The sequence below is a fragment of the Nicrophorus vespilloides genome, unplaced genomic scaffold, assembly GCF_001412225.1.
Source record: "Nicrophorus vespilloides isolate i.1.1-1 unplaced genomic scaffold, Nicve_v1.0, whole genome shotgun sequence".
NCBI lineage: Eukaryota > Metazoa > Arthropoda > Insecta > Coleoptera > Silphidae > Nicrophorus > Nicrophorus vespilloides.
This window is the reverse complement of record NW_017095548.1, coordinates 1-65,103: the sequence shown is the minus strand read 5'-3', so window position 1 is coordinate 65,103 and position 65,103 is coordinate 1. Positions and strand designations below refer to the sequence as shown.

Here is a 65,103-nt window from a genome sequence, read left to right as displayed (position 1 = left end):
TCTAATAATTATCTAATAATTTTCTTTGTTTATGATTTATAGCCGAAATTTAAAGAAATTGGATCAATAACAATTTATGTCTTCAAACTGGAAAATACAATCAAATAGAAAATGGAAAATACAAAAAAAATATATAATATTAAAAAAACTATATAGATTAATGTTTGGTACTTCCATTTTATCTACATCTGTTCTACAATAGCTGATGGTTACGGTTTCTGTACACCGGTACATACGATTCGGTTGATGATCGGCTACAATCGACACAACTCGGGTCATGGAAACGTCTCAAAATTATGGTAAATTCCATCATCAGCCGTTTGATTATTGTATACTAAGAAGTTTGCTAAACACCGCATAAAACTATGAAAACAATTTTATAATTAAAAAAAAACAATTATATAAGAATACCTTACATTGCTGTTTATAAACCAAAACTGTTTTTATACAGAGTTAATTAGTGCATATTTGAAATATTTACTAAGAATTATTTTTTTTTTATAAATTACCAAAAAAAATATAAATTTATTATAATTTTCAAGAAAAATCTTTTTATATTAAGAATATTTACAGAATTTATTTAGAAAACATCGCAAACTTTTGAGATCGAAGAGACAAATGTGTCTCGTTATAACAATTTCAAAGTCATACATTTTTAACATCGTCCTTAAAAATGATATATTTATTTTCATCACTATGAAGTAAATAGTCAGATGTTAATATTTGCTTTATTATTATTGTCAAGTTATAAAAATATTGTATGTAATATATTTTTTCACTTACTTAATATACATATTTCAATGACATCGATTTTTTTTTTGTTATCATGTAAACATTTAAGTTTAATATAATACTAATTGAATTTGTAAATACAGAATGCACACAGATAACGTACTTTAATCCTCCATGTAAATATATGCATTTACTTTTCTTTGGCACGTACGTATTTAGTTCCGGTGGCAATCGCAAGTCCGACAACCGAAATACCGTCAATCAAAATCCCGACGTTTGAAATGCCGACTGTATCGAAATTCCGACAACGATAATCCCGACTATATCAAAATCTTGACTATATTAAAATCCCGACAACCATAATCCCGACCGTATCAAAATCCCGACTATATCGAAAATGTCTACAATAACATTTTTAAATTATTCCGGAGCGTAGTGACTTTTAAATTGTTATTAATAATAAATTGTATTTGAGATTATTTCATAATGTTAAGGTTATTATAAATAATTCAACAAAATCAAATAAATTAATAATAATTTATTGTTATTAATAATAAGAGTGTAGCACAAGGTGACTACACTCCGAAATAATTTTAAAATGTTATTGTAAAAATTTTCGATATTTCTGATATAGTCGGGATTTCGAACGTCGGGATTTCAATAGACGGTCTTTCGGTTGTCGGGCTTGCGATATAGACCCATCTAGTTCGTAGGAATGTACTCGATATTCATATTTACGTACATTATTTGAATAGCGCCTCAATAAAACATGCACAATAACATTGCATGTACGTACAATATGTACGTTATTTCAATCAGAGGACATTAAATAAACATGTACGTATTAGAAAACATATATTAATATGATTTACGTAAATTGTGGGCTGATTGTATTCTCAATAATAACGAAATAGTAAAATAAAACTATTTTTTATAAAATTAAAAAAAAAAATATTAAAATTATTTTCTTCCTTATTTTTAATGAATATCTTACTATTTATTGCATATAATTATATGTAGACGTAATAATTAATAGAAACAATAATTATGCAATAATGCTTCGTCAGTTTATTCTGCTTTGTTCCACATTGCTATGTGTTACGGTAACTCAAAGCAATTGTGCATCACGCGAAATAATAACTAGACTTGAACGTAGTAATACGAGTAACATCACAGATGGCCTTCAGAATATACATCATCATTACTTTTACTGCATCCTATATTTTAGAGCAGCCGTACCCAATACAATTACAATTAGTCTATATCTGACTGCATTTAAATTTGAATATTATTTTCTTAATGTTTCTACTATTTAACATTTAATTATTTGATTTATTCATATCCACATTCATTAATCACAGTCACTTTTGATTTTAACTTATGAGTTATTTCCAGAGCGTATTTTTCAATTAGCTTTAAATTATCATAATTTACTTTTAATCATTTTTTTTTGTCATTCTGACATTTGATTAATATTAATTAATAGGTTTAGATAACGTTAATATTATTAAACGATTTGTTTGTATTCATTTAATATAGCAATACCTCACATAGTCCGGGTAATTGCCAATATCCCGGACTGTTTGAAATCGGACTAATCGAAATCATTTATGTATAAATTCTGATTTTTTTAAATTACTTTTTGGTCAATCCGGACTGACCGAAGCTGACTATATGAGTTATTTGTCATTCTGTCATTTGAGATTATTTAGAAATATGTTTAAATAAAGAAAAAAATATTACACATTTTATTTATATTAATTGTATATTAAAATGTTTATGTTTGAAAGGTAAATATTTCAGAATATGATAAAAAATTGAATTTGAATTCCCATAAAAATGTTTGATATTTATATTTTTAGTATATACATGTTGTTCGCGTGAACGTACTCTATGGAAATCAACTACTTACCAAAATACTTCAATTTTATTTATATCATTAGTTTATCTCAAGATAGAAAGAAAAGAAACATATTACAATTCAATTATACTTAAGCAGAAATACACAATATGAATACGTTCTTGCGAATGTTTGTACGTTAGTACGGTAAGTGAGCATAAAGTTAATAATAAGGTACGTGTTGTGGAACGTACTTTATGTGAGGTGAATATTTTTTTCACTTAATATTGTGTGTTACAAATTACATAGTTTGATATTAAATATATTATTCATAGTTTGCTAAATCCAAGCCTTGTTTAATATTTTATAAATTGATTGTAAATAATAGGGAATATGAGAATCAACATGTGCTCTGTCAAATACAGGATATTTATATAGGTCATAGGAAGCAATAAATAGATTTATATGAATTGCGTTTACTAGTAAACTACTACTTTATTTTATAATAAATATTTTTCACAATTTTTTTACTCATAATCATTTATTTTGGTATTATAATGGTTTTTCAATAAAGTACAATTGATTTTATACATATATAAAACAAAATCCAATTATTAATATCTATTACGGTTATTGTCTTGCATCATAGTTTTGTTTATTTGATTACATCCAGGAATCAAAATGCATTATATTTCAGAATGAAAGATTAGGAATTAAGAATCGTGCTAAAAATGGATGCTACTTACATGATTATTATGACTGAACTAAAGTAGAAATATTCGGATAAATATACAATGTCAAATATGTGCGGAGAATTGATATCGTCTATTTGACTTATAATCTTATTCAAGATTAATGAATACATTATGTGCGTTAAATAAATTCTATAATAAAAATCTATACAGAAGCTAATATAAATGTAATATAAAAAAAACGTAACTATAAATTATTTATTATAATATCTATATTATCTTTTAATTTGTATACGATATGCATCTACTTTAATAATACGGAATAAATTAAATGGTGAGAAAGCTGTAATTAATGTTTTGGGCTGACCTGGGTGGTCGCTTACAGAAATTTGAGTTCACATTGGATTTATAACCAGTATTTCTTGTTGTTTATAAACTTATGAATTCATAAATAATCATATTATTGCCTATTCTAAAGTAGTATCTATCATTTTAAAGTAACCAACGGGTGTATTGAACTGTAATTGAGAAAGCGTTAAATTTTTGATATTTTTTTTTAATAAAAATGCTGTGTACAACTTTTCAAGTATGACATGTACAATAGTTGCTAGGATTCATATAATTAGATCTTAATTTTTAACCTAATTATTTCTTTCTTAGTCAATAATTATTATACCTCGTATAGTGCGGCTTCGATCACTGTAGTACTTACTATGTAAAAAATTAGTACACAAAATTAATTTTTTTTCTATAAATTATCGTTTATTCTTTCTCTTTTTCTCGTTTTATTTTTGTAAGTATTTAGTTTCTCATTAGTTAATGTTTTTGTTATCAAATAGAATTAATGTTATAATGTTTTTTTTATACACTCCAGTTTCAATTTTGACTTTATTTGAGCTGTTTTTATCAAAATACCACAATTAATACTTATTATATTTTGTTGTAATTACGTGTATTAGATTAGAGCGACGAATCGGAACCGAACTGAAAACCGAAACCGGAACGAAATTTTAATAACGTATAATTTCGGTTCAATTTCTTTATTCATTAATGCTGCATGTAGAAATTTTGTATCTTTTTTTTTATTTTGTGATAAAAAAACTTTGATGGTAGTGTGCTGGTGCTAAAATTTATACCGGTATATTTGAACCGAAATTTTTAGACGAACTGAAACCAAAGCTGGAACGATAAATATTTACTTGCTAGGTAACCGTAAACCGGAATGAAATTAATTTCGGTTCGACTCTGATTAGGATTAGTGATAAAATCGAATATGCAAAATAAATCTACCTCAATTTAATTTATCAAAAAAAAAAACTCAAATAGTTAATAAGTGAACATTTCTTATATAAATAAATAAAGAATTATCGAATGTAGTTAAAATGATTTACGTTAAGAGAGTGATGACTGAATTGTAGGAATATATTATTAATATTTAGATAATATTTATTTTACCCTAAATTTTGTAATTTCTGTTAGATCTGTTAGATCAGATTTTGTAGTGAATATGTTTCTTAGTATCAAGGTCATTATTAGCATAGTTGATTTAATCAGAAAATACTGATTAAGATTATAATTAAGAATCAATATGAAATCCTATTTAACATATTAGAAGTAATTAAATCGTGATATTAAAAATTAAATTGACGTGCGTTGTATTACATTTTGTAGATGAATTAAAAAAAATGATGTTTTATTCGTAAACAGTTAAAGTGTAATATTAGGCATTAAAATTGTATTTAGAATTATAATTGTATTATAATATACAATAGCTCATACTTTTTTAAAAATTCAATTTATTTATATTTTTAAGTATATTTTTTTGTTATGATTTAATTTATAAATATTTATTTTTTTTCTATGATTAATGCAATAAATATTATTATTCAATATAAAATTTGCAAAAAAAGGCTCTCAGAAGAAAAATGGATAATATAATGGATATATAGATAAAAAGTGGTTTGTAGCTTTGTCCATAGCTTCATTTAAAGTAAGTGTACCAGGCGTGGTCCGTCCATACGGCGTATGTGGCGCCATGGATGCTGCGGATATGCCGCATCCATGCACAGACTGCGCTCACCGGCGTACAATTTTGTACAATTTTGGCATTCTACATAATGTTTTAAGTAAATTTATCCTTTATTTCAGGATTGGATTCCTGCAAAGTTGTTAGTTTATTTTTTAAAACAAATCAACTCTCGCTGAAATATGATCAGAATCAATTTCTTGAGTAGTTTTGTACAAAATAATGCTTGTAAAAAAATACCTATATGAGCAAGTTTTATTTTAATATGAAATAAGTATGGTCACCTTATTCTACATAATGTTTTGTTGCAAATATATAAAATATCTTCGACGCAGATCGAATAGAAAGAAGACAGAAAGAGATCATAAAAACATAAGCTATGGGTTGATTTTCTTTTTTACCACTATTTTCATCATCGCATTCATTTTTATATTTTAAATTTAGGCTCAAAAATGGGGTTTTCAGTTGGAAAAACCTGGTTTTCGAATAATACAAATTTCTTAAAAAAAAAACTGTTATCAATAACATACAAACCCTAGTTAACAGTTATATTTTCGTATAGTTCGCTTTGTATTAGTATGAATATATTATTCAATTACTTCTATGTTTTTATGTGTTTTTTAAAAAATCTCATGTAAAAATTACGTCAATTACTAATAATTGCTGTTTTCTTAATATGTAGCGTGTATAATTAATTACTTACTTATTAACGAGTAGCGTCATCATATTTAGTTTAATTAGAGATATGCGTTCATTAATTAAGAAATTTTGTATCACATACAAACTTTCGACCCGTTTATTTACAACGTTAATAATATCAGTATGTATATAGAAACAAATATTTCATAATTAATTGTATCCAAATCAAAAGGTTAACTCTTATCAACCAATTGAAATAAAGTGATTTCGGGAATTGCTGAATTATTGTAATCAAAGAATTTTATATTATATTTAGATATTTGGTTAACTTTATATAAATTACGCTATGTTAATTATTACCTGAATTTATGGATTAATTATATTTTCATGTTATTTTTATTGACAATATTTAATTGAAATACATTAGCTTCAAAGAGAAAAAATGTATCTCAATGAAATGTTTGTATATTAAATAATAATGTCACATAATAATTTTAAATATTTGACTGAACAATGATAACTGCCATAAGTCTTTCTGCCCTTGAAAAAATAATTTTGACTGCAATAATATTATAGTTTTACCACATGTATATATGGCATGTTTCATCATCTTGTTGGAAAGGTCAATATTTTCAATTGATCGTTTAGTTTGAATGCGTTTTTATGTCTTCATATCTTGAATGAATTGCTTTGTTTGATTTCTTTTATTAACTTCCGGCACACGGTTTAACTTGGCACACGATCAAATTGGAAAATTACACAAAGTGATGGAATGTGAACTTTCATAAGAAAATTCTGCAATTATGTAGCATAGCAAGATAATTGGTTATAGTTGAAATAAAAACTTTATGAGAAAAATATATTAATGTTGTATTATTTATATTTGTTATATATGTATTTTATCATAACTATTTAGTACTTTTCTACTTTCGAAAGATTCCACTACTAATCAATGTGTAATGTCTACTGTTATATCCGTTTACAAATATTGTACTATTTGATAAAATAATAAATAAGATGAATCCTAGTTATACTCATAAAAGTCCTAATTCTTATTCTTATAGAGGAGTAAGTGGAACACAACTCTTAAAATAGTCCTAATATTCATATTAGAACCCATACTTCATAGCAACTGGAAGCTAGACATATAAGTTGTTAATAATTTTATATTGTATGATAAAGTGTTTATAAAAACTCTACTAAGACTTCTCAACGATATAACCAATAATCGTGCATATCTTTGTATGGTGTCTATATAGCAAGCCCGACAACCGAAAGACGTCTATTGAAATCCCTACGTTCGAAATCCCGACTGTATTAAAATCCCAACGCTTGAAATCCCGACTATGTCAAAATTCCGACAATCAAAATCCCGACTACCATAAAAATGGTATTGTAGAAATTTATAATAATAAAAGACACTGTCGGGATTTCGATATAGTCGGGATTTTGATTGTCGGGATAAATAAATAAAGATAAAAAAATTATAAGATCATTTCAAAATTTTTCTGAAAACTCTAATTCTTGGAATTATATTTCCAGTTTATATGTTTATATTGAAACATAAAAATCATAAAAACGTCATAGCTATTGTTTTTGTTTGATTAATAGAAAAATATACAAATAACAATATTTATTGTAACAATTATACAATTACATAATTTATTACATATTATTATTGTCAGAAGTTTGCACAGTTTTCTTAGAAGTGAAGCTTTTATATTCAAAATCTGTAATCATGGTATAGACATTTCTATTAATATTTTCGATGTTATAATGATATCAAAATATTACCACAATTACTGATTTGAAATAAAGTCGCAATTTTAGAGAAATATTCGAAGTAGCTTTTTTTTTATAGATGTTTAAAGTTAAAATTTAGAATTGACAAAGTTGTAATCACAGTTGGCAAAAGTAGTGTAAATTACTTCTAATTAAAAAAAAAACTAGTAACTCTAGTTGATTATAATTTTTATGCCTTAATATAATAATTAGATTTAACAAATGTAAGTAAATGATTATTATTTAAACATTATTTTCTTAATGATAGAACTTTATATACTTTGAGAGGACGGAAGGACAGTTTACTCAACTATTGGCATCACTAATGTTATGTAAATAGATGAATGTTTTTAATATGCAAAATGCTAGTTACTAATTATTACATTGCGTATTTATTTATATTTAAAGTTTTTATTACTCACAGATATTAAAATGTATTTAACTGGAGAGATAGATGATTCCGTCACTAATTATGTAGTTAAAATAAGTATAAAACTAACATCAAGAAGAAGATGTTACCACTTAATATGCGAAAACCGGATAACTTTATTTTACGAAAGTTTTGTATTTGACTGATTGTTGTTTTATGACCTCAGCAAGTAATTGTTGATGTATTTGATATCTATTTCTAAAGTTGTTCTTCCGTATGGTTTCAGATTCGTGACAGTTGGATCCGTGCGTTATGGGGTACGTCTTGGCGCCGTTTCACCACCGCCGCCGGGAGCGGGGCCGCGCTACCGGTCCCAATGCTGCTGGCCTTCTACTCCTGGCCCCGTTCCCGTCTCCCGGATCCCGCTGCTAACGCAGTCACCTATTAATAGCCGTGATATATTTAGTTGCGTAAATAGAGTGAGGATGGCTGAGGATGCATCGTCAGATCTGGCCGAACAAGCGACAGTGCGCGATCAACTTTTTAACTCATCGAAGTCTTTGCTGAAGACACAGCTGAGGCGGCGGGCATTCGTCCGTTCGCACGTTTACGATCGTCTTTGCGAGTGCGGCGGAGACGGCGACGCCGGCGCTGCTGCTGACCTTGCGAACAACCTGGACCGTCTTCCTAGATTCCGCTTCGGCGGTAACCGCGGCACCACCACCAAGACCAGGGAACGTGACAAGCGGGATAACGAGCTGCGCCTGAAGGAGCTCACAGATCGCTTGAAGAGGGACCGACCAGTGCCACCGCCCCGCACCAGGTTCATGCCGCCAAGAAATCCACACTCCCCCGAAATTACTACTGCGGCTGCGGCCTCGACGAACACGGCGACCACAACAACGACGCCCTCATCAACATCAGCAACGTCGGTGGCCATCGATCAAGAGGAAAACGGAAAGCGAAATGTGCCACACCGGAGTGCCTCATTCTCGCAAGTAGATTATTCGACTCACGACAAAAAGTATGTCAGGCGACGAGTCCAAGGACCATCCGAAAACGTCCTCTCGGATGATTCTATCAGCGGCGCTGCTCTGACACTGCCCCGCACCAAAACTTCTACCGCCTCCGCCAACCGCTCCCTTAGTTGCAACGATCAGTCCGATGGCGAATCGATGATCAAGCCGACAATCAACATCACAGATGTGAATAGCATTTGCGAGATGATCTATCAGGGTTGCAAGGAGCAAAACTGCCCGCAGTCCACCGATCCTGCACCGGAGTGTGTAGTCAGGAATTCAGGAGTGAGCCTGGAAAAGGACTCTACAAACGCACAGGAGAAGAAGCGTGATAAGTCGCGCAGGAGGAAAGGCATGTACCTGTCACAGTGGCCGAACGCCTATCAGGCGACCGGGGAAGTGATATCTCAGTTTATAGAGGATTCGGAGTTCCAGCAACAACCACCAACACAGCCGATCGTTATACCGGAGCTGCAAATAAGCAATCCGGAGAAGACGGATAGCGCATGGACTACACCTCAGGAGTCTTTGAGTCCAGAGGATGATGCCCAGACACCTGATTGGAACCGTCCCGTCCTATCTGCCCAGAATTCAGAAGAGAAGAAGTCACTGTTGATCAGGGCTGACTCGCTGTCGGAAGGCGAACCAGATCACCGTTCTGAGATCGCGTTGACAGATGTATCCGATTGCGAAAGTAGGACGAGCGTGGGAAATGATATCCTCAGCCCCCACATTCCAAGGCGATACTCGAAGCGTCCTCTCCGCGGACCTTACGGACAGATGCTCGAGGCCGAAATGAAGAAGCCTGAGGCCGGAAGGAAAACGCAATACTCGAATGATTTGAAGTTCCTGGAGGATTTGTCCACAGGAAGCGGCACCTGCAGCATGGTCTCGTTGTCGTCCAGCAGTTCCGTAGGTGCCGGCGACCCCAAACCAAAGTACGTGACTCGTAGTCGCGGCAATGCCAATCATTCATTGGACGACACGCATATTAAAAACAATCTATTGTCCCCAACAAAACCAGTGACTAAAAGAAAAGTGAGCGTGGACTCTCAAGATGCAGACAACAACGGGAAATTAGTTGTCAGTCATCAGAGGACTACGTCCAGCCCATCGAAGCTAGAAGGATTCGCTCCAACTGAGGCGTCCAGCGAATTGCTGGAACAACTCCTTAGAGGCAGCTCCGAACAATTGGCTGCCGAAGTTAATCTACAGCGTTTACATGTAAGTACAACATTTCATAATAAATACGAATTTGTAATAAATCAATGACAATAATTTCTTATTTTGTAAGAAACGTTTTACTATTGCCAAACCACAATATACGCCCAGTATCTGTAACGCACACGTGAAAGTATTTAAATTCAGCCCACCCGGAACGATTCTGTTAGTAGCCTGAAATTTTTCTGATACTTTAATTTTAGAACGCAAATAGCTCAAGGGTGTTAAGAACCTCCTACTCTTCTTCGTACTCTTCCATTCGTTTCTTATTGTTTTACTGAAATTCCACATTCGGTTCACTCATAATTCAGTTTGCTTTAAATTCTTTGAACTTTCAAAGGAATTCATAATTATTTACAGTACAGATGAATGATGATTATAACAACAAAAATATCATATATTTATTATAAATATATTAATAACAAATTATATTGTGCCTATATTATCAGTCACACAAAAATGTCACAAAACAATGTTATATTAAATTTTCGAACAATTTAAAGTAAAATATTTATTGTATACATAAATATATAAGGAAAAGGCTATTAACTACAGTTTTTAGCCAATTAATATTTATTAATAATTTGATGTAAATATACGAAACATCAAACAATAATTTACAAACAGTTTATTTTTAGCAACAATTATTATTAATGATAGTAAAAAATGAAATTTAATGATAATTGACATATTTCATTATAATTTTACAATGTTTACTGTAGTTAATCGAACACTGTGTCTAATTCAGAGTTTTACACTATCTTTTGTAGCTAATCAAAATAATACAGGTAAACATACATATTAAATTGTTATATAAAAATATAGAAAAAAATGTGCATAATTTTGAGATACCTGTAAATTAATCCTAGCAGTTCGAACATTCTTTCAACTAATCATACTTTGTATTAGGTAAATATTTTCATTAAATGAGTTAAGAAATAATCTAAATAAAACGAAGCTTAATGAATTTGATGAACAATAAACCACCTGATTCTATTGATTTGGTGCATTTTTTATTACGTTTATTATTATTGTACTTCACATGCACTTCACCACAATAGAGAACTTGTGATATTACTTAACTATAATTGTACTTAAGTTTTACTATTCAAGAAAAAAACTAAATAATTATCTTTAAATGCATGACTTTGCAATGTTTCATTTAGAAACTAGACAAAAAATTTAAAAAAATCACATTTATGTAAGCAGAGAACAACTATAAATAAGTCAGCAATACCGTTTTAAATAAATATAAAGTTACATAAAAGTAATGTGAATTTAAGAATTTCAATTGTTTATTCAGCAAATCTAACATCACAATCATTGCAAGATTTCAATCAAATTTATTGGGTAATTGAAAACATGTACACAATGGGCTATTATATCGTGATCTATTGATTTATAATTATACCATTGTGATTTGTTGTTTATGAATGTCTCAAACTATATAAAGTTGCATTTGGATTTATTTTTTTTGTACTATGGTAAAATATAAATTAGGCAATACCTTCGTACTGGTTTGAAAATTTCATTGACGGAACCGATTATTCGCACTATGCGAGGTATTTCTGTAATCATGTTTATTCAGAAGATACTAAATTAGTTAGTTTTATACAAAATACCTTTAAAATATGAACCTATTGATTATCAAGTTTTTAATTAAGTTTATTAAAAAGAGTCTTTAGCAGATTGAAATTCCATTGGAATTTTATAAAAAAAAAACTTAAGAACTGGAAATATCAAGCTAGGCAATTATTTTGCTAGAAAAAAGTTGTTTCACGTAGTTCATCGTCTCAATTGATGTGTTGTAATAAGTTTCTTAAGAAATGGAAGACATAACAATAAAGATAAATCGTCTATATTGAATTTCTATAAACCGGTCAATAGATACTAATCTGATGTTGGTATTTTACAATTTGAGATTTTAATTAGTAAAATTGGGCAGAAGCCAATGTCTTCAATTGAATTCATATACATATGATTTAATTTGTATTATTTTTTCCTATTTTTATATTGACTTGCATTATATTTACTATATTCCTATCATATCGATCGATTCCTATAACTATAAAAGTGAAAGTCTCAAAAAACAATGAGTTATAAATTTATTTTTACCTTCAAAAATCAAAAATCAAACAATAAACATCTATTAATAAAAAGTGTTATTCACTATGAATTTTATAATTAAATTATATGAATATAAATTTATTTCTGTCAAGCTACAACTGTATTAGTTTGAATATACAAAAAATATAATGAATAGTTATTAACACATTAAAATATATCATATTTATCTTTAGTATCACATTTTACAACATTCGTAATAGTGCGTATTTTTTTGTGCGATATCTTCTTAGATGTATTTAGTTTCTCGATTAGTCCGGTTTCAGTTAATTTACATATGTTAATTATGCATTCATAATTTTTAAATAATTAATATTAACATTGAATTCATGCGAAGAAATATTAGTTTATAATTTAGACAACTAGTAAATGTGTACTGCATTTGTTGTGAATAAAATTTATTTCTCAGATGTATTGCTTATTGGTAGTGCATATTTATATATGAGTTAACGCTTTTTATGTATCATGGATAAAATTGTGATTTTAATAAGAAAAAATATTAATTTATTAATAATAAAACTTACAAAAATTGGAATTACTAAAATTATTGGATGTGCTTAATTTATAATATACTACACTATAATACAAATATGTCTATTTGATTGTTTTTGGACAAATGTACAAAATTTGCTTAGATTTATCCATTGAATGCTAATCGTTCGTAAATGCTGTCAATTTTCTAGTTATTTGTTTTTACAATAACTGTTTCATACAATTATGTATAAACAAAAATAATTCTGTATTTTTTTTTTAATTTATTTGTATTTTGTCAATTAAAATTTAGTTTGTGTTGAAAATTTCAAAACCAGACTAGGACTGATCGAAACCGCACTATACGAGGTATTGCTGTATATAATTAGTGTGTACAATGACATAATTGATATGTGACAAATAATTAGCCAACTATGTCAATGTGTATTATATAATGAATGTATTAGAGACTCCATAAAATGCGTGGGGATGTAACCAACTAAAGTTTTATAGGAAAATTTTAAAAGTTTCTTGCTTTATATTGATTAATAAACATTCAACTTATAGCCAGAGATGTTGGCAGGTTGTGAATGAATAATAAAAGTAAAAAAAATATTGATTTTTGTACAAAATAAACTTATATAATTCTTTTGGTATACATCATCTTTTGATAATATATTCAATACATCAGTACTTGGGTTTTCAACCTTTTTTCGTTCCAAAGCATACTTGAAGATATAGTTCGGCGGCACGTATTATGCTTTGGACTTCACTAGAAAATAATTTAATTATGGCAGAGTGTTTGAAAATTATTGCCTTATTAAGTAGACTTACTTTACTCTTACAAATTCATGCTAACGATAAATAGATCAACATATATCTGTGACTACTTCACACTTCACATACAGTTCATGACAATTAGTCATTACCTTATTTCTTTAATCATCATGTTTACTTTGCAAAGTATTTGTAGACTAAGATAATTACTCATGTGTATATTCTTTATGGATTAAGCTGTCATTAAATACATTCTTCATATAGGTGACTATTAACCTAGTATATGCAGATTATGTTCGTTAGTCATTAATACATTCATTTTGCATTAAATATTGGCCTTATCTTCATTTACCTTATTTCTTTAGTCATCATGTTTACTTTGCAAATCCAAGCTATCAGTAAATAGATTGACTCATATTAGTAACTTCTATCCTAGTATTTGTAAATTATGATAATTACCCATATGTACATTCAATATGGATTCAGTATTGGTTTTATCTTCAGTTACCTTATTTCTTTAGTCATCACGTTTTTTCTTCAAATCGAAGCTGTCATTGAATAGATTTACTCATATCAGTGACTATTAACGTAGTATATGCAGATTATGTTCATTAGTCATGACTACATTCATTTTGCATTAAATATTGGCCTTATCTTCATTTACCTTATTTCTTTAGTCATCATGTTTACTTTGCATATCCAAGCTATCAATTAATAGATTGACTCATATTAGTGACTAGTATTTGTAGATTATGATAATTACACATTCATTATGAATTAACTATTGGTTTTATCTTCAGTTACCTTATTTTTTTAGTCATCACGTTTTTTTTTACTTCTTTAGTTATCTTCTGTTCTGGGTCAACACGTTTGCTTTGTAAATCCCAGCTATCATTAAATAGATTCACTTATATAGGTGACTATAATATCTTCTTCTTTTTATATTTGCACTACTGTAAAAAATGATTCCAATTGATTTCTGATGCAACTGATTTCTAAAGGAAGCTGAAAGTGACATCTTTCAAAGGACATCATAACATTGACAGATGTCCTTCCAATAAGAACATAACGTTATTTACTTATGAAAACCGAAATTAGCCAACCGAATACATACTTAATTCATGCATTCATTACATATTTATTTTGTCTTAAAAAATGTATATTTTATGTTAATTCATGAATCTTACGTAGTTGCTAGTTGCATATTGTAAGATTAAATTAAAAACAACGTAAATCGAGATTAATGGAATTCCATATACCAAAGTGATGGGTATTATTTTTTTATTATCTGTTTGACTTATATCGTATTTGGTTTAAATAACAATGTTTATTGGAAAAATAGATAGATTTTATAATCAGTATGAGAATTCAAACTTTTTCAACTTTTGATTTATCTAGTCAAGTTTTTTTTAGAATAAATTATTGTTGTAAAATTGATCTGAGAAAAACCATAGAAAATCTATAATTTTCTATTTTTTTAGAGATAGTTTATTTATATCTTATTCCACACAATCTCTGAAATATTGTGAAAATTTATTACAAACTAACACTTTTTATGTTCCTCTTCTTTCAAATAATTCGGTTAGTTCCGTGTAGTCACGTCTACTATTTATAAGTTCATTTTAATTGATTATAATCCTCGCAATGGTTTTTGAATTTATGATGACTAAAACTTTTAATCCTCTTTCCAAAAGTCCCATTCTCTACATTTGCGCACATTTGTTATTTAAAAGACTAATAACACAGAAATGTTAATAAAGATGTGCAAGGAAATGAAATTAGTTTAAATTGTTATTATTTAGATTGTTTTTAAAATAATTATTTTTATCGGTTACAAAATGACATAACAAAATAGAATAGGGCATTTTTTTTATTTGCAACTGTTCTGTTTTATTATCTTTTCTTTTGTCATGTTCTGCTTTGTCCGGTTAACAAAAATATACTAAAAAGGAATATGAGAAACGTAGGCTATAAATAAATTGTTGGATATGTGGATTATCATATTCTACTCATTTCTTTGAAATTCCTAATCTAAATCTAAAAAATTTACATGATAAGTTTTATAAAATTTTATATATTTATTCATACTCTCTTGATAAAGTAATTTTTACCATTATTTCTTGCAAAGTTTTTACATATTACAGTAATTTATGTAATAATATCTTTTAGTAAATTTTAATGAAACCAAAATACGTACAGCAATACTATGTATATAATCGGTTCTACCAATATCTCGCATAGTGCGGATTTGGTTTGAAAATTGCTGAAGAAACTAATTTTAATTTTACAAAGATACAAATAAATTAAAAATAAGTAGTATATAAATTTATTTTATTATACATAAATGATCGATTGTTTTTATCTCTCAGGAATTAAGTCTCGATCAGTCCGGTTTTAAACAGTTCAGGAGGAAACGATTACTAGAAAATATGATTAAACAACAGTATTTATTACGTATTTTATTTATAAGTTATGCGTGTAATCGATTCAGCTAATACCTCGCATAGTGCGGTTTTTATCAGTCAAGATTCACTATGGTCTGGTTTGAAAATTTCAAAAAGAACTAAATTTTAATTTACAAAATAAAAAAATAGTAAACAAAATTATTTTTTTTTATAGATCAAATGCCTTTTTGTGTAGTTTATTTTGAGGCGTCTTTGATTAGTCCGGTTTTAAACAGTCCTTGATATTGGCGGAACTGATTACCCGCACTTTTCGTATGTAATGTCTCCGGAAGTTAAAATTTTCCTTATTATTGCCAAACACATCTGGTGTTATGGTCATAAACGATCGATCAAATCACATTCTGAATTATAGCATCGTGACCTAGACCTACATGCAGTTTGATGGAGCGGTAATAATATTGAGTTTAGCTGCGTACCCAACGTGAGTTGTTGGTCACATGCCCAGGAAATGCGGTAGAAGATTTCTGATCTCCTGACAAATCACTCAATTAGTGTACTTATTTGAAATTGAGATAGTTTTGGACATAGGGCGACTTATGTTGACAACTCGTCGGTACGTTGTTGTCCATACTCGTATCATCAATATGTACATCATATTTCTACAACGTCCGCTCTACTAATCCACCGGGGACACCAATGGGAATTTGCCAAATATTCCAAAATACTATTTATAGTCCTTACGGTACTCTCCCGAAAACACGCAGCTGTACGGCGGATATTAAAGTCCATGCAAATTACTTAAACATTGTAGACTTGTCTTTATTCGTTTGTCTCCATCCAGACATTTTTGGGTCATTTAGAAATATACTTTTTTTTCTGTATGCCAAGGTATTCACAAACTTTACAATTACAATATATATGTAATGTATTTGTAACAATAATAAAAAGATATATATTGATTGTTTTCAACGGATTTTTGTTTGTTATTGAAAACCGGTATTGACGTAAAAAAAACCGGTATTTTGGTATTAAAACAAAAATAAAAAAAGTAAAAGAAACACTTACAACGCAATGTAAAAAATAACGGGATTTGATATGAGATTAGTTCCTTAATAATTAATTCATCATTTGTTTCTTCTTTTTAATACAGAAAATTCAGATTGTTTTTGACAATTTAAATTTATTTTTTAGTAGGTTTATTATTTACACTTAAAAAACTTAATTTGGTAAATAGATTTTATTATTTGTTAAATTTATTGTTGTATTTTTTGTTTCTACTTATAAATATGAATGAACATTAAATTTTGTTACACTTATAAAATTTATTCATACATTATGTTTTATGTACTTATTATTACTTTAATCATGTATTTACTTAAAAAGAAAAAAATGTTAATGGAATTAATTTTATAGTCAACGTTAATTGTTAAAATATTTATGGAAATTATTTTTAAATATATTACAAAAATTAGGAAAAAATCTTATGAATAATTTTCTAATAGTAACCGTTGTAAAAAACCAGCTATTAAAGAATTTGAATTAAGATTTTGTCGGAGTTGTCCGAATAGTCATAATAGATATCATACAGAGAAGAATAGAGGTGTATTTTCTATAATACTATACTTAGCAAATCAATACTATAACAACTCGGTACACACATGGTATATTGAAGGGACAAAGTTGTGAGAAATTCTCAGTTCCACTGTAATGTAACGGATCTAACACGAAATAGCAGTGGTAGTTGTGCGTATTTTTAATCAAATGCTATAGCAATCACGATTTCAAATGTTAATAATGTGGATATGTCATAATTAACTTGCACGGTAATTTATATATGCTGGCTTGATCACGATGTTCAGTACGCATAGGGACCGTGAAAGCGGGGCCTATCGATCCGTTTGGCTTTAATGAGTTTTTAGCTAATAATTAACTATATATTATATATTAAAGTTTATAATTTTTTTAAAAGTTTTGTAAAATTTGCAATTTAAAAATATTTCTAAAAAAATCATCAAACCTAATATTCTAATAAATTTTGGATATAACCATTAAATTTACAGCAGAATATTAATTAATTGTACATAATAATGTGGTTTCAGTAATTAATGAGTGATAGGAAAGGAATAGTAAAAATTAATATTAGTTTATTAAAATAGGAAGCATTATGATAATAATTTCGACCTTAATAAATTAATAGTCATATTTTGATTTTTTGACAACTAACTTTTACAATATTTCGAACTACAATCCGTTTTGAAAACTTTAAATTAAAACTAAATTTTTATCCAGCAAAAATCTCTTTTTCTAAAATATGATTTTTTGTCTTCTTATACTGTTTATTTGAAGGCATTATTTCAACACAGTCGGGGTTAAAAAAACATGAGTTGTCCTCAGTATTTACTCGTTTTCCAAGTTTGTTTGTGAACTCCATCGAATATTAATTTCTTTGTATGACACATGATTATTTTCTTTTTTCATGAGACTAATACGAATTAAGAATTTATTTCTGTACTCGCATTTATTTTTTTTTATGAGTGATGTAAGAACACTTTTCCACGTTGGCATTAAAATTAGATATCTTACTGTCACTTGCAACCTGCACACTTAACCAGTTTATTAATAGATTTGTATAAAATATGAATATACCTCCAACGCTCATACTGAAATTAACAAAGTTTTATTACATGTATCTTTTTTTTTCCACATCTATTTATTTTATACAGTAAATTTTATTATAGAGCTCTGAATTAAACTTTAAAATAAACATAATTAACAACTTTTCTTATTTAACTTTAATTTTAACTTGATAATCCGAAAATTAATATAAATATGAAAATTACAAGTTTCGCTAGGCAAGGCAGTTAATGTAAAATTGTACTAGTAGAAACTCTATAATTTGAAGATACTGCTTTGTCCCGTATTATTGTATGTTATCAAAGTTAAGTTATTATTTTTTATCCAACTCACTAAGATGCTGTAATAAAATCTTTAGGAATTTGACTTATGATATTTTGGAATGATTGAAATAAGTTCATACAGAAAGAGCAATTATTTAGGGATTTTCAGTGAGGACATGTATAATCCTCCTTCCGGGCATGAGTTTCCATCGATCTACGCCTGTTGCAATGATTCAATATAACCTTGCATCCGAGTTTATTGCAGTTGCTTGCCCTGACACTTTTTATTTGTCCCTGCATAAAGATGTTATATAAATATTATTTTATTTACATTTTTCTTTGTTTGAACGACGCAAGTTCATATATGCTTCATTACTAACGAGAATCGCTCTCATATATTTTATGATTAATTTTTCGCAGCAATTCCTCGGATAGTCCGGATTCCACTTAGTTCATCGATTAGTCTAATAGAAATTAGTTTTTTTTTCTATATGATAATTAATAAATATTTTAAATAAAACTTGAATTAATTTCACAATATTTTAATCAAAGCGAGCAAATCGCTATATATATATGATATAAAATAAAATTCAGAAAATGTGAACTTTTACCTTTGAATTAATGCACGGTTTCGGTATATTTAGTATAAATAGTCAAATAAACGTAATTTTGTGCGTTTTCCGAGAAATGTTATTTTCGATTATTCACTGAATTGGACCAATTATTTTCTCCCTCGCAATTCTATGAAATAATTGATTCATTAGTATTGTTTCCAATGTGATCAATGAAAAAATATTTTTTTATAAAATAATTTCATGCCGATTTTTTCTGTTCGATTCATTTTTTTAATGTAATTTGCGTTGGAACATTTCGAAAAATGTTTTTTTCTTTAGAAACATACGTTTCTACGTTATTAGAATGAAAATCAATGATACTAGTTCTGAAAATAATTAAAAATTATTGTTGTGGATTTTTTAAATACTTTTCAAATATTAGATCACTTACATAAATTGCCAAATAATATTGTTTTAATAACATTTTTTTATTGGAACCTTTTTTTCTATTTCAATTTTTTTTTAACTTATTAAATTCATATTCGCATTGTTATAATTATTAATTAATTAAGGTCAATTAAGAAATAACTCAATTTTTATTAATATATATATATAATTTGTAAAAACTATAGGCTTTGTTTCTAAATGGGCAAATGATAATTGTTAAATAAAAAAAATAATAAAAATATATTTAATATTTTCAATAATTCAATATAATAATTATTATTAGCAAAGATTCAAAGATTTTCTACTATATATCAAATATATTTTTTTTTACTTAAATCTAAAGTATTTGATGGATAAATATTTTATTAAAACAGGTTGTTGGTTGCCTACATACTTTCTAAGATATTTAACTTTTTATAGTCATACGAATTACGGTTTATACAAAAACTGGTTTCGAATCTTAACTTTTCTATGAAACTGGTTTTCGAATTCGAAAAATGGATATTGATTATAGGAGGAGCTGGTGGATGTATAATATACATTATATATACAGTATACCTTAATATAAAACCCTTCAATTTTAAGCATTTTTATAATTCCAAACCTTTTTTTAAATGGGAATAACCCGTTTTTCAAAATAGGTAATTTTCTTCAAATAAAATAGATATTTATTAGATATAATTTATTTTATTTGCTGAAAACCGTTTTTTTTTGAGCCTAGACTTAAAATATAAAAATGAACTAATTATTTGATTTAAAAGATATAAATGTTGCCACAAAATTGTCTCTGTTACGTGAATAGATAAAAATAAAATCTGAAATTAGTTCTAAGGTTTCTAAGTAACACTTCTTCTTAATTTACTAAATAAACAGAACGTTTTGACGTATTTCTTCCACTAGTTTTAAAAAGTGAGATCTTTAAGTGAATAAATATTATCAAGATTGTATCCAAATTATTAAATAGAAGATGACTGCGATGATGAAAAGAGCGGCGAAGAAGAAAAACAAAGTAAGCTATTACTTTGAAAAAATCAATTCATAAATATCTTGAAGAACCTGAAATGTGACTTTGTCCTGCACCAAGATACTCAAAACGGAGCTTTTAGTATTAGAGAGTACAAAGAAAAGGAGGTATAATGTAGATTAATAATTTAATGCTATAAATGTAGCAAGAGAGAGTTTTTTCTATTTCTGGAAATTTTGTATGCACGATAGATCTGTAGACATTCCATTTTTTTGTGAAAATTCGAAAACCGGTTTAATCCGGTTTTGTAGAAAAGTGGAAATTTGTAAACCGCTTTTCTTTAAGTCGATTTTAGTATAAATCCTAGTAGATATATAAAAGTAACTAGAAACAAAAGAATTCAAAAGTTTTCTAGTTTTTTAAATTTGCGTTTTTTTTAAACAAGTTTCTGATGCTTTCATTCTTTTTTACAATCCTTAAGTCTTCATTAGCGTGATATTTCATTTTTACTCTAAGATCTGCAACTAATTGCATAGACATCCAATTAGTTATGAATGATATCGAATAATAGTATTCTATGCTCAGATATACAATCTGTGATGGTTTTAATATTCAATTAAATGTGATTTTATTACATGGTTATTACATTTTGTAAACACATTTGTTTATATATTAATTTTTACTTTATATTTTGGTTAATTATTAAAATAATATACAGTGGATTCCGTTTAATTGGGACAAATCCTAAAGAACGGAAACAAAACTAATGAAATAACACAAATGTACTACGCTTTTTCGGGATAATATTCCGTTTAATCGGGACAGTAATCGTGTGTGAATCCCCGTGGCGTATGGATGCTGTGCTTGAGTCGCATCCACCACATTCATGAGATTACCCCCACTAAAAAACATAAGTTGAGTCCAAAGTAAAGAAAACAAACAAATAATAAAAAAATATATAAACTGAATAATAAACCCTGATAAAAAATAACGAAATGTAAATTTAAATAAAATATCAAATATAAATTATTACTAAAGAAATGTGAATAAAAATAACATAAATTGTACAAAAAGTGAAAAATACATGTGATTCGGGAATAAAGTAATATTATTTCATTAATTCATAACATGAGATTGAAAAATAAATGTTTAATAATTTTATAGAATAAATATTTGTAGTTCTATAAATAAAAATGAATTATAAATGAAGAATTAAGCTTATTTAAAAACATTTGTTGAAATAATTTCATGTACGTGTTCGCACGTGTATACAAAACTATGATGCGAATTTATAAATATGTCATTTAAGAATTGATGCAAAAGTAGGAAGTTAAACTAGATATCATAGTAATATATAAACCATGATTTTATACCGCATAGTTATTTGTAACTACAATTAATACATAATATTAAGTTTTCATTCATAATAAACCATCTACAAGAAATTACAGCAATACCTCGCATAGTGCGTAGTGCAGTAATTCAATATATGAAACCGCACTAATCGATTACTTCAAAACCGCATAGAAATTAGCAGCAAATGAATAAACTTGACCAAAAAAAAAATAATTTTGTGTACATATTTTTTGGAAGTGTTTTTTATTTTTTTGAATTAAAAAATACATATCTTACTTATATATTTACAACCGATTAAATTTATATATTTTGCAAATTGTTTTTGTTTCAAAATTTTTACAATTTGTATTAGATTATTAAGTTTTGTAAATAATTTCTAGTATTCTGTTTGTTATATTACCTCGCATAGTGCGGATATTTGATTCCGTAATTTTCTCAAACCGTACTAATCGAGTACTTCAAAACCGATCATTTATGTATATAAAATAATTTTTTTGTACATATTTTTTAGAATTCTTTTTTTTAAAATTAAAATCACGTATCTTAATTATAAATTTACAACCCATTAAATTGTTTTTGTTTAAAAAAAATTCAATTTCTTTTAGTTTATTAAGGTTTTGTAAATAATTTCTAGTTTCCTGTTTGTTATAATATCTCGCATAGTGCGGGTAATTGGTTCCGTCAATATCTCAAACCGCACTAATAGAGTACTTCAAAATCGCATAGAAATTAGCAGCAAATGAAGAAATTTGACTGTATAGAAACAAAAAGAAACGATCATTTATGTATAAAAAATAATTTTGTGTACATAATTTTAAGAATAATTTTTTGTTTTGTTTTTAATTAAAAAATACATAACTTAATTATATATTTTCAATCGATTAAATTTATATATTTCGCAAAATGGTTTTGTATATAATTGCTAATTGATAATATTATTAAAATTTTAGTCTGTCTACTATAAAAATAAATGATATTAATATAGAGCTAAGTTAATATTGAAATTGTTAAACAATGAATTCTCATATTAACGCATGAACGTATACTTTAGCATCGGAAACATAGCGGTATCAACCAAGGACTATGAGAAAAAACGTTGTTAAAAATTACATACACATTACATAAAGCAAAAATGTTCTAAAAAAAAAACAAAACAAATCAGGAATATTAAAAGATATGTGTATATAAAAAAATATTCTTTAAAAAAAAACGAATAAAAATATTCGCTTTCATATTTCAAAGGAAAAGGGGGATATTTAACAAAATGCTCGGAGGCCAAAAGTGTCACGTTTATGACCAGTACAGTTTCATTTTATCCGTCCTTAAAAATATGACATAGTAACTGGACATTGTGCCATAGTTACAAATAATTAATAATTCGCATGTACCTTAATTATGTTCTATTACTGGAACTCAGTTAATGGTAACATTTATAGAATTGGAAGCAAGCATTTGTTAATTAATCGATCCCGTTTTTCCGAGAATACGTACATTTGCGAATCTTTCAAAACAAATATTATCAGAAATTAATAAACTGTCAACAGTTTCTCCTTGATACTTACAATAAAATTAGGACCACTCAACTATAATACAGAAAATATGTTATATAATATTTTCTATTAAAGGAAGTAATTTAAAATACATAAGAGCAGTGGCGTAGCTAGAAATATTGGTCCCTTTCACAAGCATGGTTGGAGGGCCCAGATTTATGTGGATAAGCAGATGATGATTGGTGGAGGAGGCGTATTTAGTATCCAAGCGAGGATCCTCATACTTGTGGGCCCTTTGGCACTGCAGACCCTTGTAGCTACTCCACTGTATAAGTGTAAAATATATAGAATTGGAAGAAAGCACTGATTATTGTTAATTGATCAATCCTGCTTTTCCGAGAATCACTATAATGTCCTTGATACTTGCCATAAAATTAGGACCACTTAACTATAATACCGCAAATATGTTATATAATATTTTCTTTTAAAGGAACTCATTTAAAATACATAAGGACAGTATTGTTAATTGATCAATCCCGCTTTTCCGAGAATCACTATAATACATATCATATATATCAACATAAAATATGGACCTCTTGTATGTTTAATACCTAAAATATGTTATATAATATTTTCTATTAAAAAAACATAATCAAAATATATAAAGGACAAGGTTAAAATTTATGTAATAGGAAGAAAGCAATCAAATCGTGCAGTTAATTGATCATTTCCGCTTTTCCTAGAATATGCAATCTCTTCCACACATGCATTTGCGAATTTGCCATTAAAACTTCTAATATGCAATATACGCAGTATATATATATCACAAATTTAGTTTCCCCTTGCTACTCAATATTAAATTACAACACATTTCATTATTAGAATGAAGGCACAAAATTATGTGTTGTTGAGTAATTAACAAAAAAAATGCATCAAGTAAATATTCTTTATCGATATTTGTATATTGAAGACGTGGCATTAATTTAGAATTATTTAAATTATACTTGGTGGGAGCTCCACATTACACACGTAAACTAATCTGTAACTACTTTTAATCTGCGCATCTTCATATTGTGTATACGTAACACTGTGTTATTATATATGTGACAAAATAGCTGAGTTACGTCAGACTGAACAGGTGTGTAAAAAGCTTAATATAGAATCGGTAAAAATATAGCAAATAGCATTTTTGCTTCTTAATTTTCAGCATACAAGTTCAATTTTTATAAATACCAGAGATTCTAGATGACAAGAACTAAACGAAACAACGTTATACGAAGTTACATTAAAAGTTACATTAATTTAATAGGTAAATTTTGAGCTTTTTTAGTCAAATCGAATCAGCGTTAATCGAAGAAACGCTAAAAGAGGTTTTACTGTAGTTTTTAATTGAAATCTGCTGTAAACAAGATTTAAATCAATGAATTATTGTAGAGTAAATATTTATTTCAATGAAGAAAAATGAATGAATTCATGATTTAACCATCTGTGTCTATAATTTCCATAATGAAACGTGACGTGCAAATGGATTGTGTAATCGAGTAACTACGTTACCTAATTCCCTGCCAACTAATAAATCCTTTATGCGTGCCAAAGGGGTTAAGTTCAAGCTGCTTTGGGGTGCAACAAGTGTTCAATTGAATGAGAAATTTATGCTTTTTGTTTTATTAATACTGTTCAGTCGACCTTAAATCCTTTCCACATAATATATTTTTCCACATCTCTAAAATAAATAAAATTTTATTTTTAATTTTATTATATTCTGATAATATTTGATGCCATAAATAAAAAATTCAATGATTATTAAAATAGTTACAATTGTGACTAATAAATATTATTATTATTATATTAAAATAGTATACACAAATACAAATTGTAAATAAATAATATTTATTGCGATTAATTTAGAAAGAGATTTAATCTATAAAAATAAATGTAACAATATCTTTTTTAAAACTTGACATGTATACTTATTTTTTATAATTTTTTTTAGTAAATTAATTATTTACGCACTGAAGTAAATTTTAATGAATTTTATTTTAATTATATTTTTTAGGTAAATATATAAGCTTGAACAAAGTCCTTGATATCATCGTTTAAAATGGTTATATTTACATAAGTTGGGTCAAGTAGATTGATCTTTCATTATTAGCTCTTTATGTAATCATAGGCAATTGGAAGATATTGATAGATGTTTATCATTATGATTAAATAGCTAGATTTTCATAGGAACTAGCGCTGGATGATTGCTGCATTTAAGTTGGCAACCTTTAAGCAATTGTTTGATATTACATTGATTAAAAACAATTAGTAAAATTTTATTTAATTAAATAATCAAAAAACAAACATTCCTTTTTTTTAATTCTTATTTTTGGTCTTATTATTATTACTATTTATTGGTAAGCCTTTTTTTAATAAATAACTATACTGCAATACCTCCTATTGTCCGGGTAATAGTTTTCACAATATTTTGTTTGAAACCGCACTAATCGAGGATTTTAAAATAATTTTGCTGAATTAAAATTTTGTTTATTTTCAATCCGTACTATAGTGAATCCGCACTGATCGAAGCAGCACTATACAAGTTTTTTTTCAGATTTTTTTATACATAATGGTTGCTTTTATCACACATTCTACAATACTTACATGATTATTTGACCGAAGTAACGTTCACATATCATAAACGTTTAATTGTATTTCTTTTTAAAACTCATTTTAGGATATAGAAAATTGAAATATACACAAATATTACAGTACAACATATAAGTAGCAAAAGTATGTACGTTCTTGAGAACCGAAAGATGTGGTCTTTATTATTATCTTAATTTTTTATGGAAATTTATCATCCGATTAATGTACATTCGCTATGCGTACGTTTGTAAACGCATTATGTACGTAATTTAAGATTTCTATTTGTAATATGATATTTTTTAAGTACACGTAAACCTATTTTTATAAGGATTATTTTTACACTATTAAAAATTCCCCTAATTAATGGTGAATTTATATGAACTTGCTGCCATAAATTGCTGATAGAGATGATTTGCTAGTTAAGAACCTCTTGAAGATGATACAATAATAGAAGTTGTATGTGTCCCTTCTGATCTACTGGACGAATATTATAGAAAAGTTTCGGCTCAATGCGAATTGTAAAACCATTTTGGTGAATGGCCCATTACTATTTTTGATTCATAAAATAACCCAAATTTATGGGACGATTTTTTTTTAAATATTTTATAAGACAAGTTTAAGTCGATTTCTATGTAAAAAGATAAGTATTACTGTATACTTTTATTTTTTTTAAGAAACATACTTCTCATTTTTTTACACGGATTATTTATACATGAGTTATTAACATCATGTTTAATTAATCATGTGAAATAAATGTATAAATATTCAATAGATTTCCGAGTAAAATAAATGTAATGAAAACCATAAAAGGTTAATGCTTTATAGTTATTATTTATTTACAAAACATTTTATCCATAACACATATTTATATATCTATAGAAACACGTATACTCAGGCCTGTGTTGTGGTCGTTGCTATATGCAAATTAATTGAATGCACAATAATCCCTATCAACGTCAATGGCATATGTATAGATTTGCTTGTGCGACCGTGCATTAGTAACTGATTAAATACATTAATTTGACTAGAATTAAACTATGAAATTATCAATAATATTTGTGAAATTAAAAATTATACTTATTATCATTCACTCCATCTAAATGCAAAGCATTTTTTATGTATTATTGATTTACAGAGAAATAATATATTTAGTCATAAGGATTAGACAATTGGGTTCTTTTTTTATAAGAAATTGTGGCTCCCAGCTCTCGCATATATTGGAAAATTCACATGTAAAAATAACAATTGCAATGCAGTGTGCGGCTCCCTAGACCATTTTTTAAGAGGCAAGTGGCTCTTAACTTCAAAAAGATTGCCGCCGTCTACTCTATACTAATGTACATTTTCGGCTATTCGGTTTTGTTTTGTTTATTTACAATATAAATAATTGTGTGTGCAAAATAAGAAAATACCTTTTGTATTTCTCTCATACTATATTCAGAAGTGTTGTAATTTACAGAAAGTAAATACTTAATGTTCAATTTTTGACACGCATATATCTCTTCAATAGCACAAATGTACCACAGGGGTGACAACTCGCTGTCAAAAAAATAACTCTAGTAAAAAAAGTAACAAATAATAAATGGAGTTTCAGAAGGAATTATGGAACTATGAAACTACAGTCGATTCCGCTTAATCGGGACAATTATATTTGTCCCTGTTGGCCCAATTATGTGATGTTCCATTCCCATTTATTTCCGCTCGGTTTTGTTTCCGTTTTTTAGTATTTGTCCCTAATAAGCGGGTGTCCCGATTAAGCAGAATCGACTGTTAAACTCGATCCAAGAAATATTCCAAAAATTGGCTCTTTGCTCCTAAAAGATAGCCGACCCCTGTACCTAACGTTCATTGCTATCAAACCGTCATTATGTGCACATCTTTCAAACAAACTATATTTCAACATTTATTCCTAAATTGAAATTGTCCTTACTGTATTTGCTTACTGAAAGCATAATTGATTCCATTATTACCTATTAGGTTAACTAAATCTTTACAGTTTAATTTGAAATACAAAAATATACTCAGATATCTCCGCTACAGAGATTTGGAGTGATTACTTGCGAATCGATAAGAATTCAGGAAGCCGAAATGACGATGTTCTGATGCCGGATTATATATGAGAGATTTGCTACATTGTACTTATCCTCCACTCGGAAAACCAGCGAAGAGCTGTGTATTCGAGCATATTGCATAATGTAGGAGGATTCCTTTAAATAAGTATTATCTCCATTATAAAAGGTCACAAGAAAACAAAAAAAAAATGTTAAAAGGAAGAGACGACATGAGTTCTTAAATTTTATACAATCAATTAATTTATAACAATTTTGAAATTGCAAAACATTGTTTTGAATATGTCTTTACTTTCGAGGTGATGTTACAATTAGTAAAGTGATTAAATTTAAATAATAATTTTTCAACAAAATCAACAAGATTATTTCAGTAATAAAGTATATTTACAATTAATTTAGTTTGCATTGCAGATAGAAATGTGTTCTTTGTAAATTGAAAAAAACGAAATAGAAAAGAAAATTTCAAAGAGATACAAATATTCTTTTTTAATAATTTAAATGTAATAGGTATAATTAACCAGGTCGTTAATACAAATTAATATTGGTACATAAACAATTAATTAAAATACTTCAATGCGATATAATACAGTTATATAAGTTATTGCAAGTGTTTCAATTATTTTCATTTCTATTGGATTATAATTGCGGTTTTATGGTGTGAATAAAAACTTTTTTATACAAAAAATAATCCTTTATATATTTTTCATTTTATACTATTGATATTTTGCCATCTTATTGGTAACTTTTTTCAAAACAATTTGGACACGTATTTAAGTTAACTCTTTGAAGGGCTGTAGTGCAATTTGGTCTGATGTTGATTCAGTAGACGTAATTGTCTAAAAAAATATTGGGTCTAGAAATTTTGGAATTTCTTGCTCATCAAAGAGTTAAGCAAAAAAAACATGAACTTCACATATTTGATTGTTTGTCTCATTAGCTTTCTTGATTTACGGAAATAAAAAAATTCGAAAATATTCGTTTTTGTTCTATGTCAAGTTAAAATTGACCCTAAACTAGACAAAATTACTAGCAAATTGCTTTTAAACATGATATAAATCCTTCTAAGCAATCAACTAAGCAAACATAATTGTGAGTTTCTTGACAACTCAATAGTTCCGAGTATGTTATTAGAGATTTTGTTTAAAAACTACCATATTTTTTGGATTATAAGACGCACCGGACGGAATTGATCACATATAGTTTATTCTTCACGTTATATGAAAGTCTTTTTTGTCTTATTTTCAAATTTTCAGTCCATTTTTCTATATAAAAAGGTGCGTCTTATAGTACGAAAAATAGATAGTTTAAACCACTGAAAGTGATTTGTATCATTTCCAAGTGGAGAATTATGTATATTAAATTGTGGGAATACTGTGTAAATTTAGAGAAAACTATTCTGAATTTAATAAAAATTATTGAATTATTCAATACAATATTTTTCAATTTCCAATTTTTTATTATTATTATTTTTTTTAATATTTTTTTACATATTTGTTTACCTCGCATAATCTGGGTTCACTATGGAAATTAAAATAAATTCTAAAAAAAATCAATAGTACAATTATTTTATACATAAATAATTGTTTTTTCTCTTTATAAGTTTTGGTTTCATTTTTATATATATGCCAATACCTCGTATAGTGCGTTAAAGAGTTCTGTCAACATCCCAGAATTTATGAAACTGGACTCAAATACATACAAAAATAAACCACACAAAAAGTGATTTTATTACTATATTATAATAAGTATAGTAAATCCAGACTGATTGAAGCCGCATTGTTGGAATAATTGCTGTATATAGATTCTCGAATAATCCTATTTCAATAAAGTATTATTTACTCTCTTTATAAATATGTATATAAAAATGGGCGAGAGAAACTTAGAAATTATTGTTTATTAATATCTGTTATTACTTACTACTTAAAGCTAAATTATTTACATGTTGATTATAAATAACTTCAATCAATAATTAAGAAATGCAAGTCTTCATAATTTTTAATAAATATTGTTGAAGCAATGTTTATATCTGGCAACGCTGAGGAAACAAACATCAACATACGAGACATAAATAAAAACGAAAGAATACATCACAATAATAACAGACTAAATAGAAGTCGGTTGGTTAGAATATAAAACAAATTGTTTAGAGGTATAAATTCGCTATACAAATAACATTTTTTTTATGACAAAAATACTACAATTATTGACAAAAACAAATCATAACATTAAAAAAAGAAGATATACATGTTATATAAATCTTAAAAAGATTAAAATGAATTATACTTACGTTAATATTTATTTTCCTAGTTTTTGTTGTAATAATATAGAAAAAAAACTTTCTTAGGATAATTATTTTCAGTTTATTTAAGATACTTTAAAAATCTTTCTTTGAAACAAAATAAAAATAATTAAAACAATTATATAATTATCAAAACAAATAAATCTCAATAAATGAATTTAGAGAAAATATTGATATATGAAACAATTGAAGCAAATAAGTGTAAAATTATTATTTGTAATTAATAGACAAAAGTCAACGACAAAAAAGGTTTGCCTATCAATGAAATCAGTAGATTATTTAATATAGAAAAGCCGTAATTGTTTCCAAAACCGCGTATTGCTGATCCTTGGTCTAAACAAAAGTCACTTAACGCTTAAATGCATGATTTTTTCAAATTATATTTAAAAAATATGTTTAGGTATATAATTAAATAAATCATTCACAATTTTTTATTTGCTTTTAACCTATGTATTATAAGCAGAGTTGTGAATCATCAACAACAAGTAGGAAATTGTTAAAATAAATTGTACTGTTTTTACATTTAAAAACTATTAGTATACATTTAAGGGTTAAATATTCATTCATCTTAAAACAATTTACTTTAATTCATTTTGTTCAACTTGTAAAAAAGTATTAGTGTGTGTGTGATATTGTTTGTCGGTTTTTTGAAGATATTTATATAATTCGAAAAATGTTTTTTTTCAACTACAAAACCGGTTTTTGAACCTAGATTTAAAATATAATTAATTATCTGGTTAAAACAAACATTTTGATTCCAAAGTCGTCTCTGTTATAAATACTAAGTTTCATGAAACAAACAGAAAATTGGGAAGGAATTAAGTCTTATTATTGACTTCCAAACTAGAAGATAAAGTTTAAAGGTCATGATAGAAAGAGGTCTTAGTACGACAAGATGCGAATTTATTAACAAGGAAGACATTTTAATTTCTGTTATATGAAATGAAAACTGAAATTAGTTCTATAATATTATTTGCTGTAGAGACACGAATTCAAGAAAATCCACAAATTAAAAAAATTATTCAATAGAAAAATGATGAAAAAAGCGACGTAGAAGAAAATCATGCCATAGCTTCCAAAATATGTTTGCGATATGCGATAGTGCAGATCTTCTTTTCTTTTATGTAATATTCAAGAATTTTATAAATGAAAATTCGAAAACCGGTTTTTTAAAAGTTGTTTTTTTTTGTGTACACCCTAGTTTGTAATATTAATAATGTTGTTAATAGACGCTTCAATGAAAAATAAATACTTTAACATTGGGTCTTACAACTTGGCTTAGGTTAGTTCAGTAGTCGGCAACCTTTTTGGAGTAAAGAACCGCGAAAAAATGTCTAGTGAGCCGTACTATAAACATAATTTTGTTCGATTTTACGCGTTTCAGTCATCTGATTCAAAAACCATATATTCAGTATTTTTCATCTTATATACTTATATTTTATTTATAAGTCAACATTTTTTATTGTATTAATGTTGTAAATAATACAAATACTGCTAAAAAAATAAAAATACTAATCAAATGGTTCTTACGACCATTTATGTTTGTAGATTTATGAAATTAATGGTCTAATTGTTCAGGTAATATCTAACTATGATGCTGACAACATCTCTTGTCAGTATTTTTCTTCATGTTGGAAGTGCTCAGATGCAGTCGATTGATCCATGTAATTCCATGCACTATAAACAAATTTGCAGCGAAACCTAATTACAGACTGCTTCAGCAACATCGGTAATCGGGTTTTGAATTTCTGCGCTGGGCACAGTTTACATGCTCAAGTAAACTACAATTATTGTTATTGAAATGCTTGTACGTCGCGTGGGTGGAACGAAACGCATTGAAATAATATCGTGTTTTGCGTATCGAGCCCGGCCAGTTCGGAAGCGTGGGCAGCTGAATTGAATGCAACTGGTAGCCAGCTCAATATCGAACAGGTGGGTCATCCCCGGGGGTGGCAGCATTCGTCGAACTACAAAATGTATTGAAAAAAAAAAGAAGAACGTTTTGCGGGGGCGATTCCGTGTCCGACCGGATGTTCGAGCTGGATGCATCCTGTTCGGACACACGTAGGGGCGGAACAGGAAAGGGGGTGAAAAAAAAAACAATCCGTCGAAGCCCATTGTTTCCAGCGTATCACGGATTATATTTGATCTTCCAAAAGCGCGATCGCCTAGCAACGATGCTTCGCCCTGCGACCCGCGCTTCGCTTCTTAAAAACTGACGGCGCTGACGCGCTGGCGCGGCCGGCGTCGCGACGCCTATAAAAGCCCGTGCCGAGCGTCGACAGCAACATAAGGTGTGGCAATGTGTATGTGACACTCTTCCTCATGAGTGGTATAACTTTCCGACGCGGACACAGCCTGCGCCAGGAAGGCTCTTCCTCGGCGAAGGCGGAGAAGGCCGCGGTAGCGGTAGCTGAAGAAGAAGAGGAGGAGGTGGAGGAAGCGGGGGCGGCAGCGGCTGCGGTGACGACGGTTGCAACGGTTGTTCTCGACGATGTCGAAGCTGACAGTAGCTCTAGTCCTGAAGGCGCCGCAAGCCCTCAAAAGCCACCACCAGACAGTAACACTGCTGAGGTAAAGATCCTTTACCGCGTACATCCATCGCGCAAATATCGCACACATCGCGCATTCCGTTCGCATTTCTTGCCCGCAACACTCTGTTTACAAATCTCTGTTTATTTTGCAGGACACCAGAACCCACGTGGTAGTCGAACTCTACGACACCGAACGATCTTACGTAGAATCTCTCCACATACTGATCACTGTAAGTCACCTATTCTAATATATTTATGTAATTAATATTAATTGTCTTCCCCTTCAAACTATAAATCAAAGAAAATATATAATTAAAACTTTTTTTTATAAACGTCCCAAAAAATAAATAAATAAATATATGAAAAAACTTCCGGTTAAAATGCAGCAAAAAATATAATTTATACAAACTTAAAATAAACAATTTTAACTTATATTTATTTTCAATTTTAAAAACTAACTAATTTATTGAAATCAAACACATTTCCCTTGTACCTTATTTATTATCCTTAACAAACAAAATTTCGCATATACAAAAATATTTGAGTAAAATATTCATTTTTCTTAAAGAATTATATTGCATGCCCTTTTTGCGTGTATTAATTAACATTATCAAGAAAATATAAAACGCAAACAAAGAAAATTCTTATAAAGAAATTTCATTTTAAAGAGCAAAATGTAATTTGTTTTCTCCCGACAAACATGAAGTACAGTGGAACCTCGCTAAACGATTATAACAAAAATGATTCGTTAAACGAGCGACGATGAGAAGAGAAGTTCCGGATTGCGCGCTTATGTACACATATGATGTGTATTATTAAATATGTTTCACTATACGAGTAAAAATCTGGAAATTTTATATGATTTTTCTTATATATAAATTGTTCGATCTATAAATATAAAAAATTATATTATTCTATGATTAACGTTTTATGTACCCATCAATTTCATATACCTTTTTAGCGAAAAAAATAAATAAATTCCTTCCCATTAAAATAAGACAATAAATATATAACACTGATTTATAAAAAAAAATGGCTCTCAAATTGTGACCAATAAATATGTTTAAATAAATAAATTAAAAAAAATATAGTGTAAATCATAATTTTTCTTGTATTTATTGTCCTAAATATGCAAAAAAATATATGCATAGAACATTTCAGTAAAATTTAAACTATTATGGAATTATATATTTTTGCATGAAAAATTTTTTTTTTCAGTATAAATTACCAGTTCATATAGAATAATGTACAATTATTTTTAATTGCAAAAAAAACTTCTGAAATAATTGTATAAATTTGATATATTTCCATTCCACTCCGTTAATTAAGAGTAAAAACATTTTCAATTGAAATCATTTCTTTTGTATTTAATGGAAAAACGAAATCATTAAAAATATGAAATGTAGTAATACCTCACATAGTGCGGCTTCGATCAGTCCGAATTTACTATACACTGATTTGAAAATTACAAAGCAAAATATATTTTAATGCAGCAATATTAAAATAAATTTCAAAAAATTAGCAAATAATATTTTTTTTATATATAATTGATCGATTTTCTTCATAGAGTAGTGCGTTTTATTTTTATATGTATTTAGTTCTTCGATTAGTTCGGATTCAAACAGTCCGGGATTGTTCTCATACAGTGGTAAATTGATAGAGAAAATAAATTTTCTTTTACCATGTAATTGATTTGAATCGTATTTTTTTTTCAGCAAATCGAAGTAGATTTCAAAAAATTTTGTATAATTTTAATTTTTGAAACTTTTTTTGTACTTTTTATCTTAATTAGTATTGAAGAATCACGATGTTTTTTATTAATTAACTACCATAATAAGCCATTGAAAGTTATTAGAGAAATACTTATTATATCGCAAAAATGATGCGTAGTTAATTAGGAAGGTATCTTTTGTACAGATCGATCAATAGCTGTAAAGATCATAGGCATCATTATTCTGACATCAAAGCAAGTCACCGCCATTGAAATATCCCGACTTTTGCAGCAATATCTATAGGTTTGTGCTTCAAACGTCATGCAAGTTTACCAATAAAATTCTTACTAACGATGCAATATACTCAATATCACCTGATATTATATATTTTTTTTAACAAAATCAGACAACTACCGTGAATTGTCCATCATTTTGCTTAATAATTTCAATTCACTTACAAAATTATCACTTGCAAGTTGAGAGGTATAAAAGTAGCGAAAACTAAGTAAACTTACATTTTAATCTAATATTTTGAGGAAAACTGTCATTTTCATAATATGTTGTATTATCTTGATTAGTTTTTAGAGATTTTGTTGTATAATTTTTAAAATTTAATTTTTAATACCGAAACATTTTTTTTTTGTTTCATTGGAGTAAATCGTATTTTCTCAGCTTTTTTCCTTGGTATTAAAATGGAAATGTTAATGAAAACACCAATTATTTAAATACGGTTAATTATAAAAACTTTTAGATAAATTATCTCAAATTTTTCATTTAAATTAATCTATTTTTGTAAGATTATATAATGATATAATTGATCCTTTTGATTTACCTTCTATTCAATAACGTACTAATGCTATTTGGTAAAGCGTAAATGTTCGTTTATCATAGGATTAATTCCGAAAACACATCTCCGATTGAGCACATTTAATCCTGCATCAAATAAACGTTGTGATTAGAGTATACTATTGATCTATGTGTAATTCCATTAATTAAAATCAATAATCATACATTAGGTAAACAGCCATACATCGTATAGTTTGGCTTTGATCAGTCCGGATTCACTTTGAAATTTTAAAAACAAAGAAAATTTTAATTGACGAAATTAAAATAAATAGTTCACGAAATTATTATTTTATATATAAATTATCCTGTTTTTCTCTTTGTACAGCCTGTGCAGTTTTAAAAAACAGTTCGGGCGAAATCAATTAGTCGCACTATATGAGGCATTTCTGTATTTCGAAGGACTAGGATGTAATGTATTAGTTTATATTTGAAAAAAATAAAATATATTTATATAATCATATTATATAAAAATAACTATATTTTTCGGACCATAAGACTCAATTTTAAATATATTTTTTTATGTAAAAAAGATACGTCTTGGAGTCTAAAAATACGGTCTTTTTGGTCCTTTTAATTCGTACTAAAAACAAAATATTACTGAATAATTAAATATATATAGATTTAAAGAAAAATGACTCGCAAAGTGGAACGCATTATCGTTTTTTTGATTATGCGCATTAAGCTAGGTTCCACTGTATTAGAATAAAAAGGGTGGAAAGACTTAGGCCGATAGCCCTTTGGTTACAATTGTTTCTAATAAATATTATTAGTTTTTTTTTTGTATTTTACAATTGTTCATTTTTGATTTCATCTGTCTCTAAAATTTATTAATTGAATTTTCGTATATACATCGAAGTGAATATTATTATGTAATAATATTAAATTAACGTTCCATTTCTATTTGCAAAGCCATATTATTTACTTATTGGAATTTACAGTTGGGTGAAATATGAGCAAATTATCAAACTGCAGGTTTGCATGTAAAAAATATTCAATTACTGTTTAATTTACTGATTCGTTGTCATAGTTTAATTTAATATTGTAAATAAATATCACTTATAGTTAATGAGATATTTTTTATAACTGTTGCAAGTAATTGAAATATGCCCAAATTGTTATTGAAAAGTTAATAAAAATACTTATATATTCTTTGCAATTCTATTCTTTAAATACTGCTAAGAAAATTATTAATTTATATTAAAAGGAAATAGTTTTTTTTTAATTATGTGTTCTTAGGTGCTACTTATTGCATACATAATGTAGTTGCATTAAAAGTCTTTGACGGAATTAAAACTTATAAATCACCTAAGAGCGACCGACGTTAAAAGTTTCCTAATGAAAATTTTAATAGTTTACGTGACAAAAATAAGACATTGAGTGTGAATAATATCAATCTCAACATTTTTTTTATTTGCGTTTTATGTCAATGACAGCAAGGGTCTTCAATGCGAAGGGCCCACGAGTGTGGGGCCATGACTTTGGATCGTATCATCGTCTACTTATTTACGAAAAAGTGCGAACGACCATTTTAAAGGGCCTTCATATAGTAAAAGTCCAGGAACCTCAAATAACGTTTGAATCGTTTACGTAACAAAATTAAGGTTTTGTATGTGAATAATATCAATCTGAACATTTTTTTATTTAGGTATTACGTCAATGATGTGGCAAGGGTTTTCAATATTAAGAGCTCACGAGTGTGGACATGTAACACGGTCCAAAGCCAGGGACCACAATTGTGGGCCCTTCATATTGAAGACACTTGTCACATCATTGACGTAATACGTAAAGAAAATAAATGTTTAGATTGATATTAATCACATGCAATATTTATGAAAAAGTGCCAAAAGGTCAATAATGGAGGAGGATCTACGATATTTGTAGCAAATATTTTTACTAGAAAAGTGAATTCAGTAAATTTCATGAATGCAGTTAGCATGAATCCATTTTCACTGAAATTTAAAATAAAATTGTATTCTTGTGAGAAGTTTAGATTGCTTTTGTAAACAGCTGATTTAAACTGAAAATGCAGCTTGTGTAATATACAAAAGCGTTTCGCTTTGTGTGCAATTGACATATTCAAGTTATGCTATAGAAAAATAGCAATTTCTTGCCGTTTTGTACAATAAATTGAAAGATTCGGGTTTTGTGTAATTAAAGCAAAATTAATGTGTAACAATTTGACATTTACAATAGAATATATTAATTCATTCATAGTTATGTATTCATTAAAAACATATTGTATTACTTTGTAAGATTTTGAACGTGAATTTGAGCAAAAATATATATTAAAAAGAGATTTACAGTTTTACTTACCTTCTTTATTTCTTTTTTTTTGTTTTAATCGGTATTAAATTGTATAGCTTGTTCGTTCGCGCTTAACACTATTATATTACACAGGATGACTGAAAGCTGTAGGAGCTTTATGTAAGCCGAGAGAGATCCATTGTTACCATCTCTGTAAACACATTGAGTTCCTATTTTCACGGAAAAATCCATCGGAAAATTTCGATCGGCGAATTAAATACAAAATATTGCATGCGCTTCCGTTAGTAAAACAAATAAATAGATCGAGGTTACTGTAAACGCTTCCGGATCCAAACTAAAATTAATATATCATTTTTTTTTGTGTTCCTTTTCTTGGCTTAAAATTATTTTGTGACGACTTATTTTATTTATAAACATTTTAAAATAAAATCATCATTATATACATAAATGTAATATTTACTAATTGATTTCTTCTTTTCACTTTTCTTGTAATCCATACATAAATATTTCACTTTTATCTTAATTTGAAGGAAAAGATATGTTTTAAACAGAAATTCATGTTTTTTTTAATTAACAAATTTCTAATAATAATTTAGATTTTGCAGTTTTTAGACCGTTTCTTTTTTAATTTTAGAAATTATTTTTAGTTTTCTATAATGATTTTGTTGTCAATTTTTTATTTATAATGTGTTGGTATAATGTGACAATTTCTCATGTATTTTTGTAGTATTTTTAATTCATTAAAACTAATCAAAAATTATCCGAGTTACATTTGAAGTTGTTTTAACTTTTGTTCATATCAAATTATCTTCTCATGAATAGCCATCATTGTTAATTCAATAATTTTATCATTATATAATGTAATGTAATTTAGTTCTTCTTCAATTTGCATCTAAAACTTTCCATTACTCAGGAAAGTGCGTTCATTCTTAATATGGAATTTAATATTTGCGTAATTAGTACAATGCCTTTCACTGGAAGTTAAGTAGCTTTCCACTTACTGTAAGCTATAACCAGTTATTTTTTGATATACCAAAGTATTTAATTTTATTCATTTCATTTGTGTTTTCTGGAGAAGATAATATTTCTACTTTTTTCTAGTTTAATGTCTTTTTCACTTTGTTTTGCCTATCTGAATTTTCAAATCTGTATTTCAAATTTGGAATGTATTCTTTTACTCTTTGAATTTTTCTATTTGCTTGCAAATTATTTAATCTCTTCACTAGAAAATATTCATATTATTTACGTTTCTTTAGTTGACAATGTTCTTCATCAGGTTTCTATAGTTCTTCCATCCTAATGTTTTTTTTAAATTCTGTAATTCCTTTTTAATTATTATTGTTGCATTTTTGTATCGTAATTTTTTATTTATTCGATATTTGTGTCTGGTTGTAGGTCTTAATTAACTTTTTGTGAGATACTTTCTCTCCAGTATTGGTTACCACCTTTCATCAAAAATAATAAAAAATGTTTTAAAAAATATTTAATTATTATTATTATTTACATTTTCTCTAATCAATTTTCTATTTGTCGATGATTCATTGATAAAAAAATAGTAACCATATTTTCTGTTGGCTTATGGGTTGTTATTTGACTATTTTCAATAAAATTTCTCATGTAATTTAGGTTCATCTTTCATCAAAATCTCAAAACTCTTAAAGCATAATTACTACAATTTCTTTTGGTTACTGACGATTTTTAGTAACATCTTCATAGATAAATTCTCGTATTAAGTTATATAATGCTACTAAAACATGTTATTTGTTTAATATAAACAAAATGTTCTTCTTCAGATTTCCCATAGTTCTAGTAACTTTTTAAATATCTTGTAACTTTTTCTTGTAACGGTAATTGCTTTTTCAAGACATTTTTAGTAATATTTATGTTATAATTCTTGAAAATATTTTTAATTATTATTATTTAAAAAGTAACCATATTTCTGTCCGCTTATTCGACTATTTTTAATAAAATTGCTGTCATGTAATTTTTGTCCATCTTTCATCAAAATCTCAAAACTCTTAATCCACTACAACTTATTTTTGTGGCTAACAGTTTTTAGTAACATCTACTGTATCCTGTAACTTTCAACATTAATCTTCATTGTTAAATTCTCGTATTATTATGTTACTGAAAACATATTATTTGTTTAATATAAAAAAAATGTTCTTCTTCAGATTTCCCATAGTTCTAGTAACTTTCAATTTCACTGATTCTTTATATAATTTCTTGAAAACAAATAAAAATCTTGAAATAAATTCCTCTACAATGTGAATAAATATAGGCCATTGCTCACATCGTAGATGGAGATATGAGTAGAGTTGTTTTAGTATACTAATTCTATTATTTTTCAATTTATTTTTTTAATTACATATTTCATCTTTTTATATTCAGTAAAACCTTTTTTTGTGCGTTACATAAGGACCGCATAAAAAAATCGCACTTAGAAAATACGTCAAAAATTTACGAAATACATGAGAAAGTGCAAAATAAAATCGCATTAATAAGGACCACACAAAAACAGGTTCTACTGTAATCGTTATGCATTCATAGATTATAATTTTATTATTGATTTTTAAGAAAATGTATATATTTTTATATTAAAATACTGCATATTTTCACTCTACGGTGTGAATATAATTTAATCTAGGCTCATGCCGTAGTATTTATACGTAGAATTTGCAATGGAAATATTATTTACATGAATTATGGCCAATAGCCCTTTGTCTGTTATTATACAATAAACTATGTTTATTTTATTATTACATTCGGAAACCCCGTAAGTCGAAAAATATAAAAATAATATAATATAAATCTGTATACAATTGCACGAATGTTATTAAGCGAAATTAATTTTGCTACTAGTTTTGTACGAAGTAAATATTTTTCGTTCCAGTTTCGGTTCGTCTAAAACTTCCGGTTCTGTTTCGATTCGGTTCCGGTTAAAACTAAAATTGAATAAAAAAAAACAAATTAAATTAGTCAAAGTTAAAATTAATAGTCGAGTCGACCATATACATAAAATTTCGTTCCGATTTCGATTTCGGTTTTTAAATTTACGTTCTGGTTACAGTTAGGGTTCTGTAAAAAAATCCGGTTAACTTCGGTTCCGGTTCGACTCTGACGCAAACAAATAAAAAACAAATAGAACATAACTATTACAAAGGGCTATTAACTATAGGTATTAATTGAAACTAGTTGAATCTTATCCAAAATTAGATGAAATTTTGTTATTATGTTAAATAATATGATATTCATAAATTCCTGTATATTTTTTTATCTATTATCGAAATTAAAACATTTAAAAAAAAATTTAATTGTGATTGTTCACTCGAAGTTTTCTGAAAATTTAATTAAAACTTATCTAGTATCGGAAGTATAAAGTTTTTGAAGTCTATTGCAAATTTTATATATTTCTTATGTTTTTTGGTTTTTATATATTGATATCTACGAACGTAATAAATAAAATTAACATATATATTTTTTTTAGAATTTCAGAAATGAAGTCTTTAATAAATTTCTTAACTTTAACTGATTTAGTATATAATGTTGCATAATGTACTGCCAACTTATCTATGATATATTAAACTGGTAAGATGCACTCATTTATATGGAACATGCACGCATAGTAATACTAATTATGAACGTAAACAACTTGCATGAAGCAATAGAGAACAGAACTAAAGTAGATATTGATTCTATAATATACATTCATATACGAAATTAGTTGGTGTAATACTTAAGTTTATTCTCTTTAGATGTTGTAATTTCAATTAATTTAATTTACTAATATTGCATTGATTCGAGTATTTTATCTTATTTGATGAAAAAAATGTTATATTTATTTACCAATTTTATTATGTCTAAATTTATATTTAGTTTATTTAAAGTTGATTAAGTTTATTAAAAAATTGTTATAGGTATTTTTTAAATCAATGTGTTCTAAATATATTTTTTTTTAAATATTAAGACTTGTCACTTTATCAAATCAAATTCGTGTTTTACTGTTTAACTTGTAAATTGTGAAATGTCAGTTTTATAATGAAAAAAATAAATGGCAATATAAAATTTTATTTCATATTATTATTGTTATAAAGATGAGAGGATGTAATAAATCATTTGATATTTTCTAAAATGTAAACCGTTACGTTTTCCTGGAATTGGACAACTCCACTTAACTCGAGACAGATATCATTTATACTTAGAGATGTGGACATGCAGAACAACATGTTTACAGAAATATATAAACTTTTTCTAAATTGAAATGATGGATCAGCATATATTTAATAATTTTGTGTGTGTGTTTTGATACGCCATATTAATGCGAATGTTTTTAAATATTTATATAGTTTTTTACGACATGTTTATATTAATGCGATTACAATATAACATGAAGAGTGAAATGTTTAAAAAACATTATTCGATCAAATAAAGCAATACTTCGCATAGTGCGGCTTCGATCAGTGCGGATTAACTATAGTCCGGTTTGAAAATGTCAAAACAACTTAAAAATAATGTTTATTTCTAATTTATTTAATTCCAATATAATTCCATCCAATTTTTATCTTAACGTGTTTTATGTTATGAATTTAACGTTTATTTGTATATATACTATCCGTGTTCGCTTAACGTACATAATGTGTAAATTATTTGTGTACGCTAAATAAATGTATTTTAACCAGTCGGAGAATTTGTTCGATAAATATAAACATTGATATGCACAAACTCATTTGATTTCCAAATTTTAAATACGTTTTATTTTGCTCTAAAATATTTTTTTTATTGACTTGAACATTTGTATGTACCAATACATTCTGAATGTGCAGCTATTGATTAGTTTGACTAACATTGTACGTACGTGTGGATATTTATACGTTAGTTCGGTAAGAAATATAAATAAGACTTATTAAAATTGCCAAATATGTATTCAAATGTCATTTCTCCGTGGAATTATTTATTTCTTCAGTACAGGTTCTACTACCATTGTAGGAATGTATAGATATTTGTACGTTAGTTCGATGTACGTTAAACGAATTTAAGTAAAGTGAGCAGCTATTTCTTAGACTATATAAAATTTAGTTAATATTCAAAAAAACAAAATATATTTGTATGATTCTTCTAAAGAAAAAATCTATCTACAATATAGAAATATTCATATATATTGAAAATAAAACTAGAAAACACATTATTGGGACTACTTCCATTAGCTGGATTTGCATCGATTCTAACCAATGTATTTTGTATATTTTAAATAATAAATGAGTAAAAATGGAAAAAGAAGCTTTTCGAAAGCGGATTAAAAGCTTACGATGTGGCTATGAAAATGAACCTCGCTGAAACCAATGTGGGGGGTTGTAATGAATCATAAAGAGCATATTTGCGTTAGGGCAAAAAAATGTATCCGATCACTGAATTCAATAGTTGTGAAATGACATATATGTGCTCTCACTTTTCCACTGAAATATTCATGAAGATAATGCAATTTTCATGAAAAAAGTTATGTTTGGATTTTTTTATTTTGTTTCAATGCACAAATGTTTCTTCTAAATGAAAACTATTTATGATCTGAATGAATATGCAAATCTTATTAATGTCTAGGGTTTGATGGTTTTTAAAATCCGGTTTTTTTTTGAAGAAATTTATATAATTCGAAAACCGTTTTTTTTTCAACTAAAAAACCAATTGAATCAAGACTTAAAATATAAAAATAAATAAATTATGTACAGTAGTATTGTTATAAGTTTTATGAAACAAACAGAATTGGGAAATAATAAAGTCTTATTTATTGACTTTAAAAATAACTTTAAAAAATGCTATGGGATAATCAAATATCTTTAATAAACTGAAGAAGTGACTATTTTTTAGTGTTTTCAGGCAGGACAAAATACTAATTTTTATATTATTGACAAAATAATAATTAACTTGCTTATCTAATAATGTATTATAATGTACACATAAAGTTGAAAAAGATCTACGATCACAGTTTCGTATTATGTAATATTGTACATTCTCAGTAGAAAAAACTAATTATATAACATGAAAATAACGAATTTTTGAACCCGAAATTTTAACAAATTTAATATAAAATATATTTATATAATAAAATTGGATGCGTGTGACTACCAAATTTTTGTACACAAATTATATGTATGAATATCTTTCACTATACGAGTAAAAATCCGAAAACTTTGGAACTGATTAAACTCGTTAAGCGAGGTTCAACTGTACTTCAAATGCAAATTGGCTTTCAGTCACGAAATTTAAATATTCCCAGTCCTCATGAAGCTCAATAGAGAAGAATTTTAAATATATTTTATTTTTATAATTTTTGTAAAAAAATAATTATAGGCTCGAAGATTTCATAATTACTATGCAATGTCTCACACAGTCCGGGTAATCAGAACAGTCATTATTCCGGACTATTTGTAATCGGACTAATCAAGGAACTAGAAATAAACCGCACAAAAAGAGAAATAATTTTGTATATAGATTTTAGAAAATAATAAACAAAATTTAGTTTGTTTTGGAATGAGAGGTATTGCTGTATATTGAAAACTAAACATTAAAATTACAAAAATAATTTTATTCAGAAAATATAGAAAAATAAATAATGATTATTTTGGATCTTTGGTAAAATAAATAGACCTTTAATGAGTTTTAATAAAATTTAATTATTATTAAAAAATACTAGCAGATATAAATACATGAGGAACAACAAAGGGATTTCATTAATTAATTTAATTTTTCATTCCAATTTTTTTTATATCAACATATACATTTATCAATTATTATGATATAAAATGCAATATAAATGACTTTCAAACAGTCAGTATTTGTAATAAAACGAGACAAATATTAAAATACCTTCAATCTACTTGTGTTCTTCATTTTGACATCCTCACGATTTTTCTTTTTATTTACTCGTGTATATTTATAATGCTTGTTTTCTTTAATAATCTGATACTACAACATTGCTTATGGACGTTGGATGTGGAAATGAGGGTGTTGTGTGTCTGTACACAAAACGCTCGACTTTTATCGATAATACTCACAAACAGGAAACCGTTTATATGCTACGTATATATTGTTATTTCATGATGTGTTTGTTATGATTGATCAAGTGAAGGTCGTTACTATTTAAGCAACAATCTAATCAATAACAGATTTTTTTATGGGATAATATTAACGAAATATTTTAGTTAATTTCAACTTTATTTATACATTTACTTCAAAATATATTCACAAGAGTTATTGATTTTTGATAATCTTGTTATTTTTGGTTTATGGATGCGTGCTTTTATATTTTACGTTGAAATTACCCCAATATTTGGCGGCTGCGTTTCAGAGCTTGTTATTGGTCCAATATTCTGATATAAGGGGAAAGCAGATCGTGGAAAATTATTCGTCGCGAGGGTAGAATTCTTGTCAATCATAACGTTTTTTTTTTCAGAATTGTCTGATTTATTACATTTTATATTTATCATTTTTATATAATAATTTGAATACATTTTTTTTAAATTTACAGCAATATCACTATAGTACGATTTGAAAACTACAAACTAAATTTTCATTCACCAAAATAACTAAATTCCAAATAGTACAGAAGTATTGTATTCTTCGATTATTTCGGTTTCAAACAGGGGTTTTGGAGTATACGATTACCCGCACTAATTAATTAATTTATTGCTATTAGTATAAAATTGAAAAAAGTGTCAAAAAAGAGTTTATCTAATTAAAAAAGGATTTGGTCACTTGAATATTTAATGAAAACAAATACTACACAAAAGTTTATGAAAAGCGAACTGAGAATAGATTTTTTAACTATTTTATATTCGATAAATCAACGTTCACTGAAAATAAGACGTTCAATTACCAAAATAAATAATCCGAGAATGTTGGCCTTGAGATAGATTAGTCTATTGCATGTTATTTTGACTTGTTGGGAAGGGGAACTAATATTGACTCTTATACTAATATATTTTGCTTTTTTTTAATACAGTCGATTCCGCTTAATCGGGATACATCGGGACTAGTACATTTTGTCCCGATTAAGCGGCTGGCCTAATTATCCGAAGTTCCACAAAAATTACATAATATTTTAGTTAACAAAGTGCACAAAATAAAACAAGCAAAAAAAACTATTGCATATTAAAAAATGATATACTTACTACATTATAGAAAATGATATAAATTCTGGAACAATAAATAAGTATGTATTATACGCAGTCCGTCCATGGATGCGACTCAAATACAGCATCCATTCGCACAACATCCCTGGATCCTATGGTTGCGCCGCATCCATGGGATTCACACACGATTACTGTCCTGATTAAACGGAATATTGTCCCGAACAAGCGGAGTAAATTTGTGTTATTTCCTAAGATTTATTTTCGTTCTTTAGAATTTGTCCCAACGATTAACCGGTGTCCCAATTTTTCTGAAAAGTTAGTACACACAATTATTTTTTTTAACATAAATATTTATTTTTCTGTAATACAGTTGAGTCTCTGTTTGTGCGATTTGTATGTATTCAGTTCATGGATTAGCCCGGTTTCAAATAGTCCGAGATCCGCACTATGCAAGGTATTATTTGCAAAATATAAATAATTACAGAGAAAAATAAATTTATTTATTTTAATGAATGAAGTATAATAATTGTGATGTAACTACTGTACTTAAAATTAAAGTGTAAATAAAATATTATATAATGGGAAAAATAGTCAATATGCGGTTAGCACAATTTATATACATGTAAAATTGATATTTAAATAAGTAAATAAGCCACGTCTTGTCTTTTTATGAACTCTTTAAAAAAAAAGAAGCACACAATAAGCTTATTGTAAATTCTCTTTTCTTCTTGACGAAGTTCCCAATTATGGAATTAATATTAAAAGCATATTGATTCCATAATAAACGTAAAATGAGGGATTTGCATATACGAATAAAGTATTTCCTAAGTTTACTTTATGATTGATGTTATTAGTTTCAAGCAGCTGAACCAAATTTAAATAGTTTCGAAAGAACGAACACATCTGCGATAAAACGATCATCCCTGTAATATATTTTCCCTACTTATTAACTGGTTTAAAAAATATCTCCTTTTTTTCTGCAATTTCATTATGCTGAGGTTAGTTGTTAAAAAATATATATTATATTTACATATTATTTTATATCACAATTTTATAGGTTTTATTTGAACTAATTGAAGAATTTTTTTAATTTTTGTTGTTAAAATTTTGTTATTTCGATATTTTCAAATTGGACTATAGTGAATTCGAAACCGCAATATGCAAGGTATTGCTGTAATTTACATTTTCTATCTATACATCTTACAACATTAGTCAACGTTATGTTAGAAAACCGAAGTTTTGGTTTTAGTTTTTTATTTATGTTTGGAAACCGAAGTTCTAAAGTATTTGTAAAAATACAAAAAGAAATATATTTCTCTTTTTTAGGCAATATGAAAAACAAATTGTACCATAAATATAAGTAGATGAATCTAAACTTTACCAAATTTACACATGAGAATTTATTATTATAATTATTTATTGAAAATTATTAGTCAATTAATTTGGATTTAATGCGAAATATGTTTTCCCCAGCAATATTAATTATCATTTAATTTGATAGAAATCAGTAACTAATTAATAATTATCAATGCGACAATTATGTAAATATATTATATATTCAGAGATAAATAATTTAAATTCACAAACAACTAGATTTGATTGATTTTAGTTTTATGAAATATTAGTTGGATTAATTCTCAATCTCAGTTTTAAGAGATTATTAGATTATAAGAATAATCGAATTTAAAAACCGCATTTTTTTTTAAGAATTAATTTTTATTTCGATCAATTAAAATTTAGTTTGCTTAGTGCGCAGCACTATTTGAAAAATAATTTTGTGTATTTTTTTTTTAATTTTACTGAATTATTTTTTTAAATTTTCAAATAGGACTATGAATACGCATAAAAATAAACTGAACAAAAAAGAGACATTGACAAATATACATAAATAAATTTCAGTAATATTTTTTTAGAATACATTTTGTCAATTAAAATTTAATTTGTTTTGTAATTTTTAAACCGGACTGATTTGATTAATTGCTGTAATTAATAATTTGTTTTAAAGAAATTCTATATTGTTTTTGCTCAATGTCTCATAAAATTTTCTTATTATGTACACCATAAATATTCTTATAAAATTCTTCGTAGATATTTCATTTAAAAACGATAAACTTCATATGCGAATTCAATAATGCGTTTTTAAACAATGTGTTTACATCGTAAAATCTTTATTGCGATGTATGTAATTTCTTATACATATATGGTAGTAGTTTAAAAATAATTTCTTAAAATGATTGCGTATTAAAACTTATTTATATAAGCAAAAAATAAACCTTGGATGGAATAAATTTTCAAAACGTGCAAAATAATAATAATGTTAAATTATAGTTCAAAACTGCATTTAAAAGATATCAATACTGAAAAAAATATAAAATATAATTCTTTATAATTGATTATTTAATTATATATACTTTCAAAATAAAAATTTATAAATAACTTTGACAAACAAAACTCGATGAAGTCTGTTTCTGTATAAAGTTGGATTAGTTTACTTTTTAATTTTGTTAGGTACGTTTTGACACTTTTCTTTTCACGAATTTTATTATATTATACCTTTATAAGTAAAATTTGTTTATTTTTGGTCGCGTCTTCCCGTTTCCCTATTTGCTATGTGTTAAAATGACCTCCTATAACGCTGTTTCGTTTAGCACTCTGTCTTCAGGAACGAATTTGTATTAATATTTGTAAAGACAGAAGAAAAAATAATTTCAAGAGAAAAATATAATTATTTTTTGCATTTTTCAATGAAATCTATTGATATTATTAAATAAAAACCACTAATATACAAGACAAGTAAAGTAAGCTTAATGTAGTTTAGATGTATACATGATATTCCGACGAGTATGCTTTACAGGAATATTTGTAGGGTTTCCGACGCTTGAGCTTCAAAGGGATCTTCTTTAGAAGCTGCACATTACTGGTTTACAAGATGAATTAATTAATTTGTACATAACTCTTTAAGGGTTTCAATGGGCCGACAATCAGCTATTTTGTTGTCTGAATGCTTCGAATATATTTCATACTTATTTTTTTTTTCATGTTAAATTACTTTATTTCATTGTTTCTAATATTATAATTAAATTTTCTTATTAAATTACGTCTACAACTTCGTATTCTGTCATATATTTATTTCAATGTAATAATTAATTAAAATATATTAATCATTTTATTGTATTATTAATATACTTTATCCAACATATTTTCAGTAGTTTTTTTTCGTTGAGAATTGTTTAAAATAAAAACTATGGTGATTAGTTGTTAACTTTTTATTATCTATAACTACTTTCAATCAATAAGTGCAGATTAAGTATAGTAATGAACATTTTTAAACAAATTTAATTCGAAAAAAATGAGTACATAAAATTATTTTTTGTATATAAATTATAGTTTTCTTTTCTTCTATACAGTCAAGTCTCTTTTTATGCAGTTTTAAATTCCTCGATTAATATGCTTTCAAACAGTGCGGAACCGGAACAGTTCTGAACCGATTATCCGCTTTATTGCTGTATTTGTACCATGTATTGTTTTGGAAAATATATCTTGATCTTTTTGAAATTATATAATAAGAAGTTTCGTAAAAGGATACTTTGAATATAATTTGATATTGACATTAAAATATTGTACTTTTATATGTTATGGAAATCAATATTTTACTGCAAGAAGTTTTCAAATTAGTATTCAATTGTTCCAAGAGTTATCCGTTTCAAGATATTCGTATTCCATCTTGGTATTTTATATTTCTGAATAATTTCATGCTGCTCAATACTACAAAATACATTTTACTCATAAAATGAGTTTTTAAAATTAATTTAATTAAAAGTTTCCGGTATTGCAAGACATTACATAACTTTAAATTTATTTAACACATCACTCAATAAGTCTCCGTTCTAACTAAGAAAAACTATTTTTTTCTTTAAATTCAAATTTGTCAAGAGTGATACATTGATTCCAACGCTCCTTTAACTATTCGATGCCTGTTTTGTAGAATAATTTTAAGGTATAATCTATCTCACCCAACTTCACTTTAACGGTGTTTCGAAACTATTTTATGGATTTTTTTTATGTTTTCCGGAACAACTGCCGATTTTGGTTGACCAGAGCATTCAGCATCATCGGTGTTTGTACGACCGCGTTTAAATTCAGTATACCAGTCAATAATAGTTGATTTCCCTGGAGCAAAGTCTCCATAACACTTATCAAGCCACTGTTTAGCTTCAACAGTATTTTTCCCATAAAAAAACAATGTTTAATCAACACACGAAATTACATTGAAAATTACAAAACTGGGGTCACTAAAACCACTTTAATCTGTAAACAAATTGCACCTGTACCAATTTGCAGAATGTCATAAAATTTTCTTTGATACTCTCCAGAAATCATATGTTATCAACTTGATTTACATCATCTGTCTGATATTGATTATAAGACAATTCAGTCACCGTTTACTTAGTTATATAGTTAGTACCAACGTACAAATATCCGTATGAACGTACAAAGATGTAATTCTCAATAGCAGACTGTAGTATTCGGATTAAAACTAGTTTTAGATAAAAAAAAAAGAAGTTCTGGGTTTTCCACTAAGAGGCCCATCCAAATATAGGACCATCTGGATTTTGTTTTCCAAATAGAAGCCCATGGGCCTTTATTTGAAGACAAAGTTTCTGAATGAAAATTAATTATAACTTTTAATTTCATACTGTTCTATTGTTGCAATATAAATATTATTTCAAAATAAACCTGTTTCCGTATAGAAGCTTAATAGACAACATGAGAATCTTATAAATACAAATATCAAGTACAAGTCCATAAGCTTCCTAACGAAAAAAAAAACCGATGTATAAAACCATGACTGACATACAATTAAAATATGTACGCAGATACAGGCATTAGATATAAGTATGTCGCGCAATATGTACGTTTAAATGAACGTAATTCTCAAAAATATACGGCAATAAAAGCGATGTAAGAAACAAGTAGATAATATCAAAGTCTGATATATAATCAAAATATGTACGGAACTAAAAGCAGAGGATATCTATGAAAGTATACGTTAGATTGAACATCTTATATGGCAGTTTGTACGTAATGTACATATTAACATTAAAGGTACTTTGGTGTACAATTTGCTAAAAAAATCGTACAATTTTTTTTTTCAGTATTAACTTCTTTAAATTTTTAGTATAACTCAACAGCACCAATATGATTATTTGAATCATGATTTGTGTTATACTTTTTAGCTTGTTAAATTACAAACTCTATGTACTTTAATTATGATCACATGTTCAAAATACTGGAAATAAACTCACGTCTAACTCAATTTTGTTTTTAGTTTAAGTGTAACTACACGAGCACGCTTTGAAATTAGTTCCAATTTTATTGAGGAGTTAATTAAAACTTTACTAATTATTCCCTTGAAATATAATTTTAAATATAACTTTCATTATAGTTTTTTTGATCATATATTATCATTAATATTATTCCTTTTATATATGTATATACTTACTGTATATAATAGAAAATCAATTTGTATTTATTTTTGTAAGTAAATAATTAAATTTTAATTAAATTGTTTTTTTTTTGTATTTTTCAGAAATATCTGGAGCCGTTGAAAAATCCTGATAATGCCGGCTTGCTTGATGTTGCACTCGTCGACGAAGTATTCTACCAGGTAAGAGGACGAATTGTTAACATTCTGCACGTTAATCGATAAATACATAATCAGATGTGATAAACTGACAGGGAAAGTGCGATCATTACCTGCAATAATGTATTCCTATATACAGCTATGTTACTATAACCTAACACAATCGTAGACTATACATATTTAACCAAGCATAGAGGTTCCATTAATTAATCTATGTTATTAGTTAATTCATCGACACCTGCATGAATGCACACCGCACTAGCGTTACATAATTTGTCATTGTAATTACCGATGCACGTTGATGGTATTATTTACCTATTTTGATCTATTAATTAAACCCATTCGTTTTTTGTAGATACCATCGCTGTTCATGTACCATGATACTTTCTTGGAACAACTCAGAATGCGACTGGACCATTGGGATGCTAAACAGAAAGTCGGCGATGTTTTGTTGGAAATGGTAACTACAAGCTATTATCTTTTATATTGATTGTACGGAATACACATTTCGGCCATCCTTTAAATTAGTGGTCTCAAACTCAAATTGCATGTGTATTTATAACAAATGCATGTGGTGTATATGGCGTATGTGACCATGGATGCTGCAGTTGCGCCGCATCCATGCACGGACCGCGCCTAATCCTTATTCTGTTGAGTTTGAGAACGCTGCAGTAGATAATTAACTTAATAATTAATAAAACAATACCTCAGTTCAGTTCGAGGAATACGAAGGAACAGCACAAAAGTATATTAATAGTTTGTTTTGAAAATTTCAAACCGGACTTTAGTAAATTTGGACTAATCCGGAGCAATGTTTAATCTGCATTGACTGTTGCCATAATATCTATTTTTAGATACAATTTGTGTTACCCTCGTGCAGTATTATAATGATCATAAATCATAGAAAATTGGTTTTTAAAAATCAATCACAGATGTTTTATTTTCTCTACTTCGATGATTTATTGTTGTTATTCCAATTTGTATAAGATTGCTGCGAACTTTTCGCTGCTGAAGCGTATAAACTAGGCGAAGAATGTTGGCAATTAAGAAAATAATTTAAGAGCCATAATAATCCGAATACACATTTTTGATTACAACTTCAGTATTCGAACGTCATTACTACCGTATTAAACATTTTTCTATGACGTAAAAAGCAGGAAATTTGAAAAAAATCAAACATAAGAGTAAAATCAATTTTCAATATTTTGTATTGAAATTGGGGGAACTTTTGTTTTTGACAAATGATATAATGAAATACTATTTTTAGCTGGTTTATTTTTCATGGTTAAAAACCATCCATCCAAAAACCGTCCATTTATTACGGTAATTTGGTTCTCAACAAGAAGAAATCGTGTTATAAAAAGAAAACAATGATTTTTTTATCAAAACTATAAATTTTATTTTATAACTTTGTCACTTCTAAACAACTTGAACAAGGACATTTTCTCTATGACAAAATGTCATATTCTGAGTTTTCTTCTGCAACATCTTGATTTTTATGTACCTCGCATAGTGCGGGCTATGGATTCCGATAATAATCCGCATTATTTGAAACAGAACACTGAATGTAGAAACAAAAACATAAAACAATATTTTTTGTACTATTTTATTTTCTATTTTTATTTTGTTCAATTAAAATTTAGTGTACTTAGTGAGATCTATTGCGATAATGGCGTGTTTTTATTTTCGAAACGTGTTAAATCGAAACCATGTTGAAGGAATGCTTTTTCATACAAGGTTATCAGTAATTAATGTATAAAATTTATCTATAATTTACATTGTTTTCTGGTTATTGCTGATTATTAACGAAAATTTCTGTTGAATAATTAAATATAATGTACAGCCTATATCTCTTCATATATTATATTATGCAGTATCATTTTTAAAGGTGGAAATCAAAATCCCAACAACCGAAATCCCGACATTTGAAATACCGACAGTAACAAAATCCTAATTATAATTATTGGAATTATAGTTGACGAGATTTTGATATTGTCAGGAATTTGATAGTGTCGGGATTTCTATATAGACCCCATTTTTATCAATGAATAAAATACGGATTTCAAAACAATATATATAGTAAGACTTCCTTTAGTGCTTAGGATGAGTTTCTATACGACAAGCGCTTAATGAAAAAGCTTAAACGATTTCTCCATACAAGAACATTATAGTTTTTTTAGGCTTTGAGTAGACATTCTTTCCTTCTTACGTATTACCTAATATTAAGGATATCCGTAATATTTATATACTTTATACAAAATTTATAATAAATAATATGAAATATACCAAAATCGTAGGTTCTGTAAAGCCAATAAATACATTTAATTTATTAGATCTTACAACAAAAAAAGGTATCAATCAAAACAAAAGGTTAATTAATTAAACGCCACCTGCTTAAGTATTCTGCAAACGTTCTTGTGCCTGGTGCATGTATTAGAAAGTTTGCGACTAGTTTCTCTAAGTAATTAATCAGATACTCATTGAAAGGTGCAATTTCATTCCAAATTCCTCGGGGATAATTATTGCGTCGCACTCAGCACTGCATTCGGGCATGATGAGGTGGAAACTGCCGATGATGAAATGCGTTCTATTTTGCAAGTGCGCGCATTTTCTTCACGTTTTATGCTCGCCTCTTTTCTCCTTCTTATTTTCTAGTCCTCCTTTTCTTATCATCTTAGCCTTTCCGTAACTTCAAATTTTTTTGTTGTTCTTATAATCGCTTCTTGCGTAATACATATTAATTGGTCCTTATGGTATAATTTATTAATTAAAGTATGTGCGTATGTCGAAGCGCGCGAGAAACACGAGCGAGCGACTATCAAAATCGATTACTATCAATTACTACCAATTAAGATCTCGAGGGGCTAAATTTAGACGAGCAGATCAAAACAGTTTCGCGTTCCACAACATCAACATTATCAATTTTATTTCGACACCCACGGATTTCGGAGTCTTCTATCCAGCATCGAGCCAAGTATGAATGGAAGCGACAAGCAACAGTTCCCATTCATTACATTTTTATACCAGCCGCCCCAAATAGCTTACAACAAAGGCACCTGTTGCACTACAATAATTGCCCAGAAATTAAACTACTGTCAACTTACACAACGGAAATAACGAAGGGCAATTATTTTAAAAGTCAATACAATAAATTTTGCACCAACAGTTTTTTTTTACTATTGATGACTACACTTCTTTCTTTACCTTAAAAACTTGAATATAATATACCCATATATGTTAATAATTAAATTGATATTTGCATTACATTTTTTTCTATTAAACTTTTAAATTTATCAAACAACAAAGGTGTCTAATCATTGACACAACTGTACGTGAGTTTGTTGATTATTAAAAAAAGGTATGCTAATATTCCTGGGACAAAATTAGCACAAATTTTGCGTATAATATACGAGTATAATTGTATGCATAGTAGCCTGTTCGAAAATGCGTATTATTAATAAATAATAACTACTTTTTAAAAAAATGTGTATTGAGTTATGAATACCGACGCATGCCAAAGCTATAAACAGCGAGAATATAGGTTAAACAAACTGTTGTCCATTACTAAAGATACCTAAGTGAAACATCATTTCGATTTACTTACTATCTATTTTTAGTTCTCCAACCCTTCGCTAATTGAGACATACACGAGTTACGTAAATAATTGGAAAAGAGCACGTGACGTATGGAAGAACGCGCAGCAATCGAAACCGGCGTTTGCTAGGTTCTTAGTGGTGAGTATAGTTTGGGTGATGCTTTGGAAATGGTATAATCCGATTGTGATTTATTAGGCGAAAGCCCGTGAGAACAAAGGAAAACTGCCGTTGGACTCTCTGCTCATCAAACCTATCCAGAAGTTCCCCAAGTACGAGCTACTCATCCAGAGGCTTATCAAGAACACAGATGAAACCCATCCCGATCATGGACTTCTCACCGCCGCCCAGAAGGAGCTCCACGACCAGGTGGTGAAGATCAACTGCACCGAACGCGAGGCACTTGAGCTGGAGCAGCTGAGGGATATCGAAGGACACATTGAAGGTCTCATAGATCTGGCTTCCCCCGACAGATCTTACCTGAGACACGATCTGGTCTCTATGGCCGTTGGTGGTACTACCCGTAAAGAAAGAGCTTTGTTCCTATTTTCGGACTTACTTTTAATCACCAGCATTAAAAGACGCAGCGGAACGATTAGGCGACCTGCCACCGGTCAGACTTCCACCATGTCTGCGTTGGATGCGACGAACAAATATAAACTAATTATGAAGATCTCTTTAGATGATCTTGAAATTCTACGAACTAGGGACGAGAATCTCAAGCAAGTCATGGTTGAAATGGAGAACCTCACCGAAGACATTGCCGTCATGAATCAAATAAATGAGCTCACCTGGACGCTTCACTGCAGCCATGGACCCATGGATGAGGTTATCCGTGACATGCTTGCTAATCTCAATGAACAATTACTTAAGCAACAAACTAACGACACCCAACTTTCTTGCCTGGATTTAACAATAAACGCTGCGTAAGTCTATTTATATTATAATATTTCTTACACTTAAAATAACTACTTTTGTTAACACAAGTTATAGGTTTTATCCCTTTACTTCAATACCTATCCCCAAGATATTATAAACATGATTTTTCAGTTTCCAACCATGATTTATACAATTTAAATATATTTCAAAATTAATTTCAATTAACAAAACAAAAACAAGATTTAATGCATAATGTGTTAGTAATGAATACTTTATCTTACTTGTAATTGGAGGATTTATATTTCCTTTAGCTAAATCAGGGGCGACCAGCTACACTACCTTTGGAAATCATATTTCATGCTCATAGTGAATCTTCATACATACATTTTAATTACATAAGACACGCACCATTTGCCGTATGCGATCCGCAGTATGTCCACCCCTGTTATACATGTTTTTTTGTTATATTATAAATCTAAATTATTTCGGTATCCATCATCTTTAAACTCAAACATTTAAAACTTCATCCATAATAGTGGAATGAACTATCACTTTATAAATTGAAACTATACCAATCATACTACCGTACCCTCAGACTACTTAACTCCCAACTGCTGCGAAAATGTAAAACCTAGGTAGGTGAGTTTTACACTTTCAATTCGCTTTTGATTTTATGCTTTATATCCCGATTTAGCTCACTAATCATTTAGATTTGATTATTCATTATCAAGTACATATATTTTTCATTTACAATAATTACTAATAGTTCCATGCGCATCATTCTGTAATACGACTATATTTATCATACTTATAGTTGAAAGTACGATTGTAGAACATTAATTATTGATGTTAGAACTAAAAGTATGTTACTTTAGATTTCTTGTAATAACTTGTCGAGTCATGATGAACTCAGTTGATGTTATATAAATGGAGTATCTGTAATTTTATCTATATACATGTTTTTTTAAATTTATAGTAACGGATCGGAAAATGTATCCATAGTATTTAATAGTCCTGATAAGCGAGCTTCGTGGGAAGAAACTATAAGTGAAGCGAAACATAAGCTAGGTAAAGACAATAAAAGTATATATAAATATATATGTTGCGCTTTTTACAATTATTGTGAAGGCGTCTTTATGATATGGTATATGCTTAAAGTATAAGTTGTCTTCTAGCAATATCCGGTGACAGGAGGCCTACACCTGAGCTTGTGGCTACGGTGCCCATAAGGAAGACAAGAGCGGGACTTCAATTCACATGCGCTGCGCCAACGTTGGATGATGACATAAAGGACGTGTGGGTTTGCAATAGTGATGGTTACGTTGGCCAGGTGTGCGTGCTAAGCTTACAACCAGAACCTACTGTGACTTCGTGCAACGGTGTCTGTAACGCAAGGATTTTGTGTATATGCAGTGTAGCCGGACTAAACTCTGAGGGGTACTACAACTAATCAAAAATGATTAACACCATGTTTTTAATTTATTCTGTCTATAGCTGCTCCGAGGTGGTTAAGGAACACAAGGATGCCAAGCAGAAGGATGAACCAAAATTGCCATTCGACAGTGGTTCATCTGAAGACGAAGAGAAGCATGAGCATATGTCGAAGATCACAACTGCAATAGCTCCAGCACCAAAGCCAGCTCCAAAGCCACCGAAACCAGCGAGGACCATCAACGTTGTTGATACTTCTGATACGGTCATAGATTATTGCATGGATTCTGATGAGGGCGATTGTCTGCAGTGCACCATGTGGCTCGGAACAGAGGATGGATGCATACACGTGTACAACTCCAGCGATAACATACGAATTAAGAAGAATAAAATCAGGATACAGCATCAGTCATCGATTCTCTGCATGATGTAAGTAATCTTTAATATACGGCGCAAGAATTCCATTAATTATCTAACATTTCAGATACCTAGATGATAAGGTGTACGTGTCTCTGGCCAACGGTGATGTTATAATTTATGAAAGGGATTGTAGTAAGATTATTTATATAATAATTTATATTTATATTAATGTAATTCGCTTTAGATGGTAGCTGGAATGTGAATATGCCCGTTATGGTGACTGTTGGTTCATCCACTATGCCTGTGACCAGGTTGTTACCCAACAATGGAAAACTATGGTGTGCGTGTGGAAATGTTATTAAAGTTGTTTGTGATACAACTCTGGAGCCAAATCGCCAGTTCACAGTTAACAATGACGCTAACAAACCAATCACCTGCATGGTACTCTCTGGGAATGGTGTATGGTTATCACTACAAAACTCAGCAATTATCAAATGCTATCACGCTACATCAATGGAATTCCTAAGTGAAGTAAACGTGGCTTCAGCGGTCACCAAGATGCTCACAAGTAAACACATATAATCACAAACCATGTTGTATTTCTTATCTACTGATTTATTTCCAGGTTGTGATGATATCATTCGCCAACATAAAGCGGCCTGTCTTCGAGTCACAGCTTTGCTAGCGTGCAAAGATTTGTTATGGATTGGTACTTCAGCTGGTGTCTTGCTCACGATGCCGTTACCACACATAACCACAACGACGGTTAAGTTAACCAGTATGCCTCATGTAGTGGGTCTTCCTCACGGTCACACCGGTCACGTAAGGTTTCTAACAAATATTGAATTAGATATGCCTTTAGAGGATCAGGCTAGAAGCTCGAAATCCGCTCAAACCACTGCTGCAAGAACTCTGGTCATTTCTGGTGGCGATGGTTACGAGGATTTCAGAAATTCAAATATATCAGAGGTGGCCGGGCGTGAAGATTCTACCAACCATCTCCTGTTGTGGAACATTTGACCCGCAGATCGATGCTCTGGACGTCGCAGTGTTTCGAAACGTGGAGCGAAATTGAGGGAAAATAGAAAGAAGAAGAAAAGGATAACAGGATAAAGATCACATATAACAGCAGCAGCGTAATAAATGTTATATTTCCTTCATTTGGTGTCTACATAACTCTTTTTGATGTTAATTTCTCCGCATTTTTCTCTCTTTGGATTGTCTCTTAAGTGCTTAGCATTATAGTATAAACAGTGATCGAATGCGTACGCATTCGATCACTGTCTATAATCTCATTGTTGAACCTATCAAGTGAATTTAACAAACCGGAGACAACGGACTCCCTTTTTTTCGCAGTATTATCTGTATAAAAGAGAATTCTGTTATATATCAGATCTGATCTTGAAAGGCCAAGTTTAGTTGCGTTATATTTATTTATATTCAATCATTCTCATCTTTTTTTTTTATTTTACTTTATTATTATTTTTTTTTTGTTTACGTTTTGACAATGATGTGTGATAGTAATTTTAGGGTTTCCAGATAACTTAAATTCCTTTACTTAACAAATCTGCGTAATAAACTCGTGATCTGCTCTCGGCCTGAAGTTACTTTAATTTTTAATAAAAAAAAAACATATTTATTCCACTTACACACAGATATACGTACACACACAAACACAGAACATAATATATACAAACACACACCTAAACACACATGATAATCAAAAGTGAATCTCCTTTAAGCGATTTTAAGCGAAGTTATTTTTTTATAATGTCTTTTGTTTATTATTTATTTATCTTGAATACACATGAATGTTATATTATTTAAAGAGAGAGACCAAGATAAAACATATATTATATTTTACGTTTCAGAATTTGCTTTTATTTCTTTTCACATTTTCTTTACTTTTATTTAGTATTATATTAATCATTATGAAATGGAACTTTGGCATTCTGGAAAGCTAATATTATCATCTATATTTTACAATTCAGTTCAATGGACTTCAATTTTTTTTTTCTACATTTGTCTTCTTATATTTCTTCTACTTTGATCTCAATTGATTAAACCATAGTAGAAAGTCTTCTTTTAATAACCAATTGGGACACAAGACTTTCTGCAAATGTTTAGTAATATTCAAGATTAATTTCATGTTTAAAGCTTTCATTCAGTCATTTAATAAATGGACTAAAACTCGTGCTATTATATAATTATCAAAAAAGTATTTATAAATATATATTTACATAGATTTAAAGTTATTAAAAATACATAATATGTAAATCAATTTCTAGATCAGCGTTTTTCAACAGAAATTCTACTTAAATCTGTAACATCAGTATAAACCAGAATTGATATATTCCAAATGTTTTCGGGGGAAAATTGTAATATGGATATAAATTGTTGGACAACACTGATCTCAATGATTTAATCAATATTATTATAATATATAATGTTAATCTATATTTAAAAGTAGATTTATAGGAATTTTACTGAAATTTAATTTCTATATTTTGTGAAATGCATTCAGAATTATGAAATACAGTGGATATCGTATAGCACGTAATGAAGGGACCAAAATGCCGGATTCAGGGATAAACATCGTGTTAAGGAAAAATAAACAACAAAAAATAAAAGTGAAGATGCATTTTTCGTTTTGGTAGATTCTAATGGAAACAGGAAAATCTACTAAGTCATTAAGGAATGATAAGAAATGTGTTTTCTTAAAATCGCGTTAAACGATTTCCAGTGTATTTGATATATCTCAGCAGCACAACCAATTAGTATGTGTGATAGAAGTTCTAAGCAATGCTTATAGATGGCAGACCTGATGATCCGTTCTGAATCTATTCTAAAAGAAAAGAAACCTGTCTTCAAAAGACGCACTATCTTAAAGTGCTGCCATCTGATGTGGCGCTTCTTTTGTCACACAATCACAGGACCGGACTCAGGAAATTTTATATATAAGAATAATATTTACTCTATATTATATAGAAAGTGAGCTGAATTATTATGATCTTGGTGCTTTTCGCATAATAAAATGTATGTAAAAAAATATCTATTTAAAAGTTTTAAGCTCTACTTATAAATTTAAAATGTAGAACTCAGATTATTATAGCTGTAATCACTGGATGTACTATATATTAATGTAATATTGTTACCAAAAAAAATACAGAATATGCATTTTTTTTCCTCTTGTGATGACAATAACTGAAAATTACCATCTCGAGGACAAAATTTGAACCACTGATTTTGTTTGGTAATGATAACTATGTATATTTTTTCCTATATAGAGAAGATATATACTGAAAAGAATTTATATGTTCTATATGCGTGTTTAACTTTAATGGAAAGGTACCTGAATAGTACAAAACACAATAGAGTCCAACAATTGCATTGTCTGAGTTGGACTAGTATGAGCTTTTATATTGGAAAAATAATATTGCTTTCATTATGAGCAATATTACTTTTCGATAATGTTAAGTTTAAACTGGATGTTTTCACTGAAGTTTGATCAGATCAGCGTTCCCCAACCATAATCTGTAGATTAAATTAGTGTGCCAAATGATGTTACAATAATCCTCATTCAATTTTGATTATTTATCCTCTCCAGTTCGAAAATATATTGTATTCATATTATGGTTTCAGAATGAAATATAGATTGATACAAAGTAATTTTAAACAGTTGGGATACGTTGCTTTAGAACAAACCTTTAAGAAATTGAATGAGTTATTGGGAATATAAAACAGATATTTAGGTACTACCTTTCTTACTATACTTATAACGTAGATCAGAATAAATGTCAATGGATGTATTACAGTTTAAACTAATATTTAAGTCGTTGTAAAAAAAGAGGATCCCAAAATCAAAATTCTTGCTTTAATAAAAAAAAAATGTAACTTTTGGGTCCAGCGGAAGAATAGCGTATTTGCGCGAACGTAGTTCCTTACGTCAGTCATTGGGACAATAAATGTGTAAAAAAAAATTCTATTTATTTATACTCAACTTTAAAGTACAAAAAATATGGGACTAGGTCTTCCCGCTAACGAAACAAAGATACAAAGAGTTTACGTAAAAATTTGTTTACAAAAATATATATATGTCTATTTTCAACGTTTTGAACAGTTTCCTTTAAAATTTTTAATGAAATTTAAATATTTTATATATTCTGGAACAGTAAAAATTTTGCAGGGAGTTATCTTATATCAAATTTTATTATAAAACATGAAGAAAATCTACTTTTGGAAACTATCCTCTAAAACAGAAAATATATTTACTTATTATAAATGTTTAGAAATGCATGTAACTGATAAGTATTGCACGATATATTTAATATATGATGTAATGTTATTATGTGTCAACTATAAAATAATGTAAATCGGCGATTCTTAACTTAAACATTTGAAGAAAAAAAAATAAAATAATTGCAGTTATTTAAAAAAAAAAATTATAATTCAAAAAATATCTCAATAATTTGATGAAATAATAACAAAATTTCTTACAAAAAAATACAAATAAAAAATATATTTTAACAAGAATTTTTACAATACATAATTGACTTCAATATCTTAAGAATCGCCGTATTTCAATAAGTCACAAATATGTAGCTGGATAATATATAAGTAATATTTATAAATTCAGCGATTCCTAACTTCAAGATTTTGATAATAGAAAGAAAACAAAAATATTTAAAAAATTATAATTATTAAAAAAAAACTATTGTTTATTTTTTTTGTAATTCAAAAGATAGTTCAATATTTGGATGAAATTGTAACAATATTTATTGCAAAATTCATAAAAAAAAAATACAATAGACTTCAATATTTTACGAATCGCTGACCGTATTTCAATAAGTTACAAAAAAAAATGTAGATGCACTATATATGTAATATTCATAAAATGTATGTTAACATTGCGAAAAATATGTATTAATGTATTACGGTTTTCTTAATTATTGATTTATTAGTTTGGTTTGGTATTGCATATATTATTTGGTATGGGCAATTAATACACTTCGCAATTCATGCCAATTACATAACTTTATGATTGATGGAATTACTCAGAAAATTATAATTCATAATTCTAATTAATTTACATTACATTTCTTACACTGCATTTTAATGTAAATATTTAAAAAAAAATACTCAAAACTCGATCTGATTTATCGCATTTTCAACACCATATGGATATAAATATGCAATACTTTTCCTTTCTATCTTATTATTTGGATAAAACTTTATTAAAAAAAATATCATTAATATCACTGGATTTAGTGCTTGGACATTTATTTCTCTGATACACTTATACTTTATTTCTGCTATGTAAAATTAATAAATTTCTAAAACCGTAAACACTGTGTTTTTATTTTTATAATTCCCACATGCTAATCAGTAGTGACGTTAGCAATAGAAATAGAAGTAACTAGCAATAACAAGGCAATATTATATTATTACTTGGAAAATAAAGAAAGAAAAACAGAATCAAACTACATTTGTTGCAATAAAATATTTTATAATTATGTTTAATACCGGACAAATCGAGGATTTTTAAACCGAAAACACACAAAAAGAGACTTAACTATATAAAAAAAAGAAACGATCATTTTCTGTTCTATTTTTTAGAATTAAGAATTAAGAAAGTCAAGGGCCCTAGATTCTAGTTTTACTAATTGAGGGCCCAAACATTTTTTGTTTATATTTTTTTTTATGATTATTTTGTGATGTTTCTCTAAGTGTTTTATGCCTTTTTCTTATACATTTCTGGTTTTAAGTTAAATTGAAAAGATTATAGAACCTATAAATTATTTCATGTTTCATTAGGAAATTGCCGTCAATTAATGTACGACTTTTTAATTGTAGTAAAAACAAAACTGGGACATTAATTTAGTTTGTCTAACGGAAGAAGTAGATGAAAAAAAAACATGCACTCGAGAGAAATATGCACACTTTTTTTTCTATGAGGAAAGTTAAGTTTTATTTCATAATAACTTGTTACCATGAGTCGGTCAACTGCGTTTACGCTTGTAAAATTCGAGAACACTCTAATTTACGTTTTTCTCGGACACTCGTTAAATTGACTTTACGCGCGATTGCGTAACGCGCGTACAATGCGTAACCGCGACCTTAAACGTTACTACGCCTGAGATCTACGTATGCCATTTTTTTATAACACCATTTGAAACAGAATCTACGTAAACAGAGTTACAATTTACGTTTAACTAATTTATTTTTACGCAAAAGATCATTTCAATATTATTATAAATTAATGTACATTTTTAATTAAAAAATAATTGTTATTAATCATATAATTTTAAAATAATTAATTATAAACATAAAATGAATACAATTTGACGGAACTACTTAATAAAAATTATATTTAATACACTGCTTGTACAATATTACAAGTAATTACAGTAAAAAAGTGTGAAATAAAAAACACATGATTCATTGACCGTAAGTATTTCCGCTGAATTATATAACGATTATCTCTGTTCTATCAAATTTAGTTATAATGACAAAAGCATTGACTTTATAAAACATACGAACATTTCTATGCTTGTTCTTTTCTTATTTAAATATTTCTATAAAAATAATAATAATAATGTTTATTGCATCAGTTCAAAAAAAAAACATATACAGTAATAAAAAAAAACAAAATAAATATGGAAATTTTCAAAATAAACTAAACTTTATATGATTAAGTAAATAATTACAGATAAAAAAGTATGAAATTAAAAACAAACCATTTTTTTCCAACAGACTTTGTCCTTTCCGCCAATTTTTATTATATCAATTTATGTAATACATTTTCTTTTATTAAACATAGGTTAATGTTACAATTTATCTAAAAAAAATGTTAAATTCAAAATTTTAATTTGGAAAAATCTAGATGAAATAGATAAAATAATAAAAAA

At 28.1% G+C, this 65,103-nt stretch overlaps 1 protein-coding gene across 2 annotated transcripts; it reads left to right on the top strand.

Moving 5' to 3' along the window:
* Positions 1-8,142: 8,142 nt before the first annotated feature.
* On the top strand, positions 8,143-59,972 carry LOC108556444 (rho guanine nucleotide exchange factor 17). 2 transcript variants are annotated; one of them, XM_017912585.1, is made up of 12 exons: positions 8,143-10,324; positions 33,492-33,569; positions 51,879-51,956; positions 52,288-52,392; positions 55,550-55,666; positions 55,724-56,451; positions 57,381-57,472; positions 57,580-57,841; positions 57,899-58,264; positions 58,320-58,384; positions 58,440-58,763; positions 58,821-59,972. In XM_017912585.1, exons 1-12 carry the CDS (start codon positions 8,321-8,323, stop codon positions 59,213-59,215), a joined length of 4,614 nt encoding a protein of 1,537 aa, XP_017768074.1. In that variant the 5' UTR covers positions 8,143-8,320; the 3' UTR covers positions 59,216-59,972. The 2 variants fall into 2 exon arrangements, with proteins under 2 accessions (XP_017768074.1, XP_017768065.1); XM_017912576.1 differs by having other exon boundaries at positions 58,320-58,387.
* Positions 59,973-65,103: the final 5,131 nt, after the last annotated feature.

Excerpts from the sequence above, each read along its gene's own strand:
- LOC108556444 (XM_017912576.1), top strand. The coding sequence starts at position 8,321 with ATGTATTTGATATCTATTTCTAAAGTTGTTCTTCCGTATGGTTTCAGA. Across the intron at positions 51,957-52,287 it reads TCGACGAAGTATTCTACCAG|ATACCATCGCTGTTCATGTA; the intron begins GTAAGAGGACGA and ends CGTTTTTTGTAG. Across the intron at positions 57,842-57,898 it reads GCCGGACTAAACTCTGAGGG|CTGCTCCGAGGTGGTTAAGG; the intron begins GTACTACAACTA and ends TTCTGTCTATAG.